Source organism: Mirounga angustirostris, unplaced genomic scaffold (assembly GCF_029215605.1).
Source record: "Mirounga angustirostris isolate CCGP_5_RB_7025 unplaced genomic scaffold, mMirAng1.0.hap1 SCAF_14, whole genome shotgun sequence".
In the NCBI taxonomy this organism is placed as follows: Eukaryota; Metazoa; Chordata; class Mammalia; order Carnivora; family Phocidae; genus Mirounga; species Mirounga angustirostris.
The window spans coordinates 5,893,809-5,965,897 of record NW_026991722.1 but is presented as its reverse complement, the minus strand read 5'-3'; positions in this window follow the sequence as shown (position 1 = coordinate 5,965,897).

The following is a 72,089-nucleotide window of genomic DNA, read 5'->3' as shown; positions in this document are numbered from 1 at the left end:
TATTTGTGAATAAATAAGTAAATAAAGTATTATTAAACTTACACTTTCAATTGATGAGTTTAAAAGGAGCTATCATGGGAAACAACTTTCAGTTGCAGGATTTAATTTATTTTGATTGCAAATGTGAGATCCTTCCTTACATTTTATAAACCCGTGAGAGCTGTTCAGCGAGAGCCGGTTAGCAAGAGCTAAAAAGGAAGGTCTTTTATTAAACCAAATCACTTAATTACCTCTCCCAACCTGGGGTCATTATGAGCTAGACAGACAGCAAACTTAGTGAGAAAGAGGGCAAATATGCTTAGACTGTGCATTCGGGTCAGTTTCCCAGGTGACATTACTGATTTCCATAAAGACTGAGGATTAATTGAATAGGAAGAAAGCATGATGAGGTGGACAACTTCCCAGGATTTCTGAGTGGTGTGAAAAATAATAACTTTATTATTATATGAAAATGTGACTTCATTATTATATTCAGAATAACATATTTGGAACATGGCACGTTATGAGAATATTGGACACACCCATGTACCTGTGTATATGTTAAAATACTTTGTAATAATTATCTGATTCCCTACCTAAATATATTAGTTGTGATTTTTGGTTCAATGTGAATGCCTATTATGTAGTCAAATATGTGTGTGTGTGCGTGTGGTGTGTGTGTGTGTGTGCGTGTGTGTAAGCCAGGAAATAAGCTAGTATCAGGATACAGATCCGCCATTTAAAATCTTTTTTTAAGGGATGCCTCGGTGGCTCAGTTGGTAAGCATCCACCTCTTGGTTTTGGCTCAGGTCACGATCTCAGGGTTGTGGGATTGAGCCCTGAGCATGGGAGTGCTTGCTCTCTTTAAAATAAATAAATCTTTTAAAAAATAAGATCTTTTTTAAGAGAAAAGAACTTTCAACAAAAAGTAGTAAACAGATCAAATAGTAGGTATTCATTAAATCATAGAATATAGAAAATATGATGTCAATAAGCTTGTAATTCTTAGCATGATAAATACTGCAGCTCGTTAGTGTTAAATGGTATATTATTGAAAAACATTTTGGCATTTTTAAGAATCTATAATCATTATTTACATTTGACATCTGAAGAATGTTTGCTGGACATTCCCATCATAAGTTTACCCTTGGATTGATGAATAAATTTTAATGATAAATTCAAATGATAGATGCAACTGTTTTCTTAACAACAAAATAATTATAGTTTGGGGGAAAAAATAGAAAATGGCAGAAATAGGTGGATTATAGAAAAATAGATATAAATATAGATAGATATCAATGAACTACAAGTAAAATTTTACTTGTTTAAGTTATTTATTTTTAAGTACTTAATGTTATACAAGATTTGTAAAGTGGGATCAAAGTTGCTCTAGATATTATACCTAGAATCAGATTAAATAATGTTGACTCATTTATTGATTAATTTTCAAATAAGCCAATCTATAACTGTTTTTTTAACATTATGCCTTCGTATCAAAGTCTTGTCAATTTGAATTTTACTAATGGATAGATGATAGAACCTAGATTTATATTCCCTAAAATAAATCATATATCAAGGATCCTGCTCAAAAATAGGGAATTAAAACATTATGTCTTACTAAATTTTATTAGGCTTAATTTTTTAAAAAGATTTTATTTATTTGAGAGAGAGAGAGTGAGCTAGAGAGAAAGAGAGAGAAAGAGCACGAGCGGGGTGAGGGGCAGAGGTGGAGAAGCAGACTCCCTGCTGAGCAGGGAGCCCCAAGCCAGGGCTGGATCCCAGGATCCTGAGATCATGACCTGAGCTGAAATCAAGAGTCAGACACTCCACGACTGAGCCACCCAGGTGCCCCTGGTCTTAATTTTTAAAATGTTAATTCAAGTATAATTAATATACAGTGTTATATTCACTTCAGGCATACATTGTTGTGATTCAACAATTCCACATATTACTCAGTGCTCATCAAGATAAGTGTACTCTTCTTTTTTTCAATAGGAAATGATTTAATATAAAATATACAAATTTCTCAGTATGAGGACTTTCACAGAACAGGGAGAGGGAATGACAATTAAAATTTTTCTTTTTCTTAAAAAAGAACACGCCCCTTGCTACACAACACTCAAAAACAAACCTGTACAAAACTACGAACACAGAAAAGGACCAGAGAGGATGTTACGAAGCAAAGTCTTCGGACGTATTCTAAACTGCTGTCCTCACCAAGACCCTTTCTTAATAGAGCTGAGGGTTCCCCAGGTCCAATGGGGAAAGTAAGTGGTCTTGGATACTCTTAATCCCCATCATCTATTTCACCCATCCCCCTCTGGTAACCATCCGTTTGTTCTCTATGGTTAAGAGTGGGGTTTTTTTTGTTTTTCTCTCTTTTCTTTCCTTTGTTTGTTTTTTCTTCAACTCCACTTTTAAAGAATCACTACCACCCACGTTTTTAAGAGAACATGAGCACACACACTTACGCATGCACTCATACACACACTTTTCTCATTTGGTTGTATGTATAAAGAGTAACATACCTAACTAGAGACAAATAGAAAAAACCAAGACACTTGCTATCACTACGTGTGGGCATGAATATATGGATGTGTACAATAGGGACTTGGTATTAAGTATGTGCACTAGATTTCTCCTCGTTCTCATCAAACACCCTCCCCCTCACCTGAAACAAGCTACACTGCTCTCTAGCAGCTGTTCCATAACCCTCTGCAACCCGCTTTCTGCACCACATCCTGATCCTCACACATGACCCAAATCTTCCTTTGGGTTGACCTCATCTCTCTGGCAGAGTTACTGAGTCTCTCCTCTGTGGTCAATTAACATTTTGTTCTGTCATTTCTCGTATCATTAAGAGCATTTTTGGGTGCCTGGGTGGCTCAGTTGGTTAAGCGACTGCCTTCGGCTCAGGTCATGATCCTGGAGTCCCGGGATCGAGTCCCACATCGGGCTCCCTGCTCAGCAGGGAGTCTGCTTCTCCCTCTGACCCTCCTCCTTCTCATGCTGTCTCTCATTGTCTCTCTCGCAAATAAATAAAGTCTTAAAAAAAATAAATAAATAAAAAAATTAAAAAAAAATAAAAAATAAAAAAAGAGCATTTTTACATGATGGACCATTTACATGTCTGTTTACACAGCTAAACTATGGATTTCTTTAGAAAAAAGAGATCATGTCCATCATTTCATCTTTATAACCAAGTAGTTTGAGAGATAATTGGTAGATGCTCAAAACAAGTTTTGTCGAAAGGATGACTAGAGAAATTATGTTTTGCATCATTTTGGTTATCCTAGTTAAATGTAAAAGTACATGATTATATCATTTCCCATAACAGAATTTATTGACCAAACTAAATACAGGACAGATCATTATCATTTCCTTGCAGCCAGTTTGGCCAGAAGCCAAGCAATCAAATATTTCGTCAGTTATGGCTACTGACTTTAAGTAGAACTGAGTAATCAGCAAATAAAAGGTCATTTATTCACTAACCATTAAAATGATTATCCAAACGTGAGTCCCATATTGCAAATAAGTCATGCTTTTTCAATATATTATTTATATCGCCCTAGGTTGTGGGAAAATACTGTAAAATATAAAACAGGAACAATCCAGACTCTTCTTCTAAAATCCCAAAGTTAGCAAATAAGATTTAAAACCCAGGGAGGTCGTATCTCTGAGAGCTTGAGTTTCGGATGAAGGTAAGCCTCAGTATAAGAACTAGCTGGGTAACCTTGTGTACCTGACTTACCTTCTCTCAGCCAGTTTCTTTAAATCAAGCATGGGCACAACAACGCCTACTTCAGAAACGTGTGGGGAAGAACGAGAGTTTTTACAAGTGTCCAGCATAACGCTACAGTGTTGATTAGATTTTCCAAAAACCCCCTGTTTGATATTTAAAAAGAAATTCCCTTACTTTGAGAAATGTTTTGTATCTACATTTAGATGTGGATTCCTATGGTAGTGAATCCATTTCTGGTGGTTTCAGAGAGCTCTTGGCAGGGTGACGTACCCTTCCGATGTTTTATCACAATATGAAAACACTAGATGCACAAAATTAAAGTTCAGGTTAATCAAAATATTGCTTGACAAAGCAAATAATTGAATTGCACTTGCAGTGCACTGTGGTAGACAGTAATTAACATGCAGCATCTTCAACATTTGAGTGCAACTTCCAATTTCCATTTTAACATCATAGAATGCTGTCTACACATTTTTTAATGGTGCCCATGATAATAATATATTCTCTTTTTAATCATATTCCACGTTGCAAGAAATGAAGCTTGCAATTTTCCCAGGTGCTTACCAAATTACTACCGCAAGCTAATTCTCATCCCCCAAGTTAAGAGTTTCAACAGAGTGCACATTAACAGCCTGCTTATGTTCTTCCTGTACAACAGAAGGTAAGTTAATATGTGCCTCAATTATATCCAGTTTGTGCATTTATAGCACCCCACGGGCAGCAGGAAGAAAGCTGTAAATGTACTTATCCTGCTTTTTTAATGATCTACTATATTACAGTAGAGAAAGACTAGAAAAGTGAAAAGGAGCAGAGGAAAAGAAATATAAGAAAGATACTAGAGCAAGAAATAGAAAAAGCATGTATGATGGGGTATCAAGAAGAAATGCATACGGGGTGGGAGGGATGGGGTGGCTGGGTGATAGACATTGGGGAGGGTATGTGCTATGGTGAGCACTGTGAATTGTGTAAGACTGATGAATCACAGACCTGTACCCCTGAAACAAATAATGCAATATATGTTAAGGAAAAAAAAAGAAGAAGAAGGTAGCGGGAGGGGAAGAATGAAGCAGGGGAAATTGGAGGGGGAGACGAACCATGAGAGACTATGGACTCTGAGAAACAAACTGAGGGTTCTAGAGGGGAGGGGGGTGGGGGGATGGGTTAGCCTGGTGATGGGTATTAAAGAGGGCACGTTCTGCGTGGAGCACTGGGTGTTATACGCAAACAATGAATCATGGAACACTACATCAAAAACTAATGATGTAATGTATGGTGATTAACATAACATAATACAATTTTTAAAATAAAAAAATAAAATGGGGTGCCTGGGTGGCTCAGTCGTTAAGCGTCTGCCTTCGGCTCAGGTCATGATCCCAGGGTCCTGGATCGAGCCCCACATCAGGCTCCCTGCTCTGCGAGAAGCCTGCTTCTCTCTCTCCCACTCCCCCTGCTTGTGTTCTCTCTCTCGCTGTGTCTCTCTGTCAAATAAATAAATAAAATCTTAAAAAAAAATTTTTAAATAAAGAAATAAAAGCATCTCAATTAAATGTATATGTGTATTGAGATATATATAATACATGAAATATACATTTACATGCCTTATTCTATATATGTTTCATTTTATATATCTTTGTTTAGTTTGATGAAATGATCAAGAATATCTTATTTGTCAAAAATAGCCTATAAATCAAATCACCTAAGGAAAGATTTATAGTCTCTACCAAGAAAGAGACCTTAGGATACTTGTAACTTGTGCGGGCCAATCTATGAATCCCTATAAACTTAAGACAAACCTGCTTCCCTTCACTTCTCAATAATCTTAAGCACCTAGGTTGATTTCCAGTATGGAATTGGAATTTACAAGATAGAGATCCAAGACATTCAAAACATTGTCCCACATATATGTATGAGTTATGAATTTACAGGTCTATAAGAGGATTTAAAAATCTATTCAGAAATCTATTCAAGTTCGGAGCAACATTTTCTCTATTTTTCTTCTGGCATTCAATGTTTAGCGGTCTTATTGACACAGTGAAATTTCAGAACAATGTAGATAGAATGGTAGTGTTAGTTATTTATGTTCCGAATACTTTTCTGCTTTCATTAGGTAGTACAATGGGAAATAAAAATTAAAGGTGATTCAAAAAGCTTAACACATTTTTAAAGCTAACCTTTAGACATCTAGATAAAATTGATGACAAAAAAGTTTAAGGTAAAAATATAGAACACACATAAAGCTTTGATCACATTCTTTTCATTATTATACTTCCAAGATGCTAAAAAACATTAAATTTGTTTGCCAAAGGTAATGGTTTAAGCGTTAATTAATTTTTAAACTTTTTATGATCACAGCAAAAATGAGTGCTAACAAAATAATAATCCAAGCAATCGGCATTTAGATTCTTCTCCTGCTCACAAAACTTGTTTGGGTTCCTTTTTCTTCTCTTTCATGTACATTTGATTTAAACTGACACAATTTGAAAAACCCTCTTTTTTATTAGCTTAAGGGTATTTTCCAACCCTGATGTTGAGCAGGGACAAGGCAAAACTATCATCCCTCCTAATTTTGTTTATGTACACAGGACTTGTTATTTATTACCTTTGAAATTTTATTGACTTGAGCAGCTCTCCAGGATAGGAATTGAAAGCACAATATATAATAGTGATGCCCACTGAGCCAAGGATGTGCCCGATAAACTTGAGAGGTCAGATCACTTCCGGATTCCCATTAGATACTGAGCCAAATGATAGGGCATCTAAGTAAGAGAACTTCCGGTTTGACAGGGAACTTGGAAGTTATTTCTGTCTCTGTTGCTCTCTCCTTTTCAGTTTTTGTAAGTGATGAGACTGTTATTTCTACATTACAAATATGATTAATTATCCCCTTCTTAAGACCCTTCTGTGGCCCACCATTGCATTAAAGTGAATATCAAATATTTGCATGAATACATACATAAATTTATATTTCGTTTTTTGCCTTTCTTTCTAGATACATATTCTTGTCAGTCTCCAACACAAACCCTATAGGCTAGCCACATCGAATGCCATGTGGTCCGCCACCTACATCCTTGTTCCTCAGCCATTCCTGTCTGTGAAAACATCAGTGCTCTGTTTCAATGACTCATCTTGGTCACCACAGGCTTACCCATCTAGAAGATTCTCAGGTATGTCTTAAGTCCAGCTAAGGTGTTGACTTGTAATTTCTCCCTTGATGCATTCTCAAAGCAAAGTTATTTCTTTTTGTGTGTGTGTAACTCCTTTCATTGAATAGGATTATTAAATTGAACATTTGTCTCCAAAACTAGAGCGTGCCATATTTCCATTTTGCTCTGAGAGCCTTGAGCAACAATAGGCAATCAATATGCACGTGAGTGTGGTGTAAACATCTTCAACAACTCTAAGTCACTATTGCCTAGGACACATAAACTTTAAAGTCCAATTCACTCCTACATATATGTAGTCTTTAAACATTATGTGTGCATTTCAATCTTTACAGTTGTTAAAATAAGTGGAAATCACATGAGCTAATGATAATAAGGAGGATCAACCAGTATGTTAAGAACATCTGAAAAACCCGGGATGGAAGTCCCCCTACACATGTGCCTGTGCTCAGACGACTGCATGGTGACAGGAAACATCTCTCACATCTAGTCTGTGTTTTATGGGATGTTCGCTTATCAAGGAAATTTCAACAAACCTTAGGTACTATTGATTTGTTAGCATATAGGAGATAAAGCAATATGAGAATTGACCTATATAGTGGGATATATACATTCCACAAGACAAGTAGATATCAAAAACACATTTTAATCCGTGAAAAACCTTCATGCTACCCGCCCTGTGGAGGTATTCACTAAGACCCCTTTTAAAATGAAGAACTCCAAGGGTGCCTGGGTGGCTCAGTTGTTAAGCATCTGCCTTTGGCTCACGTCATGATCCCAGGGTCCTGGGATCAAGGCCCACATCGGGGTCCCCGCTCAGCCAGAAGCCTGCTTCTCCCACTCTCACTCCCCCTGTTTGTGTTCCTTCTCTTGCTGTATCTCTCTCTGTCAAATAAATAAGTAAAATCTTAAAAACAAACAAACAAACAAACAAACAAACTTTAAAATAAAGAATTCTGTTAGCGGACGCCTGGGTGGCTCAGATGGTTAAGCGTCTGCCTTCGGCTCAGGTCATGATCCCAGGGTCCTGGGATCGAGTCCCGCATCGGGCTCTCTGCTCCTTGGGAGCCTGCTTCTCCCTCTGCCTCTCTCACTCTCTGTCTCTCATGAATAAATAAATAAAAATCTTAAAAAAAAAAAAAAAAGAATTCTGTTAGCAATACATTAAACTCTGAGATGCCAATCAGGTACTTTTGCAACTTCTTGAGTTAATTCCAGGTTTGTTTGTTTTTTTTTAAGAGAATTGTTTATGCACCTAGGGTTGCTAAGTACCATTTCAATATTGCTACCATTTGTTTTGATTTGCAGGTGTCCATCTTATGCTGAATGATAAATATCGAATTCAATTACGTGGTTATCTACAGACGTACTTATTTCCTACAGATAAGCTGAAACAGATGGATTTCCACTTTAGGGTAAAATACAAATCTGACTCAAAATTTCCAAGAGAAGAGCACGTCTTCAACTAACATTTAAAGCCAGCATAGAGGTTCCCATACTTTCTCAGTTCAAGGCGTTCTTAAGTGTTATCAGTGGTTTTTTGTTTGTTTGTTTTATGGCAACCCTCAGCCAAAGTAAATACCTAATAGTTCCATGCATTAAGTAGTTAGATCTAAACAATTTACCAATTATTTATATCTTAACAACTTAGGATAGCTACTTGAAAAAATAAAAATACTCACGAATTGAAAAAAAAAAGAGGTTTATTTCATGCTTCAGCCACCACAGTTAGGGACTCATGGGATGTATGTGACTCCTTAAATCATGGAATCAGATTACACACCCACCTTTCCGATTTCAACTGATTTTCCCACACTGCAAAACAGCAACCACCAAAAACTCAGCTGTGCCAAAAAGACATCATTGAAAAGAGAATTGCTTGCTTATATTAAAAGTGTGATCTCTAGCTAGTAATTTGTGCTGTGTCCAACAGACGTCATTGGCTTTCTCTCAAAAATTTAAAATAGTCTGTAGCCTGGTAAGTTTGGGGAAGGATCCCTTAGAGTCTTCGTACCCATTTGTGCAACAATGGGTCTATGACACCTTTTATCCATCAATGTGTATTTATCAAAGTAAGTATTTGCAGTACGATAGATTACATTATCTTAACAATATTTGCTACTTACCCTCGTTGGGCCTATTTTGTGGGAGAATTATCCTTCCCACCCAAGTCATATCAAGACTGGTCATACGACTTGCTTTGGGCAATACAATGTGTGTGTAAAATGACTTGTGGTACTTCCAGGCAGAACTTTGATTCCTTTTGATTCCTTCTGATTCCTTCTTCTCTGACATCATATGCAGCTCTAAATAGGGGCTCTACCTTCAGCCTTAAGAGGACCCAGGGCAGAACCCTGGCCAGCCTTCAATCCATGTGAACATGAGTATATATCTTTAATTTTGCAAGTTACTAAAATTTGGGGGCAATTTATCACTATAGCTTAATTTAACCAAAGTTAATTGACATAGATATTTCAATCATCAATATATTTTCAATCACTTCCTGCTAAGACTTACTTAAGCATTTTCAAATTTCAGAAAAGGGATTTAATGAACAGATAAAATATTTATTTTCCCTCATTTCTATCAGAATTTTTCTATATTTTTAAATTAAAAAATGCTTTAATATATTATCTGTTCCAAAAACCACTGACTCACTATATGTCATCAGTTTTAATAAATAAATTATATATGCACACATACGTATACATACACACTTACATGAATTACTCAAACACTTGTCTATTCACCAATTTATTCAACAGATGTTGTTACTGAGAACCTACTATGCAACCAGTAATAAATTCTAAAATGTCTCTTTCTTTTGACCCAACTGTGGTAGAAGTGACTGCAAATACCCCATATATACAGCGTCCCGTATACAAAGGCACCAACGTTAAGGTTTTAGGAAAGTTCTTCTCTACAGGTAAACTTGCTTTCTGTTTCAGATGATAAAAGTGACTTCACGTTACTCATCCTTGTGTCATCTGAAATGCTTGCCTTTATTCCTTACACACATCCAGTTCTGCAAATGTGCTAAACTGAATTCACTAATTTCCACCTTAGCTGCCAAAAAAACAGAGAAAAATTTATTCACTTAATAAGCTGGCTATCAATATATTCACTCTGTGTTTATCTTGAGATTTCCTATTTTGCATTTTCTTTATTTGTGTTAAGGCATTGCCCATATTTTGGAAGCAGACACAATGTAAATTAGATACAGACTATGGTTCTCTTTTAGAATCATTATCTCATTCTACTAGGTCATTGCCAGCAAAGCACCTGCATTATTTGTGACATTATATGTACCTGAAGGATACAAAATTCTTGGCTAACATAAAACCATCACAATAACGAAATCAAGTAATAGAAAGTGATCATGTACTAATCCTCTTGTCAAACACGCCTCTCTTCCCTCCACCTAATTTACAAACTTTACAGAGTGAACGCAACCCGAACAAACCTTGCCTGACACAACACCATGCCCACCGTGGCCCTAAGTAATGCTTTTCTTTAGAATCTTCCAACAAATTTTATTCTAAAATGATATCAAATTTAAACAATAGGAAATATAATTTTTTTATTTATTTATTTGAGAGAGAGAATGAGATAGAGAGAGCATGAGAGGGGGGAGGGTCAGAGGGAGAAGCAGGCTCCCCGCTGAGCAGAGAGCCCGATGCGGGACTCGATCCCGGGACTCCAGGATCATGACCTGAGCCGAAGGCAGTTGCTTAACCAACTGAGCCACCCAGGCGCCCTGGAAATGTAATATTTTTATTGCTTCCAATTCCCCTAAAGTTTTTGAAAGATTTATTTATTTGAGAAAGAGAGAACAGGAAGGAAGGGCAGAAGGAGAGAGAGAGAGAGAGAATCTTAAGCAGACTCCCCGCTGAGCACAGAGCCCATGCAGGGCTCCATCTCAAGACTCTGAGATCGTGACCTGATCCCAAACCAAAAGTTGGATGCCTAACTGCCTGAGCCACCCAGGCACCCTTCCATTTCCCCTAATTTTTAAGCAGGCTTATTTCCATCCCCTTTTCAACTGCTTGTACCAGAGAACAGATTTTGTGCTGGTGCTGAATGTACCCGGAGAGGGAGAATCAGTGGAGAACTCTAAGTCTCTATCACTGTCACAGTTTTAATTCTGACTATAAATAAATTACATTCATAAGAAACTTGCACTGATTAAAAAGTTCTTGTATGCTACTGAGGTATGAACTAGAACCAGAGATCTAAGGAAAATAATAGACACACAAACGTGTGTGCACAGATACATATATGCACAATGCCAAGAAATTTGTGAGCACATAGACATTAAGCAAATCAAAATTTTTTTCATATCATCAGTTTTGTTTCTAACCATATGAGGGTGTAAGAACTATAATCTGGTTGGAGTAAAGGGAAGATGAAGAGCAGGAGGGGGAGGAAAATGAGGCTTGTGTAACTTACATTAACTGAAGAGTTGTGCTTTCTGACGAGAAAAACTATGTGTTCTGTAATATTTCGATGCTCTTTTTTCCAGTAGCTGCCTAGTTATACAGTAAGGAAAAGAGAAAAAAAATGTAAGGCTACTCAATTTCCCACACAAACATTAGCCTTAGTCAATCTTAGCCATATTGTTAACCTCATATTTATCTTGCTTTGTGAGGGTTGATTCTTTATTTGTGATATCACAATGATTTCTAAACTTATAATAAGATATCATGATGGCAGTCTAAAGAATGAATAAATAATACAGCATAAGGAAGTTCTAAATGGAATGATTTTTCAGGGTTTCCTGGGAGATGTCAGCACTAGGTCTTTAAAATAGCATTTTATAATGTCAAAAAGAGATTTTTTCCCACACTAGTTTTGTCATAGAGTGGCATTAAAAAACAAATTAAAAATATATGCCAAGCTAGAAAATAACTCTGAATGGTAACTATGTCGCTTAGGTGTGCAGGTGCATCAGTCTACTTGTCAGCAACAAAGCAAAACAAAACAAAACAATGTAATCTTTTAAAGACTGTCTTTCCATTTCTGCCTCAAGAGCTTATAAAATAATTGCTAACTTTTCAGGATGTATGCATTATTTAGACAGTGAAACTAGATTTTGCTACCATTATTTTCTATAAATTTAATATGGACCTACATTTCTGCTTAATTGTTTGGTTGTACTATATTGTTTAGATCTTGTGCATATTATCAGGGTTATTGGAATAAACAATTGGAAATCTAACTCATCGTCTTCCTCCAAATGACTCAGTGGGATGATATGCTACCAGAAATATTTCTTAATATTAGAAACCTAGCAAAGGAGACATCAAATTTGTCAGCAGAACTGCAGATATGACTCTATCAATAATCCATGGCACTTCTGTATTCCCCATCTGAGGCCATTATTCAGCTTTGGATGTTAGCCCACTTCAACTTCATCATATGATCCACTGGGACAGAAACTCATAACTGGCTTTCAACACAGAGCCTTCATATAAAAGGTAATAACCACAGCCAGTCAGTATAGGGAGGGATTATAGGGAATGTGGCAGTGAACACAGAAGTTTGGGGAAAAGCAGTTTGACATAAACCTGACAAAAACAAGCCCAGAAGGACAGCTCCTTAAATGTTAAAGGCAAAAAAGAAATGGGCATCTTTGAAAGACATGCTTTGGATAGTGTGAAAATTGTGTTCTTTTAGGAGGTGCAGCTATTCACTTTAAACTGCTCTCTACAATTTGCACACACCTCCCCAAGCATACACACAATCGCCAAGGATGAGCGGAAAAATTCTCCAAATGCGCCACCCACCAGATCGGTGGGGTCTGTTGTTGATAAACACACAATTTACTAAACTCACTTCTCACAATGACATTTCGTTGCTTTCAAGATCTCTGCAGAGAAGCTCAGTGCCATAGTTAAGCCATTGTTTGCTGAGTGGCTTGTACCAGTCATGAGGGCTGGTGGTTGAAATTTCAGGAATTTTGTGGGCCAGTAATGAAATACATGCATCATTAAACATTAAATTATGTAAACTTACAATTAAATACATTATACCAAAGGTAAGAGGCAAAAATCATCACCAATAAATATTTTTAGATATGTTTTGTTATTATATTAGGTATAATCTTGAAGTTATTTATATCTATGGACCTCTAAGATAGAAATACAAACTATATAATGGCATGTTACTCTGCATCTTTCCACACCCCCGTGTCTAGTGAATCCTCATTGGTGTGTCACTAGCTTAAAATCAGCCCTAGGGGAAGTATTTACACTGTGGAAATCAGCAAGTCCTACAGATCAGGGCTCTACCCACCTCCCCTCCAGAGGTGGCTGTCGAATGTGTACCAACACATCACTAGGTTAAGAGATTTTACGTTATCAACACCAGGCTTTGAACAGCAAACAAAAACACATAATCCTGATGCTATAAACCTTTATTGAACCTTTATCTCAAAATTTAATTATCCCTTTCAGATGCCATCAGAGAGAAGAAATAGTCCCACTAGGACTCTTGAGATTTTTTTTTTTTAAGATTTTATTTATTTATTTGAGAGAGAGTGAGAGAGAGACAGTGACAGCAACAGAGAGCACAAGTGGGGAAGAGAGGGAGAAGCAGAATCCCCTTCTATCAGGGAGCCTGAGGCGGGGCTCAAGCCCAGGACCCTGGGATCATGACCCGAGCTGAAGGCAGATGCTTAACCGACTGAGCCACCCAGGCACCCCTCGAGATTATTTTTTATTAAACTTAGCAGTCAACCTTATCAAGTTCATTATAAGAGTTCAAAACTTTAACTCATGTGCCATTCCTTTTAAACTTTTAAAACAATTTCAAAGTAAAAAAAGCTGAAAAATTTCCAAGTGTTGTCCTTTTAGGTTTCAAGTGGTAGACATATACCCACCTCCACTCAGAACCACTGAGAAGTACCTTGGACATTTTGGGGATTGACTGAAATAACATCCCAGGTAAATGAGCATCAACTTGGGGAAACAAAACAACAGCACCTGTGTGCCATTGGCTCTGTCTGTCACAAAAAGTGTTGAAAATGTGCCCATGATTTTAGGGCCACTCTATGACCTAATCCATACTTCACTGTCCTTGGGGATCAATGAGAGGAACTACATAAACCAGGCAGAAGACGACATCACTTAGCCAGGCATGCAGGTGAGCATCGACTGTATTTTCAAAGAATACCTCTAGTAATTGACAAAATCATATGGAATTCATAGGAAACAGAAATGAAGGCTTACTTCAATGTCAAGTAGACATCCAAATGTTAAACTCGCACAATGTAATAAACTGGCTTTAAATAAAAGCTAAAGGGCAGCTTTCTCAAGAGTTGATAAATAATTTGAACTAGTATTAATAGATTAACAATATTAAAAATGGCCTGGAGAAATTTTCCGGTCAAGCCTCTAGTTCTTAAAATGATAAATGTTTATTTATCCAAATACTGTGGTATCTATTCTATTTTGAAATATCACAAGAAGAGAAAGTCCATTGGCATTACTTGCTAGTCTAGTCTATGATTTGATAAATATTGTAAATTACTTTCTTATGTTTAATAACTTTGTCTTTACTACAGTGAATCCACATATGTTGTGTTAATAATCATTATTAAAATATATATTAACCTTTCACTACCTGTGAATACATAAGTCAAATAACTACCGAGCATCATTAAGAGGAAATGTAAGGTTGAAGAAGAAACTGTAATACTCAGATTTTTAATAAATTTTTACAGAAATTAAAAATCATAATTTTTGGGCGCCTGGGTGGCTCAGTCGTTAAGCGTCTGCCTTCGGCTCAGGTCATGATCCCAGGGTCCTGGGATCGAGTCCCACATCGGGCTCCCTGCTCGGCGGGAAGCCTGCTTCTCCCTCTCCCACTCCCCCTGCTTGTGTTCCTGCTCTTGCTATCTCTCTGTCAAATAAATAAATAAAATCTTTAAAAAAAATAAAAAAAAATAAAAAATAAAAAAAAAATCATAATTTTTCCTGAATTAGAGTACAAAAGTATTTAAGATAATACTAGGGTTAGAAACAGTTTTTCTGTTCATATAATTTACATACTGCTAATATTTTAAATGTACCACTATAGATATATTCCTATGACAGTTAAATAAAACATTGCATCTATAGTGTTTGCTAGAAAGTTATTACATCTAAACTGAAAAATGACAGCAATTTAAAACATATTTTCTGCTAGACCAAATGCTTTGTATAAGTAATCATGAGGTAAAAAAAAAAAATGGTTATAAAGGTAGGTAGTGACAATTATTGCTTGAATGTTCATACATTTTTCTTTTATTTAAATAAGCCATACTCCCCCATTGCTTGAAAAACAAACTAGTTACATGACTAATGATTTGATATTATATTATATATATATGCATATACTTATACTGAATTTTAAATGCATTTTTTTGAAAAGGCAAATTTCAGGATATGAGAATCCTTTGTGAACTTCAGAGTAAAACAATAAAGAAGCATGACTGCTTCTTTCTGAGTTCTATGAGGAATGTATAGTTTCTGGTTGATTGGTCAACTTTTTCAGTTATAATGGGATGTTTCTCATTTGCATTTTAAGATAACATAAATATTTGGGAACTAATGGACAAAATTACTTAGGTAGAACAGCTACTATGAAAATATGTCTAAAATACTTGTTTCACTCTTATGGAAAAGATGATTTAATTGAAATAAATAAATTTACATCAATCTCTCAAGTTGAGTTTAATGGATATTCCTTTTATACCCATCACATATTCTCTACCTCATGACCCTAGGTGAAAGCTGGCTAAGAGCAAAGAACTATCTCTTGCCTCCGTTTACTTGCCAACCTCTTCATTACAGCAATTAAACATCTATTTTTAATAATTTTGTATCAATACTGTATCTATAGAAAAAAGAGATAATTCTATAGAAATAAAAATTTTAAATGATATTTTTAAAAAGTTACATGATAACAATTATATAGGTCTCCTGCTAAAAGTAATGTTTTTCCATAATTAAAACTTGTATCTGTTCAAGCTCTTATTGTCCAGAGAAAGTGTCTGAAATTGGGGTTACCATTAAAAGCGGAAAGTTCCTCAAAGCTAAAATAACAAATAATAAAGACAACAACAAATGTGAAATAAATTGCAAATTCCTTGACAGAAGATCTAATTTATTTTCCCTATAAGACGTTAATCTGTTTAATTACATTCAAAAGAAATGTAAATTGGCGATTCTGTTTTGTATATCACAGTTAAGAAAGAAGCTGGAAAGAAAAAAAGCATCAATAAAAATAATGATAGCTTCAGCAAAATCAGAGTGAATTTGCCAAATTCTACTGGGCCTGATTGGAGCAGTGATCCATCAAAAAAGAACTCAGGAGTTTAATAAGAGCACTGTTCATTCATTTTGCTCCAACAGAATGAAACATGGTCCAGGAATTGAGAGAAGAGTCTATGATAAGCCTCCACTTTCCTTTCTGTGTTGTTCAGTTTCATTGGAAATCATAGAGCTAAAGATAGGTCTCTCTGTGGGAGGAGGAAATGGTTTATATTCTGCTGTTACACAAAGTAAGAAAGATTCATTTCATAATCTCCTGGCTTCGAATAACTTTGAGGTTCCAAGAGTGTGAATAGCTAGCCCTGGAGGCTGAAGACAAAAGGCGGGGTGGGGGGCAGGTAGACACTGCTCAGTGCCAGGAGAACGCTGGGTGCAAGTCTGTTCCACCAGGACACTTGCCGATGCTCGTTTTGTTTTAGTTATAGTGTAATGAGTTTTTGTTTTCTATGATCTCCTAAAGCCCTACATGTATTTTAATATTTATAATTGTGCTTAAATCAACCATTTGTCTGATTAAAAATTAACCTAGACTACTCAATATTCCTGGATGCCCAAATAAATATCTACATAAAGTCTGTTTCCTTGGTTATGCTACCAAAAAAAAAAAAAAAAATCACCACACATATACTGGTGATTATCCTGAAAATACCGACTACACAGGATAAATGGAGGATATTTGTTCATTTGTTTGATTGGGGGGAAGTAAGCTAAAAAAGAACTTATATCTTTTTAACAAACATCTGTTGTCTAGCAAAGAAAAATATATTTTTTTCATTTAAAATATTTTTTCTAGCTATTGTGGATTTGCCATTTATGGATAAAATTAAATCATAACAAACTAATAAAGAGTCCTATTCAATGAATGAGCAACAGACATTTCAGAGTAGTATATTTTATTCTAATGCCTATATTTTCTTTTTTTTTTAAGATTTTATTTTTTTTTATTTATTCATTTGAGAGAGAATGAGATACAGAGAGCATGAGAGGGGGGAGGGTCAGAGGGAGAAGCAGGCTCCCCGCTGAGCAGAGAGCCCGATGCGGGACTCGATCCCGGGACTCCAGGATCATGACCTGAGCGGAAGGCAGTCGTGTAACCAACTGAGCCACCCAGGCGCCCCAATATATTTTCTTTTTTTTTAAAGATTAAACTTTACAAATCCACACTAAATTACGAATATATGTAACAGAAATACTTTGGGTGAGAGATCAATATGTGAATATAGAGTGAAATATTTAGTATATGTAAGCATCCATTCTATCCGTGCTAAGAGAAAATTATAACTTTCTTAAAACACATTATGATAGATAACTGCTCAATGTCAAATAAATACAGATCCTTAAAAAACTTATCTTCTGATCTTTGCAAGAAAATTTTCCTGTTATCTATTGCTCCTTCTCCTAACCAAATCGCACATAGAAATTCAATGCACCATTATATATTTAGATGCTTAGAAACAGTGACAAGCCAACAGCAATGCACACACCCACATTCTGATCTTGTCTCTCTGAGTACCCATCCCTATTAAAAGGAACCGGGAATCTTTGTAAAAAGTGACCTACTCCAGAGCTGGCACTAAAAACGTTCAAGAGGAGATTATATCTGTCAGAGAGCAAGGAAGTGTGCAAAGACTGATGGCAACATGTGAAATTGACACCCCAAACCAAACTGACCACATCTCCTAAGCTTGAGCATTCCAATATATAATAATATTTTATTATAATCAATGAATAAAAGCATCGATGTGTCCATATTGATATACAAAGACTGACAGCTTGATAAGAAGGGGAATATTAACAGAGTTTCAAATTACCTTCTTATAAATACTTACTTAATTACAAAGGGAAAAAAGTAACTCTACAGCTAAGTGCCTGATAGATACCACTTTAATCATATTGTCAAAATGACATCACCAAGTAATAGAACAAAAGGAAATCTTGTCACGTGGAAAGGGCAAAGCACCATTCCTGAGCTATTCCTCCTAAAGAGGCATAACCTGAATCTAATCATGAGAACACATCTGAGAAACCCAAAGTGACACTCTAACAAATGGCTGACCTCTAATCTTTAAGGTGTCAAAGTCATGAAGGTCAAAGAATGGCCAAAGAATCTTCCAATCTGAAGGAGACTGAAAAGAAATGGCAAGGAAATGCAGTATTTGGTTCTGAACTTATTCCTTTGCTATAAAAGACATTATTGGTGAAATTGGTTAAACCTGAATGAGACATGAGGATTAGGTGTTACATCAATGTTTATTTTCTCATGGCGATGGTTGAACTATGGTGTAAGAAAATGTCCTTGTTTGTAAGAAATATACAATAAATTGGTCAAGAGTAACAAGGCATCTTTTGGCAAATTACTCTTAAACACTTCAGGAAAATTTTGCTTTTGTAGTGAACTTTCACTTTTCTGTAGTTTTTTGTTTTGAAATTTAAAAATAATTTTAAAAATTTGAATAATGACTGGGTATGACTAGTATATCCTAGCAGTATATAATGGCATGTGGAAAACAGGCATGCAATTCCTCACCCTCTAAAACCTAATGTAAAAAAGTAATAAAAAGATACGATACAGAGAAGATAAGGACAGCAGCATCATTTTCAGATGAGACTTAAAACATTTGTGGAAAAGAGAAAAATGACAGAAGTAGTAAGGGAAGAGATCAACACACATTACAACCCAGGGTCCCTGCTAAGCCCGTTGATATAGTCCTGGGAGCAGACACTCAGAGTCCTGGGACTTGGAAATCACGGGTACGAATTTGTATTAAAACAAACAAACAACAACAACAAAACTGTAGGCTGAAAACCCAATTAAATGGAAAGTCTGGATGTTAAACAACCACATAATTTCTAGTCCAACATGGAAAATCAGAGATCATTTTCATAAGAAATAGAAATAAATACTGGAGATGAAAGACCTTCACATTCTGGATTTAGGGATCACACATCGGAACGGCTGTATCCTCATCCAAATGCTCTGAAAGGAAGATTGCCATGTGTGTACAGAGTTCCCAAGCAGATTGTCACCATCCAGGCTTAATATGAAAAGTCAGACTCGAAGTGTCAGACCTCTGAGCAGAGTGTTTGACATGAAATAAAGGGATGAATCAACAAAATAAGCAAACCAGTAAGTGGATTCAAAGATAAATTCAGGAATTGAAGGAAAAAGGAAACTAATATCCACAGACTACAGGTTACCACGGTGGGAAAACACCAAAAAGACGCAGGACTACTTGGAAACTTAAAACATGATTGCCAGGGACGCCTGGGTGGCTCAGTTGGTTGAGCGTTGGACTCTTGATTTTGGCTCTGGTGGTGATCTCGGGTCATGGGAGTTGTGGGATGGAGTCCTGCATAGGGCTCTGCGCTCAGCATGGAGTCTGCTTATCCCTCTCCTTCCCTCCACTTGAACTCTCTCTCTCTCTTTCTCTCTCTAAAATAAATAAATAAAATCTTAAAAGAAATGATTGCCAAAATTAAGTGTGTTGGATTTGTATTTTAGATTGGATTAAAACATTGAAGAACATCTCCCAGAAAGTTAAAAAAGCATAGAGGGAGACAGAGATGAATGAAAAAATGTACCAGGACATAGAAAAGCAATCTCCAACAACGGTCTATGAGGAAATAAAACAACAACCAAAAGACAGTAAGAGGACCTAAGGCGTGAAAGATCTATCTAAACCAAAAACCCTTTAGCCCACATTGTTATCAAACCTAGAGCAAAGGGAGAATTCTAAAAGCGTTCAGAAAGAAAACAGTAACACCCATAATAAATGAAACCAATGACCAAAAAAGACGTGAGTCGGGTCAGACGTGTGTCACGCTTTGCACTGATAAGACTGTATGCTAATCCACAGCGAATATCTTCCTACCCTTTAATGAGGAAAAATGTCAATGACCCACAGTCGTGTGCTCAGCTACACTAAACTAATGGTGTAGAATACAAGTTTTCAGGAGTACAAAAATGAAGAATTCTTACACGTGTCATTTCTGAGGAAGTTTAGCGAGGGATATGGTGAAGCAAAAACAAAGATAACAATGGAAAAAGAGGATAATATTGGCCCCAAGACACAGTTGGATAAAGAGTGGGAATGCAGTGAGGAGTTCAAGGATATCCGTGAAGGAGGAGAGCTCACGGGGGAACAAGGTCTCTGTTGGGGAAGAAAACAGCAAGTATTGCAGGAAAAAAACAAATAAATAAAACATTGATAAAAGAAAAAAATCATGTGATAATAGTATATGACTTCTCTCTGCAGTAAATGATATTGACAATACAATGGATCGTGAGTGTTTTGAATTTCAATCCTAAGAATTTGCCTGTAGATAAAGCATAAAATCAATCATGCTTACATCATAAAATGTAGATATTATTAACTGTGGCATCACAAAACTAAAAGTGCAAACAAGACAAGTGGAGGGTTAAGAGTCAGGGAAGAGAGCTGGGGCACTAACGTGTTAGTGTAGACGATGGAGAGACACTATGTGTCCAGGTACAGGAGATGTCAGGAGGTACAAAGTTGTGATGTGTTATTTAAAATCAATGCACAGAGGATCACGCATCATTAGTTTTACATGATAAGCTACCAATAGGCTAATCAGTTGTCATTTCTTCTGTCTCTACCCACCACACCAGGAAGTCTATACAAGAAGGGTAAAGACAGATATTGTTTGAATAAGGATATTATTTAGAAATATTAAGTTTTCAAATAGACAAAACGACTAAGTTTTTAAAGTTTGATTGCTTTTGGAAAGACCGGGGGTTAGAAAGGAAGCATGGGTTTTCTTTTCTTGATATGTCTGTTTGTCCCCGTTTTTCAGTATGTACAGGGACTCATGGATCCTAAAGTCCTCACTTAGAACTTATGTCAAGCATACTACGTGGAGAGATTCAGTGGTTAAACTCTGAAGTGTCTTCACACCAGTTACATAGAAGACATAGTAATATTCTGAGTTTTGACATTTTCATATAGCACAATCTGTGCACCTTATATGCACTGCTCATGTAATATAGAATTAATATTAATTTTGCATCAGTAATTTATTTCCTTTACTCTTTGAGATCTGAAACCTGTCTCAAAATTATAGGAATGGTGAAAGCTCTATGGCATCCTATGTTCAAACTTGATTCCTGGAGTAGGTAATTAAGGTTTATCTAAAACCCTCAAAATATCTTTATTTTTTTTAAGATTTTATTTATTTATTTGAGAGAGGGAGAGCATGAGAGAGAGCACAAGCAGGGGAGCGGGAGAGGGGCAGAGGGACAGAGAAAAGCCGACTCCCTGCTGAGCAGGAAACCAGTTGTGGGTCCTGAGCCTAAGGCAGACGCTTAACTGACAGAGCCACCCAGGCCCCCAAATTATCTTTAAAAGACAAACTATAAATGTAACCACCCCCTGCAAACTGTAACACAGTACTGTAGTTCAATCATTGTGAACTGGGCATGCTGTTGAGCAGGTGGGGTGTGGTGAAGCCTGCCCTGCAGGAATTACATGAGGGTAAGCAATGTTCATCCCCCATTCCAATATAGAAGTTTATTTATTTATTTTTAATTCATTTGAGACACAGAGATACAGAGAGAGAGCGTGCATGAACAGGGGGAGAGGCAGAGGGAGAGGGAGAAGCAGGCTCTCCGCCGAGCCAGGAGCCGGACGTGGGGCTCGATCCCAGCACCCTGGGATCATGACCTGAGCCGAAGGCAGACGCTTAACCATCTGAGCCACCCAGGTGCCCCTCCAATATAGAAGTTTAAAACTGTAAACTCCTGGGGCACCTGGATAGCTCAGCCAGAAGAGCATGCAACTCTTGATCTCGGGGTTGGGAGTTCGAGCCCCATGTTAGGTGTATGGATTACTTAAATAAAACAACAACAAAAAAGTAAACTCCTTCTCAACATGGTAGTGGCACAGCAATCTTAATCCCAGCAAAAGTAGTCCGCTGATATTACAGACATCAATAGAGTGGGGTTACATTAGAAAATGATTTTTTTTTTTTTTACGTGAGCTGTACTGTCACTGGTTCATCAAGCCAAGGCTGATAAGTCTATCCCAGCTCAACTTCAAAGGCCCTGAAACAACGGGCACGTTGGCCAGAAGAGTCAACATGGTAGGACAAGAACGGCTTGGGGGCCAACAAGAGAGAAAGGGTAAACCTAAATTATTTCTGTAGCCTTCTTAAGAGTTATCCCAATTTGTAGGGTTAAAAATTGGAAATCAATGCCAGATCACAGCAGAAAATTTAGTTTTCTCAACATGTCTTATGATGAACAGTATATGGGTCTCATTACAACATCTGGATGCAATTTCAGCCACTCTCGATATATAATTGTATTATCTTCATAAGCCCCAAGTTAAAGCTCTCCCAGAACTGCGAATGTTCCTATCAGATAAACCAAACCTGACAGAGTCATATCATGTGCCTTAGTCCACACGGCCGCTATAATAAAATATGATACACTGGGTAACCTAGAAACCACAGATTTATTTCTCACAGGAGACTCATCCAAGAGGCTGGATGTCCAAGATCAAGGCACCAGTGATTCAGTGTCTTGTGAGAGCCCTCTTCCTGGCTCATAAAAGGTGCCTCCCCACGGATGTACTCATAGGGATGAGGGAGCTCTGTGGGGTCTCTTGTATAAGGATTATGATTTCAATACATGAATTCAGAGGGGGACACAGCATTCAATCTACAGTCCCATGCCTGAAAGAATATAAACAAGGCTGTGAATGAACTCTGCCTGCCTCACTGGGATGGGGCTGTCCTCATCAGAGCAATGCCCAGCCTCTTATCCTCCTTCCCCATTGATCTGTTTGTCTTCTTCCTACACCTGTGAGAGCTTCTCGTACATCGAAGTGTCGACGGAGCTTTGGTTGTTGCCAGGCACTCCAAAAGGGTTCAAGGAGTACATTTTAAAGAAAATGAAGTTCTAAAAATATAGAATGGGAATATTATCAGGCTCAGCTAAGATAATTAACTTTTGCATGCCTCTGAGGGGAAAGCTTTAAAATGGTCTCCAACCCCACAAAGTTCATGTATGCCTTTGCTTGTGACATTTTAATTATTAGAATTTTTAATAATTAAAAAGGTATTCTTTAAATATTAAGTTGCCCTTTTCTCTGTTAAAATGACAAGATTACAGTAAACACATCTATGTTTCAAATAGTTAAACCAAAGTTGATGTAAATGACCTGATTTAAGAAAAACTGATCAGGAACTGGCTTATGTTGGATCACAAAAGCTAACTGTTAAATTTTCAAGAACTTTGTGAGAGCCAGATTTTAAAACACTGAAAGCTTAAAATTGGCTATGGGTAATCACTATCAGGTCTCCTCCTCACCTCCCAAACTGTGTCAGTCACTGATCATTTATCAACACACCTCTGAATAAATTTTTGTTTAAGAGAAGTATGTAACTCTAAAGGAAATTAAATCTTGCCAGATTCACATCTATCATGCATTCAACAAAAGATTAGCCCAAGGCAAAACTGTGAAAATGGATCTGTATTTGCATGTCTTCCATCCCTTTATGTCAGCCCAATTAGGGCAAAACAAGTATTTGTAGGTTTAGGTCTAAAAAATAATTTTTAAATACCAGTAATACCAATGAAATACACTAGATTATTTAATCTGCATTTTTTGTTAGCCTCCCATAAACCCCTACAGCCAGCAACATCTCAGAGTGATTTGAAGTTCACTCCTCTCTCTTCCTCTTGATTTTTGTGGCCTTAGTGAATTTGAGGGTTTCCCACACTTGCTCTCAATTTTCCAAGCTTTTCTGGAAAACAAAGCTGCTCCCAGGTGAACTCAGGAGCTCATCCTTTTTCCCTCTCCTTCCTTCCTTCTGGCAACAGTCCCATTTTATCTGGCCACGTATTCAAATCTCAAATCACCATAGGATGTACAGTGGTCTATACAGCGGTTCTCAAAGAGCATCCACGTGGCTTGCAGGGACCCGTTCCAGACGTACTGACTCAGAAATGCTGCTAGTCAGACCCAGTGGTCTGCTGTGTATCGAGCCCTCCAGGGGACTCTGATGCATAGCAAGTCTGAGACCCAGAGCTTTTTACTGCACGATTTATAAGGACAGCGATTTGTACCCATTGCCCCACAGAGCACCTGGAAAACAAGAAGCATAGAGGAAAACATATTTTTCGATGAATGCATTAATTAATCCTTTTCAAAAAAAAAATCTCAATTCTAAAATGTTTTGTACCAAAAAAAAAAAAAAAAATTGCAAATGGCTCTTAGTTCGTGAGACCACTCTCCCCAGATAGGCTTGTACTTCAGCATGACATGGATTGATTCCTTTTTAAGTCCTCATTTCCTCTGAAAAGGCATTGGGAAAACCAGACAATTCTTAACAAAGTGCTTCGGGATGCTGGCATCAAAGTCTCCAGAGTGGAGGAGAGAGCACAAAGATGTGATTTTCACACTGATCCTCTTAGGAAAAAAGGACATCTAAGCTGGTATACTTGGTCTTCTCTTTAGAGCCCTACAGCAGATTTGTTTTTTCCTTAAAGAAAGATGGAAAAGCAGTAAAAGGAATTGAGATTAGGATCCAGACTGTAAAAGTGAGAGGGGAAAAATCAAAAGGCTTATGTGAAAGAAGAAATATCTAAGAGCAGCTTTAATCTCAGATGTCTCCCAAACAGCCTGCTTGCACACGGAGGCTGGCGAGGCACGGGGCGCTCCCCACGGGCAGGTAAGACTCAGACAGAGCCTGTCAGGCTGCCCTGAGTTCTGATCTGTCAGCCATTCACGCCAAGGTGTCCTTCTGCATCTGGTGTGGCTCTCAGTGTGTGCAATTGTTTCTCTGGGCTTTTCAAGAACATTAAAGAGTTCACAGAACCAAAGGGCTATAAGATAGTCAACAAACCTAATGAGGCAGGCTTGGCAATGTTAGTAAGAACGCATTGAGGAAGACTTTTGTGTTTACCAAAAGAAATGGCTACATAAATTCTGTTTTTATTATTTCTTTTTTTTTTAAGATTGTTTATTTATGTGAGACAGAGAGAGAACCAGTGGGGGGAGGGGCAGAGGGAGAAGCAGGCACCCAGCTGAGCAGGGAGCCTGATGCAGGGCTTGATCCCAGGACCCTGAGATCATGACCTGAGCTGAAGGCAGATGCCTAATGACTGAGCCACCCAGGCACCTCTGTTTTCATTATTTCTAAATGGGTGGTATAGTGAGTTACCGGAATTGTCCAAACTAGAAATGAAAAAAAAAAGTCTAAAAACCAGGGGGAAATGGAGAGAGCAATGAATTTACACAATGGGACAATTTTAATTGAAAGAATAGGGATGGTAGTAACCCTGTATCTGGTGTGTTCTGGAGTGATACAGGAATATCTCCAAGAGACAAAGGCAAAACTAAGTTTCGATTTCCTACTTCTCATGGTGAAGACCAGCTAAAATCTTAGGATCATAAACGGGCTTTTGTTACTGAAGTTTTTAAATGATTTGTGTCTATATTTTAAAACATAAATCCCTGTGGTGATACTAGTACATTGAAAATAAATTATTTCTCAGAATTTGAACATTTTTAATCTGATCTAATAACTAGGAATGACTCACTTCATTGCTCTTAAAAGAATTCATCCTTATTTCCAAGAAGCAAGACTGCTGGTTGTGGGAATATTATACACATCACTCTGAGAAATATCCTGGAAAACTCAACAGTTTCATAAGGGAGTGTTTTGGATTTGAAACTATGTCACAATAAAAATATTTGACAACTGTATCAGCCCTCAACATGGTGGCTTTTCCGATGAAATTGCTCCTATACTTTGGTGAGTAGCAGAGGGTCACGTGAGACGTGTCATCATTTCTTTGGCAAAGTTTTATCCAAAAGAAATAATAATAATTGGCATTATAACTTCACTTGAAAATTAATTTTAAAAAATCAGATCCCTCCCTTCTTCATTTCTTATCCCTACAGTTTTGTTTTAATCGACATTCTCTCTGTACAGATATAATGATATCAATATTTCTTAAGAAAGTCTTACATGTAGAACGGAAAATACCATTATGAGTAAGTCCTTAAGGTGGCACCAAGCTTAATGTTATGTCAATTACACCTTAAAAAAAAAAAATGGGGGCGCCTGGGTGGCTCAGTTGGTTGGGCGACTGCCTTCGGCTCAGGTCATGACCCTGGAGTCCCGGGATCGAGTCCCACATCGGGCTCCCTGCTCAGTGGGGGGTCTGCTTCTCCCTCTGGCCCTCCCCCCTCTCATGCTCTCTGCCTCTCATTCTCTCTCTCTCAAATAAATAAATAAAATCTTAAAAAAAAAAATGGCACCAAGCTAATGAAATCAAGTACTACCAAATGGAGACATTATTTAGATAATACATGCTATTATTTAAGTGATATTATTTGTCTTACCTCAAAACATTATTATAGAAAAACCTAGGAGACTAAGGATTTTGCATAATAGCTGGAAGAGGCCAACTGGTAATAATTAGCTCTGCAGCAAACATTCAAGGTCTGTTATCAAACAGGGATATTGAAAGGGTTTTATATCTCCTCATAGAAGCGTAGACTGTAACTCCTTACATCACAGCCCCCTGCTCTTCAATTTGTCAATGCTGTAAACATCAAAAAAAAAAATGTTTATGCAGCTTTTCCCCAAGAAAACTCTTGGGTCAGTGCCACATCAATTTTGAGAACACAGTATGTCTGCGAGAAACTTCTCCGAAAGCATGTTGATGTTGTACATAAAACAAACCTACGAAATCAGTGTGCACCGTATCCTCATGATCTCAAGGCAAAAATACAAGACTTCTAACTAGCACTGATCCCTTTTACTTACTTCTTCAAGATTCCTAACGTGCAGTTATTTTGTCTTTGCCGTTAGTGGTGACGTATGACCAATAATAGTAATATACCCCTGCTGATGACGTCATCATATAATGTGCCGTACACAGTATTATTTTATTTTTATCACAATGAGAACACTCCTAGAGTCACAATTCTTAAAGTGAGCAGAGTGTACGGGAGGGCAAAACTGTGAGCACTGACTTAGTTTAAACGTTCCTTCTCAGTGGAAAGAGGGAAGTGGTTTTATCTCTCTGTGATACCTAGATACACTTGCAATGAACTGGTTTACTTTAAAAGAAAAATTAAAATATGTAAGTGTAAAGTATAAGATAAGACACATTACCATGTTCAGTTGGGCCCATATTCTGACAATTGTGAACAATTCCCTGGTCGCATTACCTGTCGCTCAGGTGACAGAGAATCAAGTTCTTTGATTCAGTAAGCGCTAGGGTCATTCTTCACATCTACAGAGCCCAGAATAATCCTGGATTATTAGGAAACCCCACAGATAATCATCCCTTCATTATTTTTGCTGTTTGTGCTTATTCTTTACTTAAAGGTAAATTGTCAACAGATAATTTTTAAATAATGCACAAATACTACAAAGAAAATTAAATCCAAAAAGAGGATTTTTTTTAAATTTTTTTGAAAGACTTTATTTATTTGAGAGAGAGAGAAAGAAAGAGAGAGGGAGAGAGCACAAGTTGGGGGGCGGGGAGCGGAGAGGGAGAAACAGGCTCCCTGCTAAGCAAGGAACCCAATGCAGGGCTTGAACCCAGGACCCTGGGATCATGACCTGAGCCAGGCAGATGCTCAACTGACTGAGCCACCCAGGCACCCACAAAAGGAAGATTTAATACACTGAAATGCATTTAATACTTTTTTAATAGTTCAAGTTATATTTATCTATCTTCTGATGCCTTCCACAGTCCCAGGTCACATAAGGATAGAATGATTAAATGTCTATGATGCGGGCGCCTGGGTGGCTCAGTTGGTTAAGCGACTGCCTTCGGCTCAGGTCATGATCCTGGAGTCCCTGGATCAAGTCCCGCATGGGGCTCCCTACTCAGTGGGGAGTCTGCTTCTCCCTCTGACCCTACCCCCTCTCGTGCACTCTCTCTCACTCTCTCTATCTCAAATAAATAAAATCTTTAAAAAAAAAAGATTTTAAATGTCTATGATGCTACTAAACCCACAGTTATCAGTTATTCTTTTATCTGATCTCCCATGGTTAGATCTGACTAGAATATCATCATGCGAAATTACATTTTGTTTTGAGTTACTAGGACTTTTAACTATTAAATTAATTTTGAATCACATTTTTCAAACAGCCTCAGTGAGGAGAATTTTGAGCAGCCCTTTATCAGGTAAATTAAACAACAGCTTGCATATACAACCCAGTTACACATGCTCACCCATAAATAGGAAACGTAACCTGCTTAGAATTAATTGACAACAAATAAATGGCCCGACTACAATTCCATATCCATTCTTTGAAAAGCAAAATCACTTCAAAAATAGAAAACTTTAAAAGGTCTCAGATTTAAATGATGGATAATTCCAAGCAATTTTAGCACTATCTTTTCATTTTTAAAAATCACCTGACTTAAACATGAATAAAACATCAACTACAGACTGGTCAAGTCATCTATTGTGAGGTCAACAATCATGCAGTTGAATTTATTAGTCTGTGATCTGAATTATCCAACGACCATTAAAACAGAAATGATACCTGAGTCAATTTGTGGTCCTAGTCTTTACGAGCTGCCAGACTGCATCAGGGTCACTGTCACTTGAGCCCAGCATTTTCCTTCCCAAATTACCACTAAAAGTGCATTGTGGATACAGGTACACGTTTGGAATTTACTTTATAATTTTTGAAGTGTGGAAACCAAAATTCTAGACAGAAATTCTCGAGCAAGAAAAAAAATTTTAAGTGGCATAATGAAAGTACATTTACCAGGGAGCAAACAAACAAATATTTTTATATATTTTAAATCTTGATCATGTTCTTGCTCTCATTCATTTGGCAAAACAATTTTGATGAATATAATAATCCCAGTCTATAGAGCTCTTTCTATGGGCCAGCACATACTATAATACTTTGATTTTATCTTCCCTGCATCCATACAAGAGAGGAAATACTATTTTATGAAACAGGACATCAAAGTGTAGAGAGGTTAAATTTGTTACTGCCTATTAGGGGTTGGCAGGCAGAACCAGTATTGGAATCCAAATCCAAACGACAAAGGTGGTCGCAACTTTTTCTAGTAGGGCTATCATAACAGACCATGTCAGACCGGGCGGCTTAAACAACAGAAATATACTTTCTCACAGTTCTGGAGACTGGAGTCAAAGATCAAGATGTTGGCAGGGTTGTTTGGTTTCTCCTGAGGCTTCTCTCCTTGGTTTGCTGATGGACACTTTTTATTTATTTATTTATTTATTTGTTTGTTTGTTTATTTATTTATTTATTTAGAGAACAAGCATGGGGGCGGGCAGGGAGGGGCAGAGGGAGAGAGAGAAAAAGTCTTAAGCAGCCTCCATGACCAGTGTGGAGCCCACTGTGGAAATCCATCTCACAAGCCTGAGATCAGGGCCATGAGCTGAAATCGAGGGTTGGACATTTAACCGACTAAGCCACCCAGGCGCCCCACAGATGGACACACAGAGGTGTCTTCACACGACCTATTCTCTGTGCCTACACATGCCTGGTGTCTATTCTTCTTATAAAAATACTGATTTATTGGCTCAAGTCCCCACCTTTGTGACCTCATTTCACCTTAATTACCTCTTTAAAATCTCTGTCTCCAAATCAGTCACACTGAGGGATAGGGTTTCAACACATGAAATTGGAGGTTTGGAGGGGAGGGGGTACAATTCAGTTCATGTGGTGTTCTATCCACTCTGTACAAGATCCAACAGCTAACACTGCACGGGGAGCTTCAGATGCACAAAACATGGCCTCTGTCATCCAAAAGATCGATATCTAAGTGCACCCAGAGCAGAATGCATGTGGGTATCAATGTATACAAAATGCTGGGAGTGCCCTGGCCTTAAGCAGTTTCACACAGTTCTAAGGGGTGTTGGGGTGTGCTAATGTCCTGCAACAGTCCCTTCTAATATTTGGGGTGTTTGGATAGACTGGGAAAGCATGTATTTATGCCAAAGACTGTATTTACCTAGGCAACTTATTGAATTAATATCATGGCTTAGTGTGACATCTTCTTCCACTTGCCCCTAATGTTGGTATTGAAGCTAATGTGGGTTAAGGAGGTATTGCAGGAGATGTGTATTTGCGGCAAAATTGAGTGATAAGCTCTCTCAATTGTCTTACAATATAAGCTGTTAAATTTTCCATGCCACGCTATACATTATCAAAGGCCCTTACTGGTGTCCATTAGTTGAGTCCACTAGGCTGAACTTGATAGCTTTACTGCTCCCCCAGGCTTGGAAAAACTTTAGACAGCTTTCTCCCTTATAAAAATCCTTTACCCTCTTTTTCGTAGCTTTTACATTAAAAATGTATTTGCATTTTTAATTGCAAATTATTTCTTTGTCCCTATAAAATATACATATCTCCTTAAAAGTAATTTAACTGTTTTGCAACACAGGGAATGTCTTTCTCAAGGACCTGGGAACCATCTCTTTGATATAGAAACATCTCAGGAACATGGTACTTCTATCTCCAACCTCTGTGGGAGGGTAGGGCCCTAACTTCAGTGGGTGCCTTGGCCCAAGTTTTAAAACTGCTCCTGTTTAAAGATTCAAGAAAGCTTATTTTCCTTCAGTAAGGTCAATTAGAACACAGGTGGCCTATGATCGACCCCACCCCAGTCTTGAAAATTCCCCAAATTACTGAGTTTAATCTCCCTCCCCTATTGCTATACGGAAATAGTCTCCTTTGTTTGTTTAACTTTATCTGGTACAACTTTTACTTGGCAAGATTAATAAGCTGCTCATGGCCTGAGATCCACTTAGCTGACTTCTCCCACCAGTTCAACAACCTAAGAGTCTAGGTGCCAAGAGGGATGACTCTACAATGTGCTACCTTGGGGAATAGAAGAATTTCTACAGTAGCATGAGATAAAAGTCATTATTTCTACTACTTTTCATCACTGCCTGAAACATAGGAAGTGCTTACCTATATCGGCTTTTCTCATTATTGTTGACTCTCACATTTTCTTTTTCATAAACCATTTTTTGGTGATTATTCATAGTTCTCTTAACTCATCTCAACAACAAAAAATAATTAAGGAAGCTTATGGTGAGAGTGGGAGGGGGTCAGTGGGAGTCTGGAAAAGGCATTCTATCATTCTAATGAGAAAGAATATATGGAGAATTAGTGTATGACGTAGCAGAGGATGTTTGGGCACACATTGGTAGATAATTTATAGGGACCTCCCCTCTCCCCATTATCCTTTTTAACCATAAGAAGAACCTTTGTATTTCTAAAAACCAAACTATTACAAGTTTGTTGTGCAACATCATTCAAGTGCCATCATTGGAATTTTAGAAAAGTGAACCATTCATTGTACTACTTAACACAAAAAGTTGACATCTATTATCTTATGTTGCTCTCACAAGAACCCAGTAAAGCTTGCACACAAAGAAACTGTAGCTTACAAGTCACACACTAATTCTAAGACAGAGCTAGGATTCAAACAAATGTATGTTCAGCCCCAGAGTTCCCACTGGTGCATGGCGCCATGTTGCCTGCTTCCTCCTCTCTCCTTCCATCACCACGAATCTCTTCACTTCAGTTCTCATCGGTTCTAACAGCAATGCTGTGAGACAGATATTATCACCTCCATTGTTATACAAATAAATTAAAGATCAGAGGAGCTGCGTCATTTCCCAAAAGTCACAAATTTCAAAAATTGAAAGTGCATTCATCAGATTCATATCCAGGTTTGAGACAGAACTTTAAAGTTTTATCATGATTGGAGACAACAACAAAGTGAACCTGAGTCATGGGCAGGCTGATCTGAAAATAAAGTTCTCAGTGATGTCATTCAAAAAATAGCAAATTATAGGGGCGCCTGGGTGGCTCAGCCGTTAAGCGTCTGCCTTCGGCTCAGATCATGATCCTGGAGTCCCAGGATCGAGTCCTGCATCGGGCTCCCTGCTCGGCAGGAAGCCTGCTTCTCCCTCTCCCTCTCCGCCTGCTTGTGTTCCCTCTCTCGCTGTCTCTCTGTCAAATAAATAAATAAAGTCTTAAAAAAAAAAGCAAATTATATAGAAAAAAAAATGTAACTGAACCTTATTATTTCCCTATCAGATGATTTCTTTGTTTCAAACTATAATCAATATTGTCATGACAAGAAAAAAGAGAAAATAAACATTGCAAAGGGATAATTTCTATATTGTTTCCACTTTTAATAACAATTCATTTTCTGCCCAAATTATTGAATCTCCCTTGCTCAGAAAAAGAGATCTTGCCTCATCAGTTGAAATGTCATAACTCAAATTAAGAAATTTATTTTTAAAAAAACAAAAAAATAATTTGTTATGTAATTAGAGCCCATTAGCTACTTAAACAACAAAATACGTAATGTTGGAAACACGCATATGTAAATATGAGTTATTTTCATGCCCCAGACCCATTTTGAGTCTAGACACCAAATGAGAGCACAGAAAGACTGAACACACTGTGCTCAGACAAGAATGGGAAACACAATGAAGAGATGACCGAAATCCCAAGGGTTCAATTCCTTATTTCCATCAGCAGAGTACTGTTGGGCAGTATTGTCCTTTATTTTTTTAAGTTGTCCCTTTTGTCCTTTGTCCCCCATCCAGCTATCAGAGCATTTCCGATGGCTTGCCTAACCTCAAATACACATAGTGAGATTCCCAAAGATTCTGTTTCCTCACTTCACATTTTGTACTTCATCTCCTCCGACTCTTGTCCCTGCCATTCTGCTGAAACCCAACTTGCCTAAAGTATAAAACATCCAAAAATATTTATGCTTGGTCATGCTTCCTTCTTAAAATTGTTTCTCTGTCTGCTTTGCTGGACACCATCTTCGGCTTTTCTTCTTACCCCATTTACCTCTCTCTCAGTCTGCTCTGCTTGCTCCTCCTCATGACCTCATGGTACTTTATTCTCTCATCTGTCTATATTCATTCCCTAGATAACCTCAGTAACTACCCCCTTTTACAGGCCCTCCAGATGTGAGGATACCTTTTATTCTAGTTCATGATTTCTTGCAGGAGTTCCCAGCTTCCATATCTCACCATCTACTGCTTATGACCTCCCAAGTACATCAAGTGGGCAGCTTATATTCAATAGATCTAAAACACATTGCTCAGTACCTCTACCCCATTATGGGTTGGTTTGGTCTATATCCATTGGAATTCTTTTCTAGTATACTGTGCTGAATTCAGAAGACTTAGATGCTACAAACTAACTTGTCAAGAGGTCCTTACATTCAGGTTTCCCGATATAACTTATGGTCTGCCAGACACACATACTTGCATGAGGCTTAGACTGGGAATGAACTTAAATGAAGCATGTATAGGCATGACTTGTGACAAAGGATGCAGCCTTCTGACCAATGGCTTTCTGCAGTGGTGTGGGAGATTCGTCAGCACGGCAGAGACAGTGTGATTCTATGCTGGACCAGCATAACAGTTGATCTTCGAGCTTTTCTTTTTTTTTTTTTTTAAGATTTTATTTATTTGACAGAGAGAGACACAGCGAGATAGGAAACACAAGCAGCGGGAGTGGGAGAGGGAGAAGCAGGCTTCCCGCTGAGCAGGGAGCCCGATGCAGGGCTCGATCCCAGGACCCTGGGATCATGACCCGAGCCGAAGGCAGACGCTTAACGACTGAGCCACCCAGGCGCCCCAATCTTCGAGCTTTTCTAAAGCTTTTGTCAGTTGCCAAATACCAATTATGAAATCCCTCTCTGCATAAACAAGCCAGAATGGTTTCTGTTATCTGCAACTGACTCCTAACCATAATGATCTTGGAACACACTCTTCCAGTGGGCTTCTGCTTGGCCTCCTCACCCTCCCATGTGCAAAGGACTTAGCTCTGGGTGTCACTCCTCTATTTCTTTCCCATCCCATGCTGATCAGTCAGCACTCCCTCAAAACTCCTGTACTGTCACCACGCCAGTCCCAACTCACACCTTCCCACTTCCTCTCCTGCCACTGTATACCCTGCCACTTTATAGTGTGCGGGCTAACCACATTCGTCTTTTTAAAACATAACTCATTACATCATGTCCCTGCTCATATGGTCCTACATATTCACATGGAATGAAATCGTATCTCCTTAACCTCAGCTGTCATGTTCCAGAAGACATGGCGCCATCTACTTCTCTGACCTCACCCCTTACCACTGTGCCATATTTTCTGTCACTCACATACACCAAGCTTGGTCTTCTGGGCAAAAACTTTAGTTGTGCCTTCTACCTGACACACCTCTGAATCAGTTTGAGATGGTTTGCGATTTTGAATCATTTAGGTCTCTGCTTAGACAGATTCTTATAACCTCCTAATTTAAATGGCAACTCCCATCTCTACTCCCTTACCATCTATTACCTTATTTTGCCTCATTTCTTCATCTGTCACTAAAGGGAAGTTCATGGTTTTGTATTTGCTTATTTATCTATTTCCTGTCTCCTCCCATTAGGAATGTCAACACCACCATTAGTGTGAACTTTGTCTCTTGTGCTCGGCACTTTGTTTTCAGCACATAGAACAATTCTCGATTTGCAGGAAGATTTCAATAAATAAATGAATGAACAAATAAATGAATGATGATTTTTAGTGGTCTGAAAAGAACATAAATAATTACTTCCAGAAATAAAAGCCAGCATCAACCCTTCTCCTAGTTGATAAGTAGCCTCTAAAATTCATAGTGAATATTGAAAAGTTATGTTAGTTACTATATATCTCACAATATGTAGAGGGACACTATTTGGAGGATGGTTCATAAATTGTAGCAATATTGTGTGTGTGTGTGTGTGTGTGTGTTGCACAAAGGTAATCGAATGAGAATCAAGACCTATAACATTTAGATTCCAGGTGCTTTAAAGAACTTTTAAAACTCACTGCAACAAAGAAGGAACCAAGGAAAGGAGAGAGGGAGCTCATGTCATACTCTGGAAGCAAGATTAAATAAATTTCATGTGCTTCCAACACAAAGATTACAAATAATAAAGGCAGGACAACCTCTCAACACTGAAGGTTAAAAATGGATTTCTGACACATGAGCATCCCTTGAATATTCTATAGTTGGTGAGTGCTTTATGTATCTCTGGCCTTATAAAATAAATAGAATATGTTCCCTTGCATGCATACTGACTGCTCCAGCTAGTATCAACTTCAAATGATTTACACTAGCAACTTTTATAAGTGATTTCTTTAAAACGGAAATGTTCCCTGTGTAATTCCCACATGCAGCAGGATAGGTTGTATTATACGCTCCTTATCTCTTTCTTCTACTCTTTTTTTATCTGTTTGTCATTTTTCTCCATGATCATTGCTTTATTTTTCTTTCTGGTCTAATTTTTTGTTGTGGCTTCAGGGGCTAGACTGAAAAACAATAGAAACCATAGTCAATAAAATAGAAGCTTAGATAAGATGTAAAAACTCCATCTTTCCATTTTTATAATAATCACGTATTTTGTGTATATTACCATTTGTAATTTTCAGAACACTTTTAACATAAACAATTTCATTTAAAATCTCATTACTACCTTCTCATACAGTAAGCAAGACAGATATTATCATTTCTATATTGTAGAAACAAAACTTCATCACCAAAAGACATTTTTTGTTGTTCTGAAAAATAAGTTTTGAGCATATGTGAACCTGTCAATCCTTTACTTGTTCACACATGGGTATATATTTTTCTTTCAGCCTTTATTTCAAAATCTGAAATTAAGTTAATCTAAGTGTTTCTCTAGGTGAGTCAGCAAAGAAAACAGAATAATCATTTGTTTCAGAAAAAATCTTTCCTTTTTCAAAATGCATGGAGTCTTTTTATAGCATTATTGAGGTATACTTGATATACAAAAAAGGCATGTATTTACTGTATACAATTTGATGAATTTGGGTATATGCATACACCCATGGTACCATCACCATGATCAAGAAATGTATAGATCAAACTTCCAGTGAAAAGATATTTTTATTTTTTTAAAGATTTTACTTATTTGAGAGAGAGAATGAGAGAGAGAGAGAGAGAGAGAGCACAAGAGGGGGGAGGGTCAGAGGGAGAAGCAGACTCCCTGCTAAGCAGGGTCCCCCAGGTGGGACTCAATCCAGGGACTCCAGGATCATGACCTGAGCCAAAGGCAGTCGCTTAACCAACTGAGCCACCCAGGTGCCTGAAAAGATATATATATATATATATTTTTTAAAGATTTTATTTCTTTATTTGAGAGAGAGACACAGCAAGAGAGGGAACACAAGCAAGGGGAGTGGGAGAGGGAGAAGCAAGCTTCCCGCCGAGCAGGGAGCCCAATGCGGGGCTCAATCCCAGGACCCTGGGATCATGACCTGAGCCGAAGGCAGATGCTTAACGACTGAGCCACCCAGACGCCCCCTGAAAAGATATTTTTAAACATTAGCAACAAGCCCCCTGGCCTAGTAAGGGCCTAACAAGGCACTGTTGAAAGAATAATGAATGAATGAATGAATGAATGAATGAATGAATGAATAGAAATGAATATTGATATCCAGGTAATCTACCAAACTCAGTAAATTCATGTCTCTACCCCAAGCTATCCAGTAGTTCTTCTCTCCTCCCAGTGCCAACTCCTACTACAATATCGCCTTGATTTCAATCCACTTGCCCAGTTTATATTCCTCTTGGTGCTCAAATGCTCCTTCTTTCATTAGTAAGATAGTTAGTTAGTTAGTTAGTTAGTTAATTAGTTAGTTGTTAGTTAAGGAACAGATAATGTTCTGAAGAGTCATTTACAAACTTGGGTTTCTGAGGAAGCCCTAGGAAGTAATGTCAAGCAAAATTCAGAGACTTCACTCTCCTCATCTGCCTGAGAGTGTCTTAGAATAAAATTTGTTTGAAAGGAGATTGTTCTAAGAGGATCGTGTTAGCAGAGATTTTTGTGGATTTGGCTTATATGTAGATCAGGAACCCCATACCTTCCAAAATAGTCAAAGGTTGGCAGGTCAGGCTGACACAAGGGCAACTTTGGGCCAGATTTTACTGATGCTTTCTCATTGAAATGCTGCACTCAGTAGTCAAATACTGCTCCTCTGTCCGCTGTTCAATTTCCACATTTCATTTATGAAAAGCTAGAAAAGTTTCCATGAATTTCCAGCTAGAGTTGTACTTTTGAAGTGTTCTTTCCTGGCCCAATAGTGAACCAACCCTGTAGCCTTCAGGGTACTCTTTTTAATCAGGTTTTTACCTCAGTGCTGTAGGGTAAATTAAATAGGATGGTCATTAATTAGGGTTGCAACTATGCACATTCCCTTGGATGTCTTCACCAGCACCAAAGTCTCCATGACAGGGCTACAGCTGAAGAGAAGAGCTAGACTCTGCTTTTCTTTCTTTCTTTTTTTTTTTTTTTAAGCACACACACAAAACCTTCATCTCCTATATAATTATGATGAAACATTCTTCAGAGAGCTTTCTGTAGGCTGGAGAGGAATGGAATATTTTAGGCTTCCTTATAGCTATAGTTAAGAGAGGCCCTCTGGGTACCTACTGTAACCTCCTTCCTGTCTGAAGACTCTCATGTGTCAAGATTCAGAATTGTTTTATATTATTTCAGAAACAGTTCTTTAGCACTGTACCTGCTGCCAGTTATTTGGTGACCAAGAGCTTTTTTTTTAGATTTTGTAAGCTGAATATGGAGTCCACTGGTCTTCTGACTTGATGCTTCCTGGAAGAAACAAAGAGGCTGATCCTAACTCACTTCTTGTCCAAGTTTCCACATGCCTGTTGAAATCTCTTGCTTTGTAGGGCTGGACTTGACTTTGGACTGGCTCTAGAGCATGCCTTCTGCTAGAAAATAGGACCCGTTACATTTGTTGTACACCAGAGGCTAAATGTGTGAGCAGCCTTTGGGGACATCTTCAAAAAAAGTTCTTTTGAGAATAGAAGAATGTTATAAATACAAAAATCACATGATCCAGTTATAACCCTGTTGGGACATTCCTCAAAATTTTACTACAAAAATATGTCAAATTATGACATTAAACAATAAGATCTTTTTCTTGACACTTTACACTTCCTTTGTATAGGTCATAACAATGCATAAGATGTAACAAAATGTATAAAATTAGAGGAATATGAAAATAAGTGTTTTCTATGATTTAGTGATAGCCATAATAATTTTCTTGCAACTGAGTTTAACAAACTTTGGTGTGATTTTGGTAGCCATCAGTGGAAAAAGAGAAAATAAGCAAAGCCATGAGATTAGGTAACAAAACTTACGTGTGTGGTTGTGTGTACCTACACTGTACTTTGGTACAAGCCTTAAAATTAAGGCCTAATATTATGTGTGCTTTGACATTGGGGTAGAAAACTGGGAAAGCCTCCAATGGCCAAACCACACCTTCCACTTCTCTCTCTACTCCCCTGGGTAAAGTCCTCAGCCAACCCTCATCACGAACACCAATCACAGTGCCTGCTTATCATTAAGTAGTGGGTTCTCTTCCAGGCCAGCCCAGAGAATTAATCAAACAAGCTAATCATAGCCAACCAGGGGACACCTCATCTTCTTGTTACCACCAAGCTTGCCTCCCACAGCTCCTGATGGCTCACCTTGTGCCTGAGTGCAGTCCCTGTGTGATCCTACCTGCCATGTGATGCCTCCTCTTCTAGGCTGTGAGTATATGGGACCAACAAATTGTTGTCAATCTCATCGGTTCAGGATCATGGTCATGTGTTCAGTCACACCCATAACCCTAGGGAAGGTATCCTTCCTTCACCAGAAGAGTAGAGAAGAAGTTACCAAAACATATGCATATCCATATGTGCTTATAAATGTATATTTCACAAATTGTTCTTGCATACGTATTTTTCTCCTTTAAACAAAAATCAAAATTTAGGACTTCTTATTGATTTATGATGCCCTCTTTTGTTCTTAGTTTGGATTGCACCCCCATAAAATATTTCTTCTCTGGGAAAGCTTTGATCACCCTTTAAGAAGAACGAGCATTGTCTCACACATGTGCTACAGGCAAATGGACCAAACAATAATCTTAAAAGTTGTTTCATGATGGATTAAATGCTGAGAGATTAAGAAGAACTGTTCTGTTTTAAAAATAATTGAGCATACCTATAATCTCTGATAAGCAGGTAATTTGCAGTGAGCATTTTCTAGAGCTTTTGTCTAAGCAATCCCTAGCAATAAAGTTGTCTTGTCCATTGCATCATGAACTGCATCCCCATTTCTGTGTAATATGAACTAATCTAGGGTTAAAATGCAAGTAGTCAGGCAGACAAGATTGAGTTGGAGTGTTCTGAAGTGTGCCAAAAAATCCCTCTCGTACAAACATTTCTTCCTATGCTGACTTGATGCCTGAAATTCCCACCATTGTGTCCAATTCTTTTGAATGACTCATTCAGAAAAAACTGTGATAAAAGAAATATATTATCTGGTGTATTTTTTAAAATTTTGTCTTTCAAAGCTAAAGCATTCTCAGGGAAAGTAATTGAAGATAGAATCATTTAATGTCAGTCAGGAAAAAAGAAAGAAAAGGCACCTGACTTTTCTGGACAATCTGGGGACAACTTCTGCTACCTGTCACAGTGAAGTCAAAGTCAAGGACTAGCTATGTCACAAAGGGGATATCACTAAAGACAAATACCTAGGGTATATTCTACTTAATTGCTCCTGAGTTTTAAAAAAATTATTTGAAGTCAATTTCGTTTTAATACACGATAATAATCTCACTGGGTTATTGCAATCAAATGAAATAATTTATACAAGATACATAGTATAAAGCATCCTTCCTAATAAATTCTCAATAAATAATAGCTATTTTTTGGTTTTGAATATTTACTTGCACTATTCTTAGTTGTATGAAAACAATGAGCTTTATTTTTCATTCTACAGTTTAATCATCCTCATCATCTTTCTCTCTCCCCCGGGTGATATATACCATCTACACACCATCTACACCTACCTGTGTCTATTTAGATTTAGTCTGACCCAGTAATCTTGTTCTTATATAATAATTGTGAGTTTTTAAATGCTAAATATCTTTAGATATTTAATTTAAATTGCATAAATGTCCAGGCCTTCAGCCACCTCGCACACTCTGTACTCCCTTCCAATATGCCATCTGGGTAAATGGGTGGGAGGGTAAGAGCTTATGTGATCTCATGGAAGAGCTCTTTAGTTCCACCTCTTTTAGTTCCTTGGTTCTACTCATTTCATGAATAACTTTCCACTTCCTGTGTTTTTCATCCTGGATATTCACCTATACTCACACTTTGTAATCTAAACCTCCAGATCTACCTCCAAAGGGAAAAGTTTACTGTTGAGAAATTCCTCTCTGCTCCAGAGTTTGGCTTTCAAAACTCTTCTCTTGTTTAAAAGACTGGTCAGCGTAGAGACTCAGTGTCGATAGATGGCATCTCTGGTCCCAGTGGAATAATTATTTCATTCCCTGTGACTCTAAGTCTTATGGGTTAGCCAGAGTGGAGGGCTGAATGAAAACATGATATGGAAAAGTAAAACTAAAAGGCAACAGATTAATATTTGCATGATTTATCCCTATTGCAAATATTAATGCTTATTAAAAATTATGATAGTCACAACTCCTAGAGAAAATACCTAGTTGCTGTATGTGAAAGTGAAGATTCAATTTGAAAAGCTTCAAGTGACTGTCCTTCAAACCAGCAGTCAAGTGCATTCTCTAACCAAAAACAAAATAAAACTTTTTAAAAGTCTAGTTGTGTGAATGAATCATAAATTTCTCAGGCCAGATGGTATTAAGTTGTTGCCTGCCAAATACCCACATCATTTACAGTACTACAGTAAATGAAATTAGCACTAGTTGGCACTTGGAATTGTCAAGCGTTAATTTGCTAGACATCCACAATCTTCCTTATGCTTGCTGCATGATTATAGCTGTTTTTATAGGTACAGTTTTAAAAATGTATTAACATGTTTTTCCAAGGCCACAGTCATTTTCACAGGTATCTGTGGTCCCTCTTTGGAGGTATACACAAACAAGAAGTAAGTTACAGAGGGAAAACTTGGGGACCAGGTTTTTAACAACCTGAACTCCAAAGGCAACTATGCTAAGAATGAGTAGTCCACTTAGATCAGTCACTTTAGCCTCTGGACTTTGACTATGCACCCTCTGCACAACAAAGATATTTGCTTCCTCAGTGGCTCCTTTCAACTTTAATCTTCTGTGATTATGGAATTTTATTCAAAGGTTAATTTTGACTCAAGACCAGATCTGTCTCTGAATGTTCTCCCACACTTCTTTCTAAGATGGCTTTCCATTTGCCACATCAAGGGCTCTAAGCCAGTGTTCTTAGCAGTTGGTAAGCATATCAAGGCATCATTGAGAATTTGATAAAACCTTTAGATTCTTTCCCAGAAAAACCTTGCACACCATTTTAAGGGTTTGCTACATATATGGAAAACTATGGAACCATAAAAACCAAGATAAAGTAGCTCTGGTCTTCTTGTATATATTGAATATTATTTAATAGAATCTCCATCACCTACCCATTAGAAGCTATTATCATATTCACTAGACTGATAATATGTATTTAATATTTAACATTTGATGTTTAATACAAAATTTTATATACGTGTGTGTGTCTAATTACAGACTCCCTCTCACGCGCACGTGCCAGTTATCATTGCTAAAGATTAGTCAGCGACTACATTCAGCTTAACAATTTTTTTTCGCCCTTGTAATGGTAGATAACCCATTTTCTGTCTTCACATCCCTCGTCCTGTTGTATGCATTCTACAAAGATGAACTTTAAACCTGTCATAAATCTGCATGCTGGGTACCGTTTTCCCCTGCAGACATACAGGAAGCTCGGGCTCCAAGATTTGGAATCATGTGTCCTGTCCCAGGTCACCCTGTCAGAGTGTGACAGTCAGGTTCAGAGCCCAGGTTCACTCTGACCCCATCACACTATGCGTTTCTATTTAAATAAAACCAACGAAATGATCATTTATACTGCTTGCTGTTCACAGCAGTTATCTAGAAAGTGGGTTTGGCATAGGGAGCAGACATCTACATGATTTTAAATCTACCCACTAAATCTGATGCACAGTGGAGCTCACCGAATGAGTCCCCGCAATGTCTAAAGAAGGGAAATAAGATGGTAGGGGTCCAGTTGCACAATGTGTCTAACAAACCCATTGATACATTGCTTTACTGAAGGAGAAGCTGTCTTCCTCATTCAATTTCTGAGAACTTGAGAAGGATATAGTCTCTTCAGGAATCCTGATACCCACCCCCAACACCAGTTTCCTGCTTTCCTCCCTCCGTCATCCATAAAGGTCTGTGGTGAGTGTGCACATGTGTGTGCATTTGTAGTGGGGGCCGATGAGGAAAATGATATGCTCCTACATGCACTGTTGCCCCATCCCCTTCTTTCTATCTGATGGGGGAAGTGTGTCTCGTTTCTGAGAAGATGAAACGTCGTTTGCTTATTATTAGGGGATATGAAGCTAAATGAATCACCTCCTAGAGCTGTTTTCCGCTCTCAGGGGCATGGTTCCTGGTGTCTAGGACAGAAGCTTTGCTTCAGGCAGAAAATCTTGTTAGTTATCCCACAATTACTGGCCGTCCTGACAACTTGTATATCTTCCTAAACTGAATAATAATAGTTCCTACTTGCAAGTAGGCATTGCTTTTTTACTGTTAGATTTAAGGTGGGAATTGAAAATTATACATAGTTTAATCATTATCTAAATCTTATCTGTGCCTGTACCATACCCATACAATCAAATATTTATGTGGCTTATGTAATTCTGATGCCTTTCATTTATATTCCATCAATAGAGGTAGTTATTCTTATTTTTACCTAAGAAATTATATGGCACTTTCTAGGTATCAGGTATTAATTTTCTTTTTTACAAATGCTCAATTATTGTGTCCCTCATCAATCTGAGAGGAAGATGCTGGTATTTACCTACATTTTACAGAAGAGGAAACTGGGGCCCAACGAGGTTCACTAACATGCCAGGGACACATAGCTAGTAAGTGGTAGAGCTGGAATTCAATCCCTAGGAAGTCTGGCTCCATCAATTTGTGAACTAATTATGAAACCGAGCACATCTCAATGTAACCAGGCAGCTTTGGTTGGCAGAATAACCCTCTCTATAAAGATGTCCGCATCCCAATCCCTAGAATTTGTGAGAACGTCATGCTCCATGGCAAAGAGGAATTAAAGTTGCACATAGAATTAAGATTACTAGTCAACTGACCTTGAAATGGGGGAAATTGACCTGGATTGACAGTGTAGGCCGAATGAAACAAGGATCCTTACAAGTGAAAGAGGAAGGCAGGAGGTTCGTAGAGAGGGAAATGCGACAACAGGAAGAGGTCAGGACCCATGAGACAAGGAATGTGGGCGGCCTCCAAGAGCTGGAAAAGTGGAAAAAAAGGGATTCTCCCCTAAAAACTCCAGAAGGAATGCAGCCCAGCCATCCCATTCTAGATTTCTGACCTCCAGAAATGTAAGATAAGAAGGTTGTTTCATTTTACGCCTCTATATTTATAGTGATTTGTTATAGCAGCAAAAGGAAACTAATAAAAAACGATCAGTTATTTCTAAATGACATTCGAGTTAAGAATGCAGCCCTCAAAGTTCAGATTCACTATTTACTAGGGACGTGAACCTCAAGCATTACTTAACGATTCCCTCTGGAATCATGCAGAAGATTAAAACAGAATAAAGATAAAATAGATGATGAAAATATGTAGACTTGTGTGATTGTTAAAATAACATGCAAAGCATCCTCTGCAGAGTGCTGAAATGGAATGTATACACAAATAGAATAGTAGTGGTGATGCTGATGATGGTGGTTAATAGAACGTTAGCGTGGGATGCAGGATTGAATCAGAGATGTGGATTGTGTATTTGGGAGTATCCCTGTTAGAGAGAAGTGCTCTGGAAGTAGAGTTGACTTCAAATCAACTCTGCCACCGACCAGCTATGACTTAGGCAAATTTATTCAAGCATTAAAACTTCCAGAAATTCCAAGCTCATAGAGTTTTGGGGAGGTCTAGTTGTGTGGACATAAGTAGAATCTAGTAGGCACCGATGAACTGTCCCGGGCGGTATTATCACTCACTCGTTGCCCCATGCTGCAATTAACTGTAGATAGCATTCTAACAGCGCCAGCAACCACCCATCCCCTTTTAAGTAATGAAATCATTTTGGAATCTGCGGCTGTTGCCCAAACCCAGTGTGGCTCTTATGAATGGGTTCTACGTTGTGTGTTTTCGGTAATACTGAATATCTAGTAGTACTCAAAATCAAAATAATATGTAGTGATTCTGCCAAAAACAGAGTTATCTAAGACTAAATCAATAGCTGGAAAATCATAGCAGCAATAAAGCACTGGAATTTGAGCTTGCACTGAAAAGTGACAGCCTTTGTAGGTCCACTGCATATCTATCAATAGCTCGGCTCATTAATACAGTCAGCCAACATTGATTTCAGGGAGAGCGATCATATGCTAAATTGACAATTGTGTAACTGATTTTGCTGGGGCAGAGGAAAAGGAGAGCGAAAACCACCTACCAATCAACGACTGTAGCACTTTGCTGACTGCCTTTCTGATGAGCCCTGCTTCCTTGGTGCAAAGTTCACCTTGCTTGGTTAAAGTACTTACAACGGAAAAGGAAAGGAAATGTGACTTCAGGAAAATATCCAAACTATGTCCATATGTCCTCAAATAATTTACTTTCCTAATATTTTGATGCCGTTTTATATTTTCATATTTTACAATAACAAGCTAATCGGATATAAAGAATCCTGGCCATCATATTTGCAAATGTCTCAAGTTCTTAAGTTTCTTTTGGTGCTAATGAGTCCACTAAATGACTCATCTGCCAATTGAACCTAAAATTGTAACAAATTTTTCTGCTCAGAATATTCAATTATAAAATGCTCATTTCAATTATGGCATCTAATAAACATGCCATCAGAGACCTGAAAAAATACATTTGAATGGGGATAAAGTGTGTCTCTGTGATCATTATCACTTGAAGACATGAATTAGAAGTAAATAATACTGATACACAATTGGCATAATATTACTTCCCTATGAGACTGAGTTATTTTAGACTTTTTGAGAATGAACCAAGTCGGGATTATTTTTGCTGAAATATCTGTTTTTCAGATATTCAGAGAGGCTGTGCCTCTCTCTCTCAGATGAATAAATAAAATCTTAAAAAAATAAAGTAAGCTCATAATAATAAATATTTATGTGTATAAGTATGAAATACAGTGCTCTATGTTCACTAGGTCAGCTGCCTGCTTTCAGGGGACTCCACGGCATATAATGCACGTGTGTGCAATGCGTGTAAAGGTAGGGTCGTGGTAGTACAAATGTGTTTGTGTGCGATGGGGTGGGAACAAAAGTCCCTTTATTGCTAACAAGTGGCATGACAAACCCGCCAAAAACAGCGGTCAGTCTTCAGCTTTTGAGATAGGGTCGGATCGAGAGAAATTTTATGAGATCCTAATCCTGGAAATTATTTGTGTTTATGGAAATGATAAAGAAAATTAATAAAAACAATTGGGGAGTCAATATCATTGGTAACTAGTTCTTGTCAGGAACTGAAAATGATTATTTTCTTGCATGGATTTAATTGCCTTTGGGAAAAGATTTCTACTTATTAATACGGATTTAAAGTCCGCTGTGGAAATTAAGAGATTCTCCTGCAAAGGGTGCATGTGTGTTTGCTCAGTAAGTTATAGCAGGATACAAACAAGGCAAACAAACTCTGTCTGGGTTACTGGCTAATGAAAACACTGACAGGCTAAAGCTACTTAAAGAAGGTCAGAATCTCAGAGGAACTGATGAGATCAAATGCGAAGAATTACAGTGAAGCCAGAGAATCCTGGTACCTGAGAATCTCAGAGGGTTTTTCATTCCCTACCATCTGGTAAAAGGACTTCCAGGCTTGTTTTTTTGTTTGCTTGTTTTTATTTTTTTCCCTTAATTGAAGTCTAACATACAAAAGCCATACACATTTATTGTATACAACTTGATGGAATTGGAGATAAGTATATATCTGTGGTTTTAAGTAGAACTTAGAATCACAAAACAGGGGAGCCTGGGTGGCTCAGTCGGTTAAGTGTCTGCCTTCGGCTCAGGTGATGATCTCAGGGTCCTGGGATAGAGCCCTCTGTCGGGGTCCGCACTGAGCCAGGCGTCTGCTTCTCTTTTTCCCCCCACCCTTCCCTTCCAACTTATTCTCTGTCTCTCTCTGTGTCTCTCAAATAGATAAATGAAATTAAAAAAAAAAAAAAAAGAATCCCACAGCAGATAGATCGGAACCAGATGTTTGTAAAAATTTTACCCAGCCCACTGAGGGCCAAGGAGGAGCTGAATCTATACCAAAAGAGAAAGCACAGCCTGGACTGAAAGACAGAGCACAGGTCCTCAGGCCGGTCCTGGTTAGCATGAGTGGGGAAGGTCCAGCCAAGTGTCACCTGCAGCCCTCTCTGGTGGCTTGCTGGCCGACTGGGTGTCAAAGGGGAGAGAAACAGTATCTGCTCAGACCCCAGTGCATCCAACTTATGTTTTTTAGTTTCATTCTTTCTTTACAAATAAAAATGTTTGTAGACTATGGACTCTGAAAAACAAACTGAAGGTTCTAGAGGGGAGGGGAGCGGGGGGATGGGTTAACCTGGTGATGGGTATTGAGGAGGGCATGTTCTGCATGGAGCACTGGGTGTTATACGCAAACAATGAATCATGGAACACTACACCAAAAACTAATGATGTAATGTATGGTGATTAACATAACATAATAAAACAAAAACAAATAAAAATGTAAATAAATATATTCCAAAGTTTCAGAAAAACTATTTGAGTGTTCAAAATACCAAAAAAAAAAAAAAGGGGGGGGTATGTGATTAATAGATTAACAGCTGGACCAGCCAAACATTAAAATGATAAGTTCTGACAGACTGATACTAAAATAATCATGTCATGGTATTAGTCAGGATGGGCACAATAAATAGACAGGGCACCCAAGATAAACTGGAGTGAGTCACCAATACAATTTTTATGGAATTGAGTGGTAAGCAATATTCTTGAGTTTACATTGCTTGGGTTAAATCTATCTTTATATTGTAAAGGCATTTATGTTTTCAGTTGAAGTTCCTATTCTAATATTGCATTCCCTTATGTGTCTTTTTTCTTTTCTTTTTTTTCTTTTTCTTTTTTTTTATTCATGAAAGACAGAGTGAGAGAGAAAGGCAGAGGGAGAAGCAGGCTCCCAAGGAGCAGGGAGCCCGATGCGGGACTCGATCCCAGGACCCTGAGATCATGACCTGAGCCGAAGGCAGACGCTTAACCATCTGAGCCACCCAGGCGCCCTGTCTTTTTTCTTTTTAATTTTTGAAGAAAAAAAATGTCTTTAACGTGTGCTATGCAAATGATTCATGGTCATTATAAAGAAATTTCAAGAAATACAAAATAGTAAAAAGGAGAAGAAAAATACCTCAAACCTCCCCACTCAGACCATTTAGTGCCTATCTTCTCAGCTATGACTCCATACTTCTATAAAGGTAAAAGGAAAGATGCCCTGAAGGATCATGGGATGGGAAGCTAACTAAACTGATGGACAGACAGATTAGATTGATTAGTCAGTAATGGTACCACACATAAAACTAATAAAGGTCATCTTAATGAAATGCATTTTTATTTAAATTAAATGACTTTATCAAGCCAGTGAAAAAAAGAAATTAGGGTATAATCAGTAGAGTTACTGAATTTTATCCATAGGCTTCATTATCTTAAAAATTCTGAAATCTTATATTTACCTACATTTAAGAAAAGCAATCAGAAAAAGTCTTTATGAAGGTTTGGTCACTGCTTTTACTTTTAAGTATACATAATTTAAACTATACATTATGCATTACATTTAAATGTTCTGAATGATAACAGAATTAGCACACTAATTTCCCTTCCTATCTCTTTTTTTTTTTTTTAAGATTTTATTTATTTGACAGAGAGAGACACAGCAAGAGAGGGAACACAAGCAGGGGGAGTGGGAGAGGGAGAAGCAGGCTTCCTGCGGAGCAGGGAGCCCCATGCGGGGCTCGATCCCAGGACCCTGGGATCATGACCTGAGCCGAAGGCAGACACTTAACGACTGAGCCACCCAGGCGCCCCCTTCCTATCTCTTGAATATATTGATTATACTTTTACCTTTTGAAAATGTATGGCCTTTATATTGTATTATGTGGCCCTGATTCCTATGATTATTAATCTTAGTTATCTATGTAAAACAATTCAATAATCCTTACCAGTTCTTTTCCATAACTTCTATACTCCTGAATTATTTTTCTTTTATTTACCTCTGTAACTCCACATGGTCTAGTAGATTTTTTTTCAATTTTCATTTGTTTCTCCTAAGACATACATATAGCTTTTGATTCATTGAGTGGTCTATCATATGTGTAAATACAGACGTTTTGGCTTGGAATTAAAATTCTCAGATATCACTCTTTCCCTCAGAAAGTTTCCCACAGTGTCATTTCTTTCTTCCGGAATTGTATGCTGCCATAGAAAATACCAACTCAATAGTGAATAGCAAGTTTATCAAGTGCCTTCCTTAGGCTAGACACTAATCCAAGAGCAGGAGTGACAATGAGTCAAAATCTCTGCCCTCGCAGAGATCACTTCCTAGTGGAGAAAGACAAAAATAGATGAGTAGGAATGATGCCAGCTTGGATCAAACATGTAAGGCATCGGTTCCTGTCCTCTGGTCTTTCAAACTGGACTGAGCCAAAGTTCTTACCTTGGCTAGAGGAGCAAAGAGAGGGGCCGAGGAAGAGCTCCATGGCCAGGAATCAGGCAATCTTTTCTCAGGAAAGGAAAAGGTGCAGATCCAGTTCCCACATCCTCTTTATTCTCCCAGCCCACCTCCCTCAAAGCAAGCAAATTTCAGCCATCAAAGCAGATCGGTCGAATCACTATTTCTGTCCTCCAAGTGACAGACAAAGACAAGACCCAGAACCTTCCCTCTCCATAGTGAAGCTGAAGCCTACAAATGCTGTCAGGTGGCAACAGACTTCAACTGAGATTTGGAGGCCCTGAAAGACAGGCAATAATACATGTTGAAGATGTTGAGAAAGTGGGTGCCCCATACATCGCTAGTGGGGGTATAACATGGCACAGTGACTTTGGAAAATGGTTTGGACGTTTCTTAAAATGGTGAACTTGAACTTAGCATTTATGACTTAGCAATTTCACTTCTAGGTATATGCCCGAGAAAAAACAAAAATATACACTCACACAACAATCTGTACACAGATGTTCATAGTAGCGTTACCCCTACTCGCCAAAAAGTAGAATAACCCAAAGTCTATCAACGGATATACAGATGAGCAAAAGTACAGATGCATACTGCAATTTAGATGAACCTTGAAAATGTTATGCTTATGCTAAGTGAAAGAAGCCAGTCACAAAAGACTACACACCATATGATTCTATTTGTATGAACATTCCCTTTACTTTCTCACTTCAACCCAAAACTACACCTCAATAATTGTACGTAGAAGCTGTTTATGTGTTCTTTTTTTCCTGAAACAACTACTTTTTACCATTGATCTCTTTGTTTGTCATTGCCACTTGCAAATCTCTAATAACACCTAGGTTGGCTCTCCTGTCACAAAACCACATCTCCTCCTATTCATCTTTGGTTCAAATATCTTACCCCTGATTAGTCTCTTCCTCCTCAGATTTAATATAATTAATTAATATACTTATAAGCAAAAATAGTCATATAAACTGATAATTTAATTAGAGTCTCTCTCTATGCCAAGAGGTTTCTTTGGAGGGAGGATGGTGGGAGGTGGGTGGCTTTTCCCTCCCCCCCCCGATGACTGACATAGTTCAAGAAAAAGCCCAGTCATAACCTTATTATACTGGACTGTTGGAGGCAACACAGCCATTTGATACAGCCGGCATTTCCAGAATATTCCTTAGGTGCAATAGCCGACTTCGGTCTAGCATCATGGCATTGAAAGTAAGAGTATCAGCTGCCCATTCACATTCCACAAGGACAAGACAGACAGGACCTATGAGAGCAATTGCCATTTTTTTCTTTTCTCGACTGAACAAAGACATGGTATTGGCAGCATAATAGCTATCTTTTCTCTCCCTTTTTAGTTCTTACTAAAAGTCAGGTGCTTTTCTACACTTGACATTTTATCTCATTTGATCCTCACAACATACTAATTAGGTAACAAACGTGGTATCTATTTTAGAGATGACTTAACTGAGATACAGGCTAAGTGAAGCACCGAGGACAAGTACCAAGAAACCAGTAGAGCTGAGATTTAAAGACTACAAGCTGGTTCCAGGGAACTTCTTTATTTTAACTGCCCTGCCCTGCCTGCCCACCATGGTGGGCATGAGGATATAGATTCTTGGCTTTTCCAAGGAAGGAATTCTCAAAGTAAACCAAAAGCTGCAGAGATCATAAAATGTAGTGACAGAAAAAATTCTCACTGAGACTCTGGGAACACTAATTTTCTAATAAATCCCTGGTGTCCTATGGTTGGGTTTTCCAGAACTCTCTCGATTCCTACATTTCTGGGATCTGCTAATAAGCAGTAGATTTAAAGAAGTTAGAAACCATGACTATGCATAGACTCTGACACATTGAAGTGCTTTTGGTGGTTTTGTGATGTCTGGGATCTGCTAATAAGCAGTAGATTTAAAGAAGTTAGAAAGCATGACTATGCATAGACTCTGATACATTGAAGTGCTTTTGGTGGTTTTGTGATGTCATTTTACTTATGGATTGATGGTGAAGCAAGTCATAGTGGGCAGACAGCCAGTTGGCAGCAGTCCCATAGGCAGATAATAGGAAACCCCATTTCTACCCATCTGCAAACTTGTTAGTGATGCTCCTCCACATGAACAGGAGTCTGAAAGTTACTGGCACTAACGAACACATCGTGGGACAAGTTGCTGTCCCGAGTCATGCTCACTTCCACTTCCTCTTTGCAATGTGAAAAGCCAAGAGTAAAGGACCAGCCCTACACAGACCACAGAAACATTCACGAGGGGTGCTGCAATGAGCTAGCTACCAGAACAGTCATTGCGAACACCACAAGGATGGAGAGTAAGGTTCTTGCACATGTGTGAAGACCAGAAATCATTTCACCATTTGTCAGAAGTCTGCACATTGGTTGGTTGAGTTGGGTTCTGCATCGTTCCTTTATCCCAGGTCTGTCCACTGACCCCACTGGCTAGCAACCAACCAAATCAAGTCCTAGGTGAAACTTGGCTGGACATTTTCATCCCATTGGTGCTTTGCTCCTCACCGCCCTGTCATGTCTACCTGAACTTGCCTCCAGACTTGTGTTCCTCTCCTTGGGCATAGAGTCAATTGCTCCTTATGGGGCTGAGTAATTTTCACACTTTCCCGCTGATTTAGGGGAAAGGGAAGAGAGGAAACAGGACCATTCGAAGGACGGGGTGCAGGGGTATTAGTAATGCAAGTTAGTAACATGATGTAATAGGACCAAATGAATTACTATTCTTTTGTATGGTAAAATTATTATTGTTTTTTGTTTAGATTGTGAATAAGACTTGTCTGCTGTTTGTTTGCATGTTTAGTTAAAGAAATCTTCCTTGTTTTTTGACATCACATAAAGCCCAAACTGGAGTTTAAAAATAATTGAGGGGCGCCTGGGTGGCTCAGTCGTTAAGTGTCTGCCTTTGGCTCAGGATATGATCCCAGGGTCCTGGGATTGAGCCCAGCATCGGGCTCCCTGCTCTGCGGGAAGACTGCTTCTCCCTCTCCCACTCTCCCTGCTTATGTTCCCTCTCTGTCAAATAAATAAATAAAATCTTAAAAAAAAATAAAAAAGTGAAGGAGGGGTGTCCGAGTAGCTCAGTCGGTTAGCCAGCTACCTTAACTCAGGTCATGATCTCAGGGCCCTGGGATCCAGCCCTGTGTCAGGCTCCCTGTTCAGTGGGGAGTCTGCTCTCCCTCTCCCTCTGCTGCTCTCCCTGCTTCTGCTCTCTCATTTGTGCGCTCTCTCTCAAATAAATAAATAAAATCTTAAAAAAGAAATAATTGAAGGACATCAACATTAGATGTAGAATTCCTGTGACTTCTGTGAACCCCTGTGGCCCACTGGTGTATCCCCTAGAGGTCTGTTGTATTTGGATTAATTTAACCATATTGTCAAAATACCTTATAAATTGTTATTTATGATAATCTGGTAGCAATGAAATTATTATAGTCTGAAGTACGCAAATTCTCTGAGCTGACAGTATCAGCCTCATGTTACAAAATAATTAATCAGACCACAAATATGATTTGTATAGTTATAATTAAAAGACAAAAAGTGAATTAAGGTATTTTTGGCTTTTGAAGTAGTATACCACATAAATTCTTTAATGGTAAATAAATAGACAATCTATATTTCTACATTCTGGAAAGGTAAATTTTTAAAAAGTTGATTAGTAATTTGAATCTCACATGTCTACAGAAAATGTACAGGTTCTACACAAAGTAATGTCCAGGGATTGATCTAAATATTCCTCAAGTTACACAAAATCGTATCAGTCTTTTGGAGTGATGTCAAATTTATGCTGATTTACAAGTACTTCAGAAGATTTTATTAGATTTTATAAATGGCTCTCACAGGAGTTATACACTGTTCTTAAAGAACAATACATATTTTCTTTTACAATAAAAGCAAAATTCACTGTTGGCTTAAAAAATAAAACCTCATAACAGAATTTAAATTAGGATGGTGTATGTGTTCTCCACACATTTCATTTTGGGTATGATTTTTAACTTAAATCCTTAACATGAAATCATGTGGCTGATTTTTGAAATACGTAATATTACATTGTAGGCTAACTACTTAGTAATAAAGACTGACAGTATTCCTACAAGAAAAATCTAATTACATTGGGTTGATTGCCAAAGAAATTGCTCCACAAGTGAAGTCACTTTATTGATAATGTTATGTAAATTACTACAAGGAGAGTAGCAAAGGGCTACTTTCATTGTTACATCAACGTGTGTGAACAAAAGAACTTATAATTATCCTGCCTAATAAACTTAAAAGAAAGTTAGTGACATGTATTTTGTGAATTTTACACTTGACAAGAACTATAAAGTACTGTATAAAATCCAGTTAATTCTGTTAATTAAATTAAAAAAAATAAAAAAGAAAGAATAAAACAAAGTTAAATTATTCTTTGAATGAATTTACTCCTTTACTTGTAAGTCACCTTTTATAAAACCAAAATGGACAAACCTTTGTATAGACTTTGTATTCATGTGTCATTACTTCAGTACTTTAGCTATTGAATGTGACATTCAATGGAGTGGTTTCAGTATACATTGCAAGAAATATACCCTTCTTTTTTAAAAAAGGCTTATCTTATATTACCTAAGATCTAAAAATGCTTAGAGGCATAATAGTCATAACCTATGACAGGAACTAAATATTCATCAACAAGGTATTTATTTGTGCTACATTTACAACATGATAAAAATTTTCTAAAGTTCTAATTAACATATAGGAAGAATTAAGTAGTCTAACACCCTTAAACTAACTTAAGGCTTTTTATGTGATAATGTATATATCTATCATAATGAATTATCATGAAAAAAATGAGCAAAACTCCTTGAACCTTGGTGGTTACCATTTCCTAGATAATCATTCTAATTCTCAGTCTTTCCTGAGTCAAATCAAGGAAGGAGGGAAGGTAGGTCTAGCAAATTCTCCCTTTGGAAAATGTTCAGCATTAACAGTTAGTACCAGGATTCTTCTGAGAATAAGGATTAATCTGTATAATAGAGAGGGACCAATGAGAGCTCTGAGTTCAACATCTCTTCTGAATGGGGTGTCCCAAAGGCTCTATACCAGAAATGGCTGGAACAAAGTTTAAACACCCCAAGGCAATGGAAACCATCAAGTAGCCTGAGCCCACCTCAGTTTGTATGATGGACCTTGGGACTAAGCCAGAGTAAAATTGAATTTCAGACTAAAAAAAGGTAAGAAATGTTTACTCTTTCAGATCAATCATTATGTTTGATTCATTGTATAATTTTAATAGTTCCAGTCAGAAACCATGTAGTGGGATACTAGACATATTCATTCAACAGATTATACAAATAAATCTACACCTCTCCTACTTTATGCCCACAAATCTGAATCATCAGTTTTTGAGCTCTTACAATGAAAAGTCTTGGGGCTCAAAAATGGCAGGAGGGTAACTTATACAACATTACAGAATTAAGAAAGGCTTTAAGCCAGAAATGGCAAGATCAAGTGTTAGGCACTTAGAGACTGGAAACCATTAATGGCCTGAACCTGCATCCAAAACAGCCAGATATTAGTAGGACACCGAGTTGCCTTTTCAATCTTCTTTAATGAAAGTTTAATTACTATCTTTTGGTGCATCTAACATCTGCCTGCAAAAAATGAAAATATAACGATGTGCCATTTTTGAAAAATGTCTTTGTGGGTGACTCTGAGATCACCTGCTGCCAATGTGAGGGAGAGTTTTTCCAAACAAAACAAACAAAAATGAAATTGGCTTATTCAAATACTTGAGGACTAAAATTATTGATCAATCTGTAGCATTTTTTATTAATATTTAAGAGAAGTTTCTTGATTTTGTTTACATCGTTCTTGTATATTCTATAGCTCTGGACAAATGTATAATGAATGACATGGGTCCACCATTACAGTATCATACAGAGTAGTTTCACTACCCTAAAAATCCTCTGTGCCCTGTCTATTTATTCCTTATCTCCCTAACCCACACCTGGCAACCACTGATCTTTTTTACGGTCTCCATACTTCTGCCTTTTCCAGAATGTCATAGAGCTGAAGTCATACAGTATGGGGACTTTTCAGAGTGGTTTCTTTCACTTACTGATACCCATTTAAGGTTCTTCCTTGTCTTTTCATGGCTCAATAGCTCATTCTTTTCAGCATGGAATAATATTCCACTGTCTGGACCTACCAAAGTTTATTTATCCATTCACCTACCGAAGGACAATTTGGTTGCTTCCAGGTTTTGGCAATTATGAATCAGCTACTGTAAACATCTGTGTGCAGGTACCTGTATGGTCATAAGTTATCAGCTCCTTTGGATAAATGTGATCTGGAGTGTAACCACCAGATCATATAATAAGATTATGTTTAGTTTTGTAAGGAACTGCCAAACTCTCTTCCAAAGTAGCTGCGCCATTTTGCATTCCCATCAGCTGTTCATGAGAGCTCTTGTTTTTCCACAGCCTCAGCAGCACTTGGCGTTGTTGGCATTCTGAGTATCCTGGCCATTCTCAGAGGTGTCCTGTGGCATCTCATTGTTTCTTCAATTTACACGTCCCTGATGATATGTGATGTTGGCATCTTTTCATATGCTTGTTTGCCAACTATTTATCTTCTTTCATGAGGTATCTGTTAAAGTCTTTATCCCATTTTTTAATCAAGTTTTCTGATCATTGAGTTTTAAGAGTTATTTGTATATTGTGGAGTATAGTTCTTTACCAAATATATCTTTTGCACATATTTTCTCCTGGTCTGTAACTTGTCTTTCATTGTATTGACAGTGTCTTTGGCAGCACAGAAATTTTTTATTTTAATGACATCTATCCTATCAATGATCTCTTTCATGGATCATGTAGTTGGTGTTATATCTAAAAAGTCATCACCAAGCACTCAGTGCTATATGTAAGTGACGAATCACTAAATTCTACTCCTGGAACCGAAAATAATAATAATAATATATATATATAAAAAATAAATTTTATTTGAAAAAATAATCAATAAAAAATTGCAATTCATCACCAAATCCAATGATATTTTATTTTTAAAGAGCCAGCATTTAGTTATACTCATCAATTTTATTTTTAAATTTTAATGTATTGATTTTATTCATAATTATTATTCATTTTCAATTTTTTCATGCAATATTTTATTTTTTCTAGCTTTTAAATTAAACCTTTAATGTATTTTAAATACTCTTATGTAGTAAAAGTATTTCTTAAATAACAAAATACTTGAAATCACATTTCATAGGCATTACACAATGTGCTCTCATTTTGATAATTTCTAACCTTTTTGTAACATTCTTTTAATCTTTAATTCAAAAATGGTTAAAATTTGGTTGTTAATTTTTAATTTTATTTCATTGTGGTTATAGAATGTGGCTTTAAAGATCTCTGTTTTTTGGAAGTTTCATTGTGGCTGAGTACATTTTGTACCTAAGTTAATTTTATGCTCAGACCATCAGGCCTGATAATTCAACTTACAGGAATGTGATTTTTTTCTGAGAAATTAAGAGATTTGTGTACAAGTAATTTTATCACCACTTATAAAAAAGAAAAAATTGCAGTCAATCAAATTGCCATAGTATCCATAAAGATGGCAATTTTTTGTGCAGCTATTAAGAAACCATACTTGAGAGTCAGGAATCTGGAGATCTGGGAATTCCCAAAGATTGCGAACTGCTAATGGAAAAGTACATAAAGCAACATACTCTGCAAATACAGAAAATTATTTATCTATGCAAAAAATGACTGATTTGCACATGTCACAAAGCTAATATATAATTGCTTTGTATAGTGTGTTGGGCATTGTATGTCTTACCTTACTGATTTTGTTATAGGAAAACATCTTAGGCCAATAAATATTTCACAAATTACATAGTGTGAGACCCATTCACTGAGCCACAGAAACCAAGATACCAAACTTAACTCATTCAGCCAACGTCTCCTAACAGAGACACATGTCCATAGTAGGTGCCTTTTACCCAAAGGATACAAAAAAGTGGACGGAGGAGGAGGCTTTGCAGTGAAGACCCTGCTCTGAGTGGCATTCTCAAAGGTGCTTTAGCTCACAGCTATGAGCTGTGGTTTTTAATGCACCTTTGTTGGGAAATGATCAGGCACAAAGAGCAAATACCAGAATTTTATTAAAGGATTATTGCGGGTTTTTCAGGCATGCAAACAAAAGAGGAGTTTGTATATGATTTCCACATTTCCCAGAATATTATGTCCATGTCCTTGAGGATGAAACTGAAGACATTGCAGGGAGCTTCAGTATTAAAACAAAACAAAACAAAACAAAAAATCTCAAAAGTGATCCTATTGGGGCGGCTGGGTGGCTCAGTTGTTAAGCGTCTGCCTTCAGCTCAGGTCATGATCCCAGGGTCCTGGGATCGAGCCCCACATAGGGCTCCCTGCTCAGCGGGAAGCCTGCTTTTCCCTCTCCCACTCCCCCTGCTTGTGTTCCCTCTCTCACTGTGTCTCTCTCTGTCAAATAAATAAAATCTTTAAAAAAAAAAAAAAGAGAGATCCTATTAAAGCAAAAATTAACCTAAATAGATATGTCAAGTGGATCAGAGACTACTATTCCAAGTTTGAAATACATTAACTTATGTTTCATTTCTTTTTTTAGTTACATTATATAAGCTTCTTGGTATTTGTTACTACACATATAAATGTGCATATTATCTATAAGTAATAGATTTAACCTTATAACATTGAATTTTGCAGGTCAGAAAATGGTCAAATACCAGCAATTTCACATCATGAACACAACAAATGTGAGAGAAGCCGTATCCAACACAGGATAGACCCTATGTATACAGGCAACGGGAGGAAAGGAGTTTTCCTCCAGCAACTGGACTGGAAATCGACTAGAAATTGACTAGAGTCCAGTGCCGAAACAATCATGATCACCACCAAGACTGGACTCCAGTTCACAACCATGTTTTATCTTTAGGGAAGAACAGGAAGCCGACATAACAGCACTATTCTAACTTGGTCTCTAAGAGTAGCATGGAAGAATCTGCTGCTCCCACTCCTCTTACACCTGAATCTACCAGGTCAGGACCAGAGCAAGGTTTCTGCCACTCTGCAGGGCTATTGCACCCCAGTACCTGCTTACACAAGGGGAGGGACTCACGCTTCTCTACTCATGAAGTTTAAAGTCCCCATGGCCCAAGAGTTGGGGTCTCTCTTCCAGAATCTAATATCCAGCCTGTTAGGGTCTCTGAATGGTCCTAGAATGAATGGGTGCCTGGATTCAGAGTGTACATTCTTATTTAAATCTATCAGGTTACGTGCTGCCTCAGCAGGTCGGTGCATGCTGTCAGTCCTTGTGGTACATTTGTGCATATGCTTGGCATTGACTTCACTTAATGCCCAGCATGTACAAGGAACTATACCAAGAGTGACATGGGATTTGGGAGGTGTTAGGGGTGGTATCAAACATGTTGTCCACTTTCTGCCTCCAGGATGCTTATTGTCCATTTTGGGAGAAAAAAAAAACATTAAAATTGAAAAATAGTGAAAGCCACAAGTGATGCTGGAGTGAAGAATAAGAACACAATTTGAAAGCTATAGAAAAGTGTGTGCTTAGTGGATAATGGAAAGAAATCGCAGTGGCCTAGAGGTGACAAGGATGACTTCAACAAGGAGAAATCTGGCCCCACTAGGGACTCCCAAATGAAGAAAATCATATGAAAAGAGGCAAAAGGAGAGAAAGAAGATGTATATATTCAAAGCACAGTGACTCAAGATTTTGTTTGAAGTGTGTGGTTCATGCGAGGAAGAGTGGTGGAGATCAGTTTGAGAAGAACATCAGAGCGAGTCCACGTTAACTTGTACCAACATCTGCTCCGACCAATTGCTTGTCTGCTGGAACCTGTGTCTTGAAATCACAAAGGAAGAGGACACTGCTGAGGAGGGACCTGTAGGGCTCTGAGGAATCTACCCATATGTCTTCCCAAGAAACTCTTTGCTCCCCAAATCAGCTGGGGCACAGAGGTTTATTCTTTTCAGAAACAAATACCAAAAGCACAGACTCCTTTCCTTCCTTGGAGACTGACTCACCCTAACATGTTTGGGCCACCATTCCTTCAATTTCTCTAGCATTCTTATTCCTGATTAATCATCTGTCAGGAAAAAGAGAAGTAGACACAGTTATGGAGATTAGTACATAAGGAAGAGTTCTCATACTGAAAAAAAAACTTGGGTTTCTGGGGGCCTCCTTAAGACATGCAAGAGCAGCAATAAATTAAAGGCAAAAGAATCTCCCACTAACGAGTTAAACTTAAAAACCCAAAAGTCACACATGATAAAAAAGGCATCAAAATTGTTTGAGTCTTTATATTTCACTCGTTTTACCCAAGTGAACCTACTTTTTTACATTTGTTCCATGAATCTAGAGGAAACAAAATTGTGTGGTTTTGATCTCCTGCATTATAAATCCCCTGCAATTTATTTAATTAAAGATTTTGTTTCATATTGACAAGTTTTTTTTATTGATTTTTAGATGTCTTCATTTGACTGTTATTGAAAGTTAATGGCTGAGCCATTTGGGGTTGGCTTCTCTGCACCATGAGTTACTCCACATGAGGTATTCTCGGCATTGGCTTCACATCAAAATCCACAGTTGTCTTAAAAGTCCCAAAACCCAGGCCAGGCCCCAAATCAGAACCTTTGAGAGACAGGTCTAGGCAGCAGTATTTTTGAAACCTCTCCACATCCAACATGCAGCCAAGACCGAGAACCACCGTTCTACACCAGTTTTTCCCAACCTATATTGGCTGAACTTCTTACATCTGAAATACACTCTGCCTTATCCTTTGGCACCAGGACACGGTATTGACACTTTAGGTGATATTTATGTAAATCAGAAACACATATGCCATCAATTTATTATGGCACCGCATAGAAATAACCCCAAACTCAGCCTAACAGACCGCTGCTCTGCTGAAAATGTATTAAAATTCATTGACGTTTAACACCAGATAATTTTACTATGGTGTCTTCTGCAAAGAAGAGATGATTTCTATGATAAAGTTTGGATTAATGTTAAAATACACACTGTAAACTGAGGCATGGTTCTGTAGACAGAAGGCTAATTTCGTGAGCTTTCAAGAACATTCTGTTTCCAAAGCACCAGAGTAAGCAACCACAAATTTCCCATTAAAATAATAAATCCATGGAAACATTTGAGACCATCAGAAGTGAAAAGAATAGGGCCTAGCTTATTCAGTTTGATAGTGTACATATCAGTTATGTTTGTAACTGAAAAGTAAATTGCGATGTAATTATTTCACTTTTAAATTTATAGCAAATGAAATTCATAAATATAAAATTATATGTTTATAAAGCAAAGCAAAAGGAAGTGTTTAAAGGAAATGTATCTTCTGATAAGTAAAAATGGGAGGCAGCAAAACCTAGGGGCTGAGTACCCTTATGGAAGTAGACTCCAGTGGAAATCCATGCTCATCCATCCACTTAACAGCTACTCGGTGTCTCTATGCCTTGTTCTTCTTATCCGTACTATGGGGATAGCAATAGCATCTACCTCATAAATGTCTTTCAGACATTAAATATAATATGTGTGAAATTCTTAAAACAGCACATGGTAATTGCATAGCACCCAAACAATATTATTTAGTATTATTGCCATAAAATCTGATGTTCTTTGGAGAGGGACATTTTTTGTAGTTAATATCTAATAATATCAATTTTCCATTGTTAAAAGGCCACCTATTGATTTTGCAAATGTAGCTGATGCATTTTCTTTGAAAAAAGACAAAGTTTGTCATGAGATTAGAAACATTTTAAGGTAATGAAACTTACTTAGATTATTACTCCAAGAAGAGTCAGCATATCCCAGTAGCTATACTTATATGACTTAGTCAGACAGCCTCAGCTAGAATTCTGATAGTGCTATAATACTTAGCTTCTGTCAACTACAAATTTGTCACCTGTAAGACTGCATTAATTAGAATTCTTACTTCATCGTGTCATAAGGATTAAATAAGATACTTCTGGTAAACACTGAGACTACTGTCTGTGTATATTAAACCCTCAATGAAAAATAAATGTTTTTATTGTTACCAGCATCCTGAACAACAGAGGAGTCAATATGTCAGTTTTGGTTGTTTTATTTTATGTTGTTTTGCAATGGCTTGAAAGTGTTAGCAGGCATACTGTTTAGGTACGACCCTACATATATCCAACAATCCACAAATGTACATGCCATTGGTGGAAGTCACTCTTATGTCAGTCAGAGTAATCAAGAATCCCACATCAAACTGCTTATACAAGAAGGAAATGTGTTATCTCATAAATAGAAGTCTCTGGGTAGGGACTGCTCCAGGGTAAGACACTTCCGGGGGCTCTGTGACATCATCAAGGAGCCAAGTTTTTCCCACTTCTCCACTCAGCCCTCCTAGAGGTGGTTCCGTGCACCACAGGCAGATACACCAGCATCCAGAGGCTAAGAAGTGCTTCTCCCAGCATTTGTTACTTAAGAGCCAGAAGGCCATTCCCAGGAGCCTTCACTTCCCATTCCTTGAGAGGAACTAGGACCCATCTATATTTCTAAGCTAGTCACTGGACAAGAAAGAAAACGGCCTTGCTATTAATGGATTAGAACAATGACAAATAAACTCTAGAGGCAGAAAGAGCCCCACCTACCCTGAGGTGTGTCAGAGGAATGATCGCCATGAGAAATGAGAGCTCTGTTTTGGGGGTCTGAAAGAGGGTTTTGTTATACTCCCAAGAGGGTTTTGTTATACTCTACTTTAAGTAGCCATGCAGTACTGGATACACAGTAGGTGCTTAATAAATAGTAATTTTTGTTCCTGAAAATGCTGAGAAAATACTCTCTGGTGGTCATGACAGAAAGATGAGTGAAACAATCCAGGACGAAGAGTCTTGTTCAATATCATATGAGACTGAAGTAGAACAGAAGAGACGAACTGAAAACTTGACTCGTGCTGTCTCCTAACTCAGGGTTTTTAAGGCATCTAATTTATGAGACATTTTGCCTCTAAATGTCTTATGTTAAACCATGCATAAAATTATATTCATGAGACATATTTTTTCATGAAAAACCATTTCGTGAAATTGTTTGCACATTTTACAAAGGACAAAATAGTCAAGGCTTAAAAGCAAGCGAGATGGTTTTTAGCTGTGTTGACTGGGCAGCTGCCAAGCATTAGCTGGTCCCATGGAAATGTCATCCAGAAAGAAACCTCCTAATACATTGACCTGAGTGTGTTGTAATGGCAAGGTCCTGGGGAGAGCCAACTGCTAACAGAACCATAGCATTTCCCAGAGAGTGAAGAGCAATACAATTCCTCTCTCTGAAGATGAACAGCATGGCCGCTAAGTTCAGCGGCAACCCCAGCATCACACCTAAGTCAACCGACAAGACCAGCGAATGTGCCTAATTTGCACCTACCACAACATTCACATTCTTTTAAACAAGTTAAGATATGAAAATCAATCTCCAAAGGACTAACAGTCTTTTTAAATGTGATTTATAAATAGTGTTCCTACACAGATACTTGAAGTACACGCTGATTCTGTGCCAGGAATAAGGGTTGACTCATATAAAAGAATTCTAATAATTTTAAAGGCTGAAATATTTGTCCTATACATGTTAGCATAATTTGAGGCACAAAACATTTCTTCCTAAATCTTTATGAAATAAGGCTCTGAGGTGCTTGAACTGTATCGATAACATCATGGCACATGTCTGTGAGGCACACACACTGTCTATAAATGAGTTTTAATTTCTCTAATAAACTTCAGAGATTTTTTAAAATGTATTCTTGGGAATCTCTGGGGTTGTTTCAGAAAAGTTCATCAGATCCCCTGATTTCAATATTATAAATAGCTAAATAAGCACCAGGCATTGTTCTTGGTTCTTTAAATATACTAACATTTAATCCAATAACAGAGTAATCACATGAGTGTTATTATTATCCCGATTTTATCTATAAAGAGAATGAAAAAGTTGAGGTTTAATACCTTGCATGGGAAAGTATCAAAGTCTCGGTTTGACCTCAGGTAACCCAGCTGAGTGCATGCTTAGCATCATGCCAGAATCTATTTTTCCCTGATAATATTGTTTAAATAATGGGGCACCTGGGTGGCTCAGTTGGTTAAACGTCTGCCTTCAGCTCAGGTCATGATCCTGGGTTCCTGTGATCTAGCCCCGCATCAGGCTCCCTGCTCAGCGGGGAGTCTGCTTTCCCCCTGCCCGACCCTCCCCCACCTCCCCCGCTCATGCCCTCTCTTGCTGGCTCTCTCTGTCTCTCAAATAAATTTTAAAAATTGGTTAAATAGCATGCAGCTTTTAATGGTTAGACTAATATACACCTTTCTGTTTGGGCATATAATAGCATGAAAAGGACCATGGCACTGATTTGTTATTGAACCAAATTAATAGTCCATTTCTAAAAACTGATGAAAAATGTACTAAGTCTGTAATTAGTAGGAGAAGGATGCTAGCATGCTCTTTGGGATGTGAAGTTAATCATCCACATAAAGTATTTTTTTTCTATTTGGTAGGTAATTACGGTATATTTAGTACGGGTATGGCATCAATTTTCTTTGTAACATATAACTAATACCCTAGTGTTTCGCATTTCTTAAATCTTTTTCTTTTTTTCTTTTTTTTCTTTTTTTTTTTTAAGATTTATTTATTTATTTGAGAGAGCGAGAATGAGAGAGAGAGAGTACATGAGAGGGAGGAGGGTTAGAGGGAGAAGCAGGCTCCTTGCTGAGCAGGGAGCCCGATGCGGGACTCGATCCCGGGACTCCAGGATCACGACCTGAGCCGAAGGCAGTCGCTTAACCAACTGAGCCACCCAGGCGCCCCTCTTAAATCTTTTTCTTCATATCAAACAAGTAAAGCTTTATTTACAACCAGAAAGTGCTTTAAGTAGCAAGCACATGGAGTAGGGAAAAAAAAAAAAAAAAGGTATAGATATTAGTGTGTGATTCATTGAGTCTGGAGAGAAGAACTAGTCTTTACATTTTAACAAGAGCCCAGATGATGCCCATGCTGCTGATCTGGGAATCAGACTGGGAACGAGTCTCCTGTGATAGCACACAAACGCATGGATCTCAATGGCCTCATGAACTGCAGGTTTATTTCTCACTCACGTCAGCGCATGGCAGGAGGTATCTTCTTCATATTGGAGCTGCTCCCCCAGGAACATGACTTCTACGGTCACCGTGGCAAGAATCCGAATGGTCCTGTGAGTGAGCTGATTTTAAATGCCAGGGCAGGGGGGCTCGTATGGTTCCCATCCACATCTCATCGGCCAGACCAGCCAGGGCCCCATCTAACTACAGAAATCCTCCTTTAACCATGGGGCATGTGTTCCAAGAACCCCAGGGGAGGCCTGAAACCACAGATAACACCAAACCCTGTATCTACTGTGTTTTTTTCCTGTACCTACATCCCTACCTATGATAAAGCTCACTCTATAAATTAAGGACAGGAAGAGATTAACAACAGTAAGTAATAAGAACAATTACAACCAACTGTAATAAAAGTTCTGTGAATGTAGACCCTCTCTCTCTGAAACAAGTGTATGCGCTCACCTTTTTCTTCTTGGGATGATGTGAGGTGATGCAATGTCCCTGATGAGATGCAGTGAAGTGAACGATGGATGTGGGCAATGAGGCATAGTGCTAGGGTGTTACTGACCTCCCGATGCTACACCAGGAGGATTATCTGTTTCCAGACCTTGGTTGATCATGGGTAACTGAGACCACAGAAAGCAAAATTATGGGGAAAGGAGGGCGGGGATGCTGTATGAGGTCAGAGTGGGAGATGTGGTTTGCCTGTGCACCTGGCAATAAGTATATGCATGAGGTATGGTGAACACTGCGCTGTGTCTACCCCAGGATTATCTATCCACTGAGCCAGCCACATGGGCTGGAACAATGATCACTCATTGATAACTGTCATCGTCAGGTCACCCTTATGTTTAGCAGAGCCTATTTAAAGCTGCACCTTGCAAGGCTTTATGTTCTTCCCTAGAAAGAGCACAGTGCCTTCTATGTAACAGGTGTTCAATAAATGTCCGTTGGATGAATACATGATATATACTCTACATGTTAGCAAGTCATAAAGTCCAAAAAGCATTTTAATAATGTTCCATAGATACCACATGTAAATATATAACAGCTAACTTTTTTTTTCACATTTGCAACCCACGGCTGAGCGATTTTCATGTATAATCTCACTTAATCCTGATAACATCTGTGCAGAGTAAATTCTTATTCTTATAGCTAAGATCTGTGAAGTCTGGACCAAAAAAACTCTCTTCTATGTAAGATGTTCATGAACATCCTGGCATGAAATGTCAGGCAAAAGTGTTATGGTTTCTAGGCAGAATTACTAATAAACAAATTAATACATTTCTGCCGAGGTCTCAGCTTGATAACGAGTTAGTATATTGTGTATGTTGATACACTACTAGTTCTTATTAATTTAACTTCTCTACCAGAAGCTGATGCTTAAGGCAGCCCTGAGCATCCCATAGAGCTCACTGTCTATTCCCTCACACATAATAGAAAATATTTTTTATGAAATAACTTACTCAGAACAAAGCATTTAAAAATCCTATATGAGGGGTGCATAGCTTAATTTTTAATAAATTGAGCACACAGTGACCAATATGTCAGAGAACACTAGTTACTGCCAAAGTAACTGAGAAATTTGTACTTAGTGACTCCCAGTAGTGACATTAGAAAAGCATAGACACTCATAACAAACTTCTGGTAGCATTTCTTATCCTCCTCTTGGTTTTCTACACTGTGACATCTTCTGATACTCCTTTCATTTCTACACACCTGCGTCCCCCCCCCCACACACACACACACATCTGTGGACAGAAATGTAATCATAATTAGAATATAGACATGTATATTTTCAACATTAGAAATTTGGAAGATAATTGCCCCATTTTCTCATGTACGTCACTTGTAATCAATGTAGAATCTATGAAATTATCAAGAAATTATGCACTTATCTTGGTTTTAAAAATTAGAACATTTATTATCAAAAAATATTAGGGCTGTAACTACTATGTTCGCTGACAGCATAAAGCACATTTTGGTCTTTTTATTGTAGCTATTCTACATGGTTATGCCTAATAATGTCCTTTATGTATTTCTCTGATAATGCAGTTATGTGGTCAGGGGAACTAACCAGTGGATATATCCACATGCAACTGAATTTTATTATTTTATTAGTTTAGTTCTGCATCTCATTTTGTTTAGAAGAAAGTTTGCTGAATTGGGGGTTTAACCAGACAAAGGTTTTGTGGTTCTCAAATTTCAGATGCATGCTCTATTAACTTATCTACCAGGTTAATTTTGAGTCTAGTATTCTAATATGATCCCTGCTACGATCATTGTTCCCATCCATTATTATTCCAAGAAAAGAAAGTAATAGTGGTAATGGTCTTGAGACCAATGCTATGAAATGAAAAGAGATTCTGGGGTTTTATTTCTTTAGAATGAACAGAGTGTGAAAATAATCTTTTTTTTCAAATTCTTTATTGCATTTCACAAAGCAGAAAGAACTGGAGGATTAGAAATCAGATATCCAAGTTCAGTTTACCCAAGATACAGTCAGACAAATGCACAAATATACTCTTTCTACAGCATGTTGTTCCTTTGATTTTTTTTCAACTGAAAGGAGCTCTCAGGCCACACAGGACACCAGACTCTTAGAGACCAAAGGGACAGGAAGGGAAGGTTACTAACAAAGAGGCCTGGTCTAATTATTGGCATTGCCCCTAGGAGCTAAATTCCACTGTGGGCATGGGATCTTCAACTCTCCCAACACATAGGAGACATGATAGGATTTCTGACAGGATCTAATCTTAAGAAATGCTATCTATCAAATTAAATCGTAAGAATTAATCTACTTTGAGAACATACCACATTTCAGATTTAAAAAAAAAAAACTAGTTACTTGAAATTAGTTTCTGTGGATTTCCAAACATCAAGCGCAATTTAATTTTCATTATGGTAAAGTACTGTTTCCAATCATTTTATTCTTAGACATGCAGAGGGTATATATTGGTGACAGTTTCCCTAGATTTATACTTTACTTCTTGCAATTCCTTGGGGTGACAATGGGCTTGTTATTAAAGCACACTGTGCCTCAGTATTGTGACCTGAGAAATGAGTGTATGGACCAAGTTATGTTCCCTTAACATTCATATGTTGAAGTCCTAACCCCCAGGACCTCCAAATATGACGTTTTTAGAGATAGAGCCTTTAAACGGGAATTAAAGTTAAGTCACTCAATATGGGTGGGCGGTAATCCAATATGACTGGTGTCCGTATAAGAAGAGAGAAAGAGAGAAAGATGGGGTGTGATGGGGAGAGATATATTTTACAGAATTTGGCTCCCTTGACTGAGGAACCTTGTAAGTTGGGAGGCTTGAAATTCAGGTAAGAGCTGATCTTGAGGTCTTGCAACCTGGCAGGAAACTGGGGCAGAGTTTCTAGTTGCAGTCTTGAGGCAAAATTTCTTCTTCAGGAAACTTCAATCTTTGCTCTTAAGGCCTTCCACTGATTGAATAGCGTCCACCCACATAACCAAGGCATCTGCTTTATTTCAAAAAAAGTGCTTGTAAATAAATGTCAGTACCGTCATGACATCTAAGCTGGTGTTAGACCAAACAACTGGGTTCCACTGCTTGACCAAGAAGACATAAGATCAGCTGTCACACAGGAAAATGGAAAAACATGTCAACCATGGATCCTTTTCTTATTTACAGGATAATTAACTACAAGAATAGTGAACAGAATGCCACCATCCTATCCTCAAGACAGGCTGACTCTCCCTTCAAAGTTTATAGATCACTACAAAAAATCAGTTTACTTGACTTTAAAACTATAGCCACTCCCAGGGCGCTTGGGTGGTGCAGTTGGTTGAGCACTTGGTTTCAGCTGGAGTCGTGATCTTGGGATCCTGGGATCAAGCCCCATGTGGGGCTCCACACTCAGCACAGAGTCTGCTTAAGACTCTCTCTCCCTTCCCCTCTGCCACTCCCACTTGTGCTCTCTCTCTCTCAAATAAATAAATAAATCTTTAAAAAAAATTTGAAGTTACTCCTAGGCTGGTAGGTCTGAGCAAATCATTTAGACTCAGCTTAAACCAATATTGTGATACTGGGACTGTCTAAATTATGAGATTATCTAACAAAAAATGACATCCTGTGTTTAAAAATTCTTTGTATTATGCAAGTGCTCTCCTGGACTTGTTTACTTCTCTTATAACAACCCACAGTGCCAGCAAAAACTACGTGCCCAGCTCCAGGTGTCAAGAAGACAACAAGGCATGATTAGATCATACCAAAAAAGATCAGGGTAGATTCATTGTTCTAGTAATGAGAAAAATGGCCTTGAGAAGTGGTTAGTGGCGGGGTGACCAACCCAACTCGAATGAAAATCTGTGTGTCTGAGGATGTCCCCTGGTTTCTCGAGTTAATGGAATAGGCTGTGTAATGAGATATGGATGAAGACCCATTGTTCTTGACCATGGTTTAGTGCATTTCTGGCCATTGCCTTTAGTCTTTCTGTGTGAAATCATCATTAAAAACACAGAAAAGGATGGTTTAGAAAGTTAATTTTATTCTTTTTTTTTTAAGATTTTTATTTACTTATTTGTCAGAGAGAGAGAGCACAAGCAGGGGGAGCAGCAGAGGGAGAGGGAGAAGCAGGCTCCTCACTGAGCAAGGAGCCCAATGTGGGACTCGATCCCAGGACCCTGGGATCATGACCTGAGCCGAAGGCAGATGCTTAATGACTGAGCCACCCAGGTGTCCCTTAATTTTATTCTTTTATGAGGGATTAAGTAAAAATTGGTCAAAGACATTTTACTCTCTGCTTGAATGACAAAATTGTAGCATTTTTATTACCTAATATAAGAAAAATTCTTTACTCTTGAGTTCTTTTATATGTCAGTGATTTTTGATGTCTGGTAAATGATTAATATGGATACAATTGCGTAAATTTTGTTTCCTATCTTTTAGATAAGAGGCAAACAGATTTGACTTGTGTATCTTAATCATAGAAAAACACTTGAGATACTAATTGTACATGCCTTCATTTTTCTCAATGAAATTTAAATATAAAAGTAGCATTTATAGGGATTTATATTTAATCATCAATTCCCTCTTCTCAAGAAGCCAAACATCTAGTAATTAATCAATGATTGTAACTCAGTGCATAAATAGTGTCTGAAATACGCAGAAGCCACAAAAAGGAGAACTCTACCTTGCAAAGTCTCAAAGAGGAGACAATCCCTGTGCTATGTCCTGCAGAGTAACTAAGAGATTTACTACTATGTTTAATACCCAAAGGACAATGGATTCCTTTTCAAAAAACAGAACGACTATAGATTGAGAAAGAACAAATTAAGGTTAGAAAATACATGTTAATTCTAATTACACAAATTCTGACATGTCTCTTTCTAGGCACTGTTTGAGAGAGGATTATAATTTATTGTGATTATCACATCACCATCATCCAAAACACAAATATTTATTTTAATGACCTCAAGATAGATACTACAACTCTCAGTCATGCAAAATCAAAGATGTGTGGGTAGCAATGTCTGGAGTGTTTTGATTAAAAAAAAATGCAATCTGGGGCGACTGGGTGGCACAGTCAGTTAAGCATCTGGCTCTTGATTGGGCTCAGGCCATGATCTCAAGGTCGGGAGACTGAGCCTCACGTTGCACTCAGTGCAGAGTTGGTTTGAGATTCTCTTTCCTTCTCCCTCTGCCCCTCCAGCTCATGTTCTCTCTCTCTCTTTCTCAAATAAATAAATAAATAATCTTTAAAAAATGTTCTAAAATTTAAAAATACAATCTACTTCACATCCAAATAATAGGTACTTGTATAATAATAATTGAGGGAATATTTATAGATGGCAAATAACTTCCTTCCATTTAATGCAATACATAGTCCTTCATAAAATAATGTGTTACCCATTAATCACGCACATGTCTCTGTGATTATTTGAAGGATTATATTTGAAGGCAAAATATTAACAAATTATATATACAGTACATTTCATTTGGTAGGGGGCATTTCATGTATTCACTGCTGACAAAAGTTAAAATGATATATGCTGGTAACCAATTTGTAACTCCGTGTAATTTTCATTTTTCTCGTGAAAAGTAAATGGGCAGAAATTCTGCTCTGTCCCCAACAGTTTTGGGAAGATTGATTGTGTATAGGATTGATTTGAGAAGATCTAGATGAGCAGAACATTAGTTGAAAATAGTTCTTCAGGCCACTGCTTTCCAGTGCTTCCACCCACAGGGAGAAAAACAACATGGTTTGCTGGGATTTGCCCAGTTTTAACCAGACTGTCTCCTCCACAAGGAAAGTCCTCAGACCCAGGCAGACCCCAAGGGCTAATCACCCCGAGATTAGGGTATAAAGCTGAGAGTCTGAAGGCAGTGTGTTTCTGTGCCTCCTCCAAAGACTCCCACAGATTCAGGGAAAAACATCAGATACTATTTAGGAGACACTAAAATTTCTAGAACATTATCATGGAAAATATATTCAAAGTTGTATCCATTCAAACACCCACATTACCCCAAAGAACATATTAGAATAATAAACAGGAAACACTATTAAAATAAATGGTAGGTTAATACAGTGTTTTCATGGGTATTTTTAAAATAATCTTAACTAAGACTTTTACTAGGAATACCCAGCAATAAACTGTTAATAAGGACATCTGTTGAGCATCTAGATGGTAACTAGGCACATAAAATTTTAATCGGCAGTTTCTTCAGTATTTAAGACTATATTGCCATCAACACATTTTTCATAAAGAAAGTCATGCACTACTGTCAGTTATATTTATTACACGAAGGAACATTTTAATACAATAATGCAGATGTTTTTATTCTATAAACCCCAGTGGTACTTAAAGCTGGGATTTTATTACTTGTGCCGAGGGCCAAATAAAGCTGTAAACCTGCTAAATTCTAACTCTTCTACTGCTGTTGAGTTGTGCACATTTGAGTTGTAAATTACAATATAAACTAATCAAGTATGTATAAAAATGGTCGTCATGGAAGCAGGATCCCAGATTCATAAGATTTCATAAGAAATCAAAAAAAGAATTTATAAACATCAACACTCTGCTCTGGGTTTATGAAATTCTCTTCCCAAATATAACACCGTTCTAATAAGAAATGGTCTGTCAATCAACACTACATACGTTCTCTTCTTTACATCTCCTTGATTCACAACTTATTTCCAGAAAAATCATATTAGCCACCATCTCACCTCCATCTTCTACTTAGAGTGACCAAATGCTCCATGTTGGGTTATTATGAAGATAGGAAAACCACTCAAAGGGCTCTCTCTGATGACAGTTTGTAACACACACAGCATTTAGAAGTATCTGTTGCAAAATAACAGACTTTAAGGATAGGAAATTCTTCGGCTCTGAGCTAGAACAAAATAGCAAAATGGCCACAAAAACCACATACACACTGAAATATAGAATTTTGTATATGTAAGTACATAGAGATGGTGATAAACTTGAGAATAGAGTGGCTTGTTTTCTCCAAGTTTTTTGCCAGCCCTCTATAATCATATTAGTACTCTTCCATAAGAAAAATAAACTATCTTAAACACTGCGTGTATCATGAACTTTAAAGGAGTATCAGCTTTTTCTTAGGATTCTTGGCAACTGCGTGACAAAGTGTACAAATTCTGGAGTGTTTCATTTAGTAAGACACGTTCCCCTAAATTTACTAAAATGAACAAGAGCGACAGAATGTGGCCCATATCTTAGTGTTACAGACTGCCTCCAATAATCCCTTTATAAAATGTAGATTTGTCATGATTTATACATTTGGAGGAAATCTACAATTTCAGCTTTGTAAAATATTTTTTCTTTCAAAATACAAGGAGTTTGGAGTCAGTCAGTCCTTACACTGAATCCCAGTTCTGCCACATATTGAATGGGCGAACTTTAGTGAATTATCTAAGCTTCCTGATCTTTAGTTTCTTTACTTACAAAATAAAGATAATAATATTAAGC